General features: G+C 46.6%; 4 protein-coding genes and 1 long non-coding RNA gene across 5 annotated transcripts; 4 read left to right on the top strand and 1 right to left on the bottom strand.

Moving 5' to 3' along the window:
• Positions 1-31,612: 31,612 nt before the first annotated feature.
• LOC136356977 (uncharacterized) lies at positions 31,613-33,143 on the bottom strand. Its single transcript, XM_066311701.1, has 3 exons — positions 33,119-33,143; positions 32,086-33,030; positions 31,613-31,863 (listed from the first exon to the last, which is right to left on the bottom strand). Exons 1-3 carry the CDS (start codon positions 33,141-33,143, stop codon positions 31,613-31,615), a joined length of 1,221 nt encoding a protein of 406 aa, XP_066167798.1.
• A 1,175-nt stretch (positions 33,144-34,318) lies between these two features.
• On the top strand, positions 34,319-37,194 carry LOC9267619 (uncharacterized). Its single transcript, XR_001546381.3, has 2 exons — positions 34,319-34,764; positions 36,942-37,194. It is a non-coding gene; the product is annotated as an uncharacterized lncRNA (long non-coding RNA).
• An 8,935-nt stretch (positions 37,195-46,129) lies between these two features.
• LOC136351094 (UDP-glycosyltransferase CGT-like) lies at positions 46,130-46,648 on the top strand. The gene has a single exon (XM_066311702.1). It carries the CDS (start codon positions 46,130-46,132, stop codon positions 46,646-46,648), a length of 519 nt encoding a protein of 172 aa, XP_066167799.1.
• Positions 46,649-46,957: 309 nt separating this feature from the next.
• On the top strand, positions 46,958-50,918 carry LOC112939402 (uncharacterized). Its single transcript, XM_066311901.1, has 2 exons — positions 46,958-47,085; positions 47,496-50,918. The coding sequence occupies exon 2, from the start codon at positions 47,496-47,498 to the stop codon at positions 50,826-50,828; it is 3,333 nt and encodes a 1,110-aa protein (XP_066167998.1). The 5' UTR covers positions 46,958-47,085; the 3' UTR covers positions 50,829-50,918.
• Positions 50,919-55,030: 4,112 nt separating this feature from the next.
• Positions 55,031-57,539, top strand: LOC9270077 (UDP-glycosyltransferase CGT). The gene is made up of 4 exons (XM_026026574.2): positions 55,031-55,086; positions 55,171-55,243; positions 55,338-55,436; positions 55,516-57,539. Exon 4 carries the CDS (start codon positions 56,308-56,310, stop codon positions 57,277-57,279), a length of 972 nt encoding a protein of 323 aa, XP_025882359.1. The 5' UTR covers positions 55,031-55,086; positions 55,171-55,243; positions 55,338-55,436; positions 55,516-56,307; the 3' UTR covers positions 57,280-57,539.
• Positions 57,540-71,693: the final 14,154 nt, after the last annotated feature.

The raw sequence follows: 71,693 nt of genomic DNA on the forward strand, positions 1-71,693 counted from the left end.
TGAATAAGACGAGTGGTCAAACAATACAAACAAAAACTCAAAATCCCTTATATTATGGGACTGAGGGAGTATGATATTTTAGAGCAACTTTCATATAGAAAGTTTTTGCACGAAATGTACCGTTTACCAGTTTGAAAAGCGTGCAACGAAAATCTTAATCTTCATCCAACTCTTGTTGGAGAAAAGAACCGGACCTAAGTATTAGCTAATTTTTTTTCAAAAATAGGTCAATATGATTTTTAAGCAATTTTTGTGTAGAAACTTTTTATAAAAAACACACCGTTTAGCAGTTTGGGAAGCGTGCACGTGAAAAACGAGGCGGGGAGCTAGGAACCAGAAAGAACGAATACAGTCGTCTTTCAAACTCATATACACTAACTTCTCTCTTTAATGCATATAGGCAATAAAAATATGCTTATTTTGTAGTATTACTTTTGAAACCATCAATTTTAAAAATGTTATTGAAAAGTACAATAAATTGTCATAAACAAGATTAGCATAAATTAATTATTTTATTCCTTGAGTTAGACACCGTTGATATTTGAATATATGTCTGACCATTCATCTTATTTAAGATTTTTATGCAAATATATAAACATATAGTCATATTCAAAATAACATTAGTAACAATATAAATAAAAAAAATAAATTATAACAATATATTTTTTTAAACAAGATTAACGATCAAATGCAGATTTAAACGCAAACATAAAAAATAGAGTTAAATGTACAATATAAACATATCCAGAAATAGACAGCCTATAAATAAAGCGCGTCATACGGCGTGCTTATTAATTTTCTAGTCTAGGAGGAAAGTCAATTTATGTCTCCAACATTGGAAAAAGTTTACCTGAGGTCCCCCTTTTTGTTAAGTTACGAACCAGATTTTAGCTAACATGGCAACTGAGTTAGACCCACATGTCGGGGCATTTCAGTCCAATACATTTCTGTTGGCATCAGTGGTGGTCACTGGCGAGAACTTGCTGAGAAAAGGCGAAAGCATGGTGGAGTGGGGAGAGGAGGCGGCGAAGGAGCAAAGGTATTACCACCTCCTCTGCGGGCTTGGCCGGTGGGACACGAAATTTTTTTATTTTTTATACTTTTTATTTTTAAAATTTTATTAATAGACCATTCTAAAAGGTATTTCTAAATCTGAACTTTTGGCCACGCCAGCCCATCTGGCATGGCCAAATAACTCTATCACGTCACGCGCATCTGGCATGGCGTCACGCGCATCTGGCATGGCAGGACAACGCTATCAAAAGGTTTAATTTTTGGAAATATTGAAAAGGTATATTAATAAAATTTAAAAAAAGGTCTAAAAAATAAAAAAAAATTCGTGGGACACCGTTATCTGCATTCGCACGCCGTACGCAGCCACCCTGGTGCGTGTTGTGCGCCTCTATCGCTCCAAGTGGCGGCAGCTCTGCGATCGACTTCCTGGTGATCAAGCACTTCGTCGGCGAGGCCTTGCTGGTGCTCGGCACGGACTACCTCGCCTCTGAGTGTGCCATCGGCATCAACCTAGAGTGCACATCACCGCTGGAGGAAACCATCTATACTCTACGTGCTTCCCACAGCAGCCTAATTCGAGTTCACCCCGTTTGACATGGATGCTGGCCGTCACGCCGCCACAGCAGAGCCGGTGGATATCACATCATCGAGACCAGCAAAACGTACGAGCTGATCGCCGCCATGTTCCGTGGGCTGTACCGGTTCCGAATCAGTGACGTCGTGGGCCTCCACTACTCCTCCCATCTGCTGCATTTTGTGAGCCGCACGGCACCGTCGCAAGAAAACTCCGATATCTGCACCGTTAGGGATGTGCAGAGAGAGGGGTCGAAGCCACGCTGGCCAGTAGCATAGCCGCTGCCATGTAGACTCGCCGCCGCTTTGTTCACATCCTCTCCAATCCGCCGCTTCCGTCTCGGTCGAGCCGTCAAGCTCCCCAGTTTCCATAATCTCCACTCTGTCGCCGTCGCGTGAATGGACGCTGCTGTCAGCACTGCTCTTCCCCTCCACTCCACCGCGCTCTCTCTCTCTCTCTCTGCCCTGAGGTCGAACTAGAGTACCGCTTTCATCTGCGCTGCCACCCAGGTGCCCTGAGCCCGACCTAGAGCGCCACATTCGTCCGCACTATCAACACTGCCGCATCCATCGGCACTGCCACTCCCACTGCATCCATCTCTCTCTCACCACCTAGGTGCCCCAAGCCCAACGTGGAGCATGACATCCATCCGCACTGCCGCCACCGCTGCACCCATCTCTCTCTCCACCCAGGTGCCCCGAGCCCGACGCGGAGCACCGCATCCATCCGCACTGCCATCGTCGCTGCATCCATCTCTATCTATCTATCTATCTATCTATCTATCTATCTATGTCTCTCTCCACCGACGTGGACTGCTCCTTGGAGAGGAGCAACTTCTTGTGCACCGAGCTGCCATCGTCCTCGTCGCTGGCTATAGTAAGACCAGTCTAAATAAGGGTACGGCCTACAGTCGATGCGGCTCTAATATAATACCAACTTTATGAAGACCCAAAATAGGACCACTTAAGTGCTACTCCAGAATCAGGCTAGCACACGTAGACACAGATAATATCACAGCCAACATCACAAAAGAAACCTAACGGTTATTAATAAAATGACTACGATAAGATTATGTCTACAGTTTAAATTTATTCTGCTACGAAGGACCTAGGAATATAATAAAGTAGCAGTGAAAATAAGATAAATACGTAGAAGCTCCATTCAACTTGCCACATGTAGTCAATTGTGACACACAACCTATTCCTCGTCTTCAGCAGCAAACTCTTCAGGAAACAATAAAAACATTTGTTCTATAATTGGGGGCATTACAAGGTGAGTATATTCTAGAATACTCAACAAGTACACAGAAATATGCATATGCATGGCTAACAAAGAAGGCAATGGCTATTTCGCATAAACAACAATTTTTAGTTATAAACAAATTATGAATAGATTTAAAACAACATTTATAAATAACAGGTGCTACCAACCATTCATCGACACATGATCTATCTGCACAAGACCATATAGCTATATTCATTAACCAGCACACAGCTCATTCCTGGTTTTCACAAACTGCCCCTCATGAGAAATCACCAAGCATGTCCATGACCACTGACGCAGCTATTCGAATAGATTAGTTTAACACTCAACAGATATTGTACAGCTTGACCCATAAGATACATCATCCTTTTAACGGCAATGCGCAAGTGTCACACTTGAGGTTATGTGCAGCCAAGGAATATGTAAGGAGGCTCTTTAGACACTCCGCCCCAACACTGCTTTCCCCCAATGAGACAGCTTTCCCTCACACAGCAGACAAGAAACTACCTATGGGTAACCTTCACACCTATCATCTAGTTACTGCCAGTAGTAGTGCCAAGACTCGGAATCATACTAGTTCAGGTTATTCTCATAAGAACAAATGGTTGTATGGTAGGCTCACATAAATGGCTTATGAAGTGAAGTCCTCAATTGATAGGGCAACTTACCAAACTACAATAGCACACGACATTGGTAGTATCATATATTTATAATTAAGGACACACAGTTGTCACTTTGAGCAACTAAATAGCACACAGCTTGACAGTAGGCTCACACATATACCATACCCGGTAATGATCACATAGGTACATTACCACCGAACCCAGGTTCACACATAACCACCCATCACCCTGATCCAAAACGTTTTATCCGCCCGTTGTTTATTACACAACAACACGTGCTATCGAAAAGATAGTACACAGTCACACGGTTCATATACAAATAATTATAAATATATGATTAATCAAAATTATATTTTGCTTCAAAACAACCTTGAGCAGAGCTAAGCATAACTACTCTACCTTGAAATGAGCCCAATGTTCAACTCAGAAAAACTAGGATGACAAGGTATCATAGGTAATCAATAATTATAAAAGGCAAGGTATAATAGCAATTAGGTCACCCTACCCATCGATAGCATATAAATAAAAGAATGCATGTGTTCAAAAAAATATTTATAAATTGGGTCCAATATGTTCACTTGCCTTCCTCCAAGTATCATTCCTGCATTGTGCCTTCTGCAGCGAACCACTCCTCTACTCCAACGTCTACACAATCACAAACGAAAAACAAATAAACAAAAGAAAAGACTAACTAAATAACATCAAATAAAATAAACCAATGAACCAGGAATTTGAGCTCGATTTTACAAGAATTTAGTAGGGGTAAAAATGGAGCGGATTCGGATGGATAGTGGTATTTTAAGCGGATTCAGAGTGGATGCGGATGTAGAACGGATTGTTTTGGATGTCGGAATTGGTGTGGACTCAGTTCGGAAACTGATTAAATTTGTCAGATGCTATGTGTGTATGCAAGCAATACACCATTGAGTTAGCAATGCAAAGGACAACAACGCAATAATCAATGAACGGACCATCGTAATAATTATGTACTTAAGTACTAAATAACATGAATACATGATATCCACAATATAAAAAACAACTAAGCAAGTGTTAGTTAGACGGTGAAAGCCCTGGACTAACGAATCTAGGTTAATTGATGAATTGGGCCATTAGATGTGCCAACTCATGTTATATGCAACAGATTGAATGGTTACATAAGTTGATAATTTCGGATTATGCGGCAAATAGCCTATCGGATAGTCCGCATCTGTTGTATTTTAGAGATATCTTGTCCGCATCTGCATCCATATCCATCGGATTTCTAAAAACTCATACCATATCATCGTTTCAGATGGATTCGAAGCGGATAGGACCAGATAATATCTGATATGTTTTTACCCCTAGAATTTAGAAAGAAGAGCATGTCAAATCTGTCGACGGGGGATACCCGTAGACCGGATATAGAGGGTATTGGGGTACGCTGGTATAAGGATCTACGTAGTACGACATCGAGCAATCAAAAGACAAGAATTATACTGGTTCAGGCTCCTTGATAGGTAATAGCCCTAATCTAGTTGATATGGGATTATATGGTGGAAAACACAGATTTCAAAGGAAAAGACGGAACTCAGGGGATTTGGCGAGGTTGTAGTCGAGATGATTCGACTAGCTCTCGTCGACTTGGCTCCTTGCAGGCTCCGACTTCGTAGGCTGTGTGGGTTGTGTTGGCTCTGAGATTCGATGATCTATGCCCTCCCCGGGGGGTCCCTTTTATACCGTAGGTTGGGTGCTCTCCGAGTAGGACTCGAACATACCAGACCTGGCACGATACGTAGGTAACCCAATTCTTGTCCGAGGAGGTCTCTCTTCGTCCATTGACTTTACGAAGAGTTTCCTTAGACGCCAAAGGATTTATCCATGCACATGTGAATAGGCCTTGTCAATATGTGACGTATGTCGAGGGGTAGAGGGTATGCCTGACTCGTAACCCTGATAGTAGCCCCCGACTTTTGCTCAAAAATGAACTCGCGCGACTGTTTGCGATTTCAGGTGTCGAGAACGTTGTCATTCCAGGTGCGAGAACCACGCAGATGACGTGTAGTCGAGCACACCGTTTGAAGCCCAACGGTCACGAGTGAATTTTGAACTGAAGTCCAAAAACCGCCATGCACAACGGACCTAGAAATCTCCGACGGAGATTTCTCTTATTTCCTTGGAATTCGCACCGTCAGGAGTGCGCTTATTTAAAGGGATTTTGGGTGTGAGTTTTGAGGTCCGCCTACTTCACCAAGCAAACACTGCTCATTAGTGCTCCTCGCCTTCTTCGCCACCGCAAAGAACCCTAACCTCGCCAATCCTTGTCCGTCTCCGGCGATCCTCCAGCGGCGATGGATCTTGGCAAGTCAACTTCCACCACCGCGACCCTGAAGAAGCTCCAGGAGGAGGGCGCCCTCCCTGGCCGCGACAAGGCGGAGAGGGAAGCAGGAGGTACTAATCCACAGCCCCTCTTAGGTCGCATGGTTGCGATCGAAGATTACATTGTCTGCGGATTTCTTCCTCCCCCCTCTGAATTCCTTGTACTAGTCTTGAATTTCTATGGGCTTTCACTTTTGCACTTGAATCCCAACTCCATTGCTTTCCTTAGCGTTTTTGTGCATCTTTGTGAGGCCTACATTGGGGTAGAGCCCTTTCTCGATCTGTTTCGCTTCTATTATGAGTTGCGCTGGATGAAATCCAATAAGGTGTCTGGCTGTGTCGGGTTCCGACTTCGAGATGGTATGAAGTTGCGCTATGTCCCCTTCCAGTGTCCCTCTTCTCGCAGCAAATGGCGGAACAGATGGTTCTATCTTGAAATCAAAGATTTGAATCCTGTCCTCGTTGTTCCTGAGGAGCAACCGGACAAGATTCCGGTTTGGACCGCCAAGCCCCCTTTGACCCCCTCTCTGCAATCGTTTATCGACATCATCGATGATCTCCGAGAACGGGGCTTATCGGGATATGAAGTTGTTGCAGACTTCGTCGGTAGGCGGATCCAGCCGCTCCAGGCTCGGGCCCACCCGGCATATAACTATTCCGGGCCAGATGACGCGACCCGGGTTTCTCCTCGGGGTATCCTTCTCGTATTCACTTTGATACATTTGTATTCACGTTCCATTTGACTTATCAAGAATTGATTCTTTCTTGACAGGTCTGAGCAGTGAAGTCATGGAGCGGTGCGCTGGTCAAGTGATGATCAGCGACCCATCAGCGACGAGCAACATTCCAAAACCCCTCTGCGATAAGGATGCGGCGGAACGCGATGAAGCAATCAATGTGAGTTTATTTGAATGTCTTTTTCCTTCCCTGTTTGAAATCAGCTTATGATCGGACTTAGCGTAGCCCCTTCCCTTGACTGACGTCGTCGGACCACTCGCGGATCATCAAGTGGCGGCTTCCCTGAAGGAGAAGGTCGTCGAGGAGGCGTCCGACATTGCCACCGGTAGTGGTGGCAAGGCTCCGACCAAGCCGAGGAAATTCTCGTCTGTGCTCGGACATCGCCGCAAAGCGGAGACTTCCTCGGTAACTTTCACCTTGTCATTATGCTAAGTAGTGAGGAAGGTTTCTGACGCGTCTCCTCCACCTGCGCGTCGTCAACGCATTGTGACGATCCGCGAGAAGTAAGTCAGGGGACTTTTAGATTCTCATGTCTTCTATTTGAGTGGAATTTTGATCTGCTGAAGCTGATAGGGAGGCGCGTGTTGGCAACTTTTTGTGACAAGTCGACAAGCACGATCGCAGCACCTAAACGCCTTGCGGTGATCCTAGAGTCGCCAACCACCTCGATCTAGCTAAAGGGCCAAATCAAGATGGGTTTTGTTGAAAAACAGCTAAACCAGCTAGCAGAGCCGATTTAGAGATAAAATCAGCCTCTAGGCCAATTTAGATCAATATGAGGATAACTACCCGTCTCGTGGGCAAAACGGAAGGTTTTCAGGACAAACCTACAAAGAGGTGTCGCACTCTTGCAGCGGCGGCGGACGGTTTACGGCGCAAACCGACAAAGATGGACTAAACTAGGGTAAAATAGAAAACATAGTAAAAGAACGATTCAAGTAGATTGTATTCGGGGGTTTTACAATGAACCGGCCTTGTCCCTTATATAGGGGTTGGTCTTGCCCTCTACAGGCCCTTCTCCACGTCCAACTCGGGATAGAAACTAAAGGAAACACGAAACATGCCTTCCCGAGCAAGGAAACCCGAGACCCGACGAAAATAGAGTCGGACTCGGACCCTGACAGTTTGACCGCCCACATACCTGCGGTCAGACCGGCCCTACTAGCCGGTCAGACCGCCCACATACCTGTGGTCTGACCGGCCCTAGCGAAGGAAACCCGGCACTTTCCAAACTTTGGCAATTTTTCCCTATTTCGTTCATAGGTGCCAAATTTGGATGTAAACACATGCCCCCGTGCCTTTTTGGTGAACATACGTGAACCTAAAAGCATAGAACATGTTATCTCAGGGCGATAATCCAATTACCGGCCATAGGACTTCCTAAGCATCTTACCAAATGCTCGGGAAGTATTTCTTCAAGCATCTCCCATTAATTGCTCTCTAAAAACACCGTCTTGAAGTGTCTTCATCTCCTTCAAAGTCTTCAAACACTTGTCGATGACGTCTTCAAAATTGCTTCTCATCAAGGTCTTGTAATCTTCAATCGACAAGTCGTCTTGCTTAAAATACCGAAGAAAGCCAAGATTTATCTCAACTGGCAAAACGCCAATTTCAACAATGTTTTATTACTCGATTCGGCTTATCCATTAGCCCGAGCGTAGTAGAGGGAAGGACTCAACAACTTAATATCATAAAATTCGGCAAAACTTCTCATCTCCTTAGACATAAAAGAAGCTCCTTTAATGTTTGAGGAATACCGAATCTATGAACGATATGCTTCGAAATAAAGCCAATTACCTCCGTGTAATTAATATTTTCGAACGGCATGGCTTCGGCCTACTTAGTGAAGTAATCCGTTACATCTAGCATGAACCGATGCCCGTTTGATGACGAAGGATAAATTTGACCAATGAAATCCAAAGCCCAACTTCGGAACGGCCATATTTTAATGATAGGATTCAACACAGCGGTAGGAGCTAATTGAACATTGCCGATCCGCTAACAAGCTTCACTCCCTCTATAGAATTTGAAACAATCATAAATTATTTTCGGCCAATGAAACCCCACTCTCGTAAGCAACCAATTTATCTTACGGGCCGATTGATGAATTCCACAAATCCCTTCATGTACTACTCTCCTAGCAACTTTAGATTGATCATTATCTAAGTAATACTCCATCTATTTTTCGGCGATATAATATTTGAACGCTTGCCGCCGAATCTTCCGATCAACCTTAAGTTTAGGATCTTTCAAATATCTAATCAAAGGAATTCTCCAAGCTATTTCTAACTCATGGGCACAAATGTCCGAATTCACAATTAATTCGGCCTTTTAATCAATTGTAACGTGCCCCCCAGCTCTCTGCCCGAGATCGGTCAGACCGGCCACGCAATGCCGGTCAGACCACCCTGTCTGCCTGGTCAGACCGGCCATGCAGAGCCGGTCAGACCGCGGGTACCACCGGTCAGACCGGCCGTGCAATGCCAGTCAGACCACCCCTGGTCTATGACTTTGCCAATTTCGTCCAAACTTTTGAAATCAAGCATCGGCCTTTAGTATATCAAATTATTGGACCAAAATTCCTTCTCTCTAGACATATGAAAAATTATAACATTCAACTAATATGTCTAGATGAATACTAATTCAATTGGCTTTTGAAACAATAATCATCATGACATCCAAACACTTAGCCAATTGAAGCATAATCAATAATGAATCACCAAAGTCATATGTGTCACATGTATAGATTTCAATAAACTACAAATGTAAGTAATCGGCTTGAGCATACATGCAAAATATTAACAATGCCAATGTTCCTAAAGGAAACAACTCTAGATCAAATCATCACATCGACCATTGACATTAGCCGAATTACTAGTAAGCAAAACTTTCATGGTACAATAAATATGAAATCTATATCTTATATGGTGATCCATAAAAACACATATGATTTGGCTTTAAATAAATATCAAAGAGTCATGAGCCAAATCATACTTCAAACAAATTATATGCCAACCTACCAATTCTACTACCTAGAACTGGCATTTGCAACATGTATGTATAATATTAATTTGATAAGCAAAAACACACATGTGCTAGATAGCAAGCAATGTTCTAATAACATGGCATAGGCATATAATATAATAGTAAACACAATAAACTAATACCTTGCCTTAGCATCCAATAAACGGCGACTCAAAGATGTGATGTTGTATCCATCACCGTTCATCTTCTCTTGGTTTCCTCATGAGCATATTAATGTCTTGCCCTCTAAGCAAAAACGGCTTTCTAGATTGCGTGATTTCGAAGGCAAGACGGATACTGCCCTAACACCCATAGCATCATGTGAAGGAGACTTATCTCTAATGACCGATGATTCTTCTATCATCAAATTGGATTTATCTCTACAATGGGAAATCACCGGTCTCTTAACTTTTACCTCATTGGGTCTCCACACTTTCCTAGGTTGCTATTCGAGGCTCTAAATTATTACTTGTTTTGTTCTCTACATCTCCGGCCTCCTTTTCTTTTTGACCTATGGCTCGAAGACGTTGTAGCCTCCTCTTTTGAGAGCGAGATAAGCCAGAAGGTATCCACTTCAGCTGTGGTTGTTTTCCAGGAGCTAAGCAATGATTCTTCATATTTTTGGTCGAAGTGGAAGCTCCTATGTTGCTCTTAATTTTCCCACTCTTCTCCAATGCCCCCCGGTCATACCGGCCTCTGGGCCCGGTCAGACCGGCCACAAGCCGTCGGTCAGACCGGCTAGGAGGGTCAGTCAGACCGGCCGTAGTCTGGCGGTTAAACCGACCAGTTGTCTCGATTAGACCTTCAATGTTGGCAGTCACGGCGTCGGCTTCGATCTCCTTTGCCTGCGTGGTTTCCACCGCATCTCCAGTAGGTACATGAACATCTTGAGATTCCTCATTGATAGCAACGACCTCCGGAGCTTTGGCTTCTTTCCTCACCCACACCTTCTTCACCTTCTTCACCTTTGATCCACCAGACCGATTCTTTTGTGGGAAACGGTCTTGTCTTGAGTTAGATGAATGATTTGGCACTGACCTAGGTGATTCCTTCCACTCTTGGTAATACGGCATAGGTGGTTGATGCATCCAAGGCATGTAATACATAAAAGGATAACCATATAGTGACATTGGATATGGATACCATAGCATCACAACCGGAGGTTTATATGGAGTTGGTGTCACGTCCTGATAAATTCATCCCGAAATTAAAAATCATTCGCTAAAAGGAATAATAGAATTAATTAAAATTCGAAAAGAAATTGGCAAACCCTAAAATACGTACAAGAAAAATTCAAATGTGGCCCGGAGAATTTTTGTTAAATTCTCCTTGGTCTAAAAGGAGCCCTCAAATTTTACTTGAATTTTCAGAGCACCGGAAATAATTATTAAGCAACAAAAACAATTATCAAAGTTTAATAAAAAGAAAAACCTAAAAATAATTCTCCTCTTCCTCCTTTGGGCCAAGCCCAGCCCGAAGTCTCTCTCTCCTCCCTCTCTTTCTCTCCCTCTCCTTCTCTCCCTCCTCTTGGGCCCCCTTCCCCTCGGCCCAGTTCCCTCCTCCCTCTCTCTCCCGGGCTGCCTTTCCCCCCCTCTCCCCTCCCGGCCTGCCCGGCCCAGGCCGCCTCCCCCTCCTCTCCTCCTGGGCCGCCTCTCGGCCCAAGCTGAGCCGCCCCCCCCTCCCGCGCACGTGCGCTGACCGCGCGCCGCGCGCCCTGACGCCGCCCGACCGCGTGGGGCCCACGCGTCAGGCCGCCGTCGCCTTCTTCCTCCAGCCGCCCGGCCGTCCTCTCTCCCTCTCCCGTGAACCCTAGCACCCTTCCTCCCTCAAATCCGCGCGAATCAAGCATGGGATTCCCAAATTGATTGAGGGGAATTAATCCCCTTTCCCTCCTCTCTCTTTCCCCCTTAATTTCCCCTTGAATGGTGCCTTCAATCCCCGGGAATGGACGCGCCAAGTCCGGCCACCAACCATTGCCGCCGGCCATGGTTCCCGCCGCCGTTCCCGCTCCTCCCGTGGCCGGCTCCCTCCCCCATCCTATAAAATGGGATCCTCATCCCCCGTTCTCTCGTTTTAGCCCCATCCCGAGCCTCCCCGTGGTCCCTAGCTCCCTCCCCACCGTCGCCCTCTCTCTCCCACGCCGCCGGCCGCCTCCAGCCGCCGGTGCCGCCTCGACCGTGCGCCGGCCGGCCGCGCCGTCGCCTCCTCCAGCGTCGCCGCCACCTCCTCCACCCCGGCTTGCCCTCCGTTTCGCGAGGTGACCCCCGGAGCTGCCTTCCCGCCGTCGCCCTCCTCTTTTCTCCGCGCCGGCCGCCTCCAGCCGCCTCTCCCGCCTCGCCCGTGCGCCGTCCGGCCGCGCCGTCTTCTCCCTCGGCCTCGCAGCCACCCCCTCTCCCTCGGTCAGCCCTCCGTTTCGCGGGGAAAACACCGGAGACGCGTTCTCGCCGGCAAAACAGTGGCGTTGCCGCCACTGTTCCACCTCCGGCCGCCTCTGCCGCGTCCCCGGTGCGCCGGCCGACGTCGCCACCACCTCCCCCGGCACCGGAGTGCCGTCCTCTCTCCCGGCCAGGCCACGGCGTCGCCCGAATTTCGCCGGAACGCCGTCGTCTCCGCGCCGGCCTCTCCTTCCTCCTCGTCGGCTCGTCGCCCCGCTGCACCACCACCTTCACCAACATCGCAGCGGCGTGTTCCACGCCGTCCCCTCCTCCGCTCAGCCGCTGCTGCCTGCCATCATCGTTTCATCGTCGTCTCCGATCGTTCTCGTCGTCGACGTCCCATCGGTCGCCCGGCTCGTCGTCTCGCGGCGCCGCCTCCGTCATCGTCATCGCAGCGGCGTGTTCCACGTCGTCCTCGTCCCCGTGCAGCCGCTGCCGGCTGTCCTCGTCGCCTCCTCGCCGGCCCCGGTCATCGTCGTCGTCGTCCTCTCGTCGTTCCCGGTCGTCGTGGCGTTTGTCCCTCCGTCGAGCCGTTCTCGTTCGTCCTCGCTTCGTCAAGGTCGCTGCAGCCCCCGTCCTCGTCTTCGTCCTCGGCTCCGCGTCGTCAAGCCTCGTGCCGGCCGCGTCTCGCCTTCGTCCAAGGATCGCCGCCGAAGCCGTCCCCTCGCCGTTCGTCTCCGTTGTGCCCGTCTGTCTCCGCCGCGCCCGTTCGTCGTTGTCGTTCCCACGCCTCGTCGCGTGGTGGTAAGGTTCCCTCTCCCTCGCTGCCCTGTCCTCGTCCTTTCGGTGTCGCCCGTGCCCGTTGTGCGGTTGTCGGCCCCGGTACCCGTGTATCGGCGTCGGCAGTCGTTCGCTTGTGCGCGTGGTGACCGTGTTAGTGTGTCCGCTCGGTAGCCGCATGGTTTCCACGTGTGCAGTCCGTGTGGTGTCTAGTGGAGTCCGTTTGTCGGCCACTCGCCTCGGTTGACACACGGGATCCGCTTCCGTCGACCCGTGGACCGACTCTGTGTACTCGGTCTACCGCGGTCCTTTAGGTTGACATGTGGGGTCCGCATGTCAACGGCGCAGCCTTCCTGTCTTTTCCAGGCTAGCGCTTACACCTGTTTTATAATTGCAAAGCTTAATTATAATAATCCGCAAATCTCCATATAACAGCATTAAACTTCGGATGATCATATCCTGGTCATACGAGCTCCGAATCGACCCGTTCAAGTCTCCTAATGTTTGTTACAACCTAAAGAACTGTGTGCTTTCTTTTTATGTGTTGTTATTGCTTCTTTATAGGCTTGTAGCTTTGCTTGTGTGCTTCGCGTAGCTTTCGTCGTTCCGGAGGTTCCCGAAGCGTGGTTCGCGGTCGTCGCCGAAGGTTCGGAAGGCCGTTCTCTCTGAGCAAGGCAAGTCACATCATCCTTGAGCATATTGAATCCCAGTTTATAAAATTATTTTGATTTAAATTAATGCATTACCGCTTTATTTAAATTCCCGCGTTATCACTGTTTTATTTAGCCATGCCTATTTACCTTTGTTAAGACATTATTATTGCTATTGTTATTATTACCTTGTTCACCCTAGAATAAACAAAACCCCATCTAGTGGACACTCTATTTATGGTTCCACTAGTATGAATTTAGGTAGATGCTTCGCTGATTAATTAGGCAACATTAGGTGGTTTTATAATTTTAGACTTTGGGAATTCTCATATCATTTGGACACTATGGAATTGTTGGTTTATGGTGGAATTGGACATACACCTCTCTTCCTCTTTCAAAACCCCTAAAACCTGTTTTCGGTGGGGTTTGGGTGCATGCCAGTTGTGGGAAGTAGCACCCCGGCCACTATAAGGATTAAGCTCGGGCCTCTGTTGCAAAGCACTACCGTACTTCCACATGTCTAGTGGGTAAGGCTTAGTTTGTGGCTCAGTCTAGTCATAAACAAAAGTACACGGATTGGAGATGGATGAAGTCGGGGGTCGATGGACATTCTCCAGGGCAAATGAAGGCTACACGAGCTGCGGCCCGGTAGTCGAGATGTCATGGCAGAGGGTTGGTGCCCTGCTGCTAGGGGCTCAGTCTTGCCTGCCTGTCCCGGGGGTTCCGGCCGTAGGCAGGATTGGGTCGGTACTCTTGTCTATGGCTAGGATGGGTTGGGAACTATGTCACGTCTTCCGTCCGTATACCGTGGTGGTATGTGGCACGTGGTTGCACGTGAGGAAGATGTGTCTTGTGGGTAAAGATGTACACCTCTGATCAGAGTATAATCTATTCGAATAGCCGCGCCCTCGGTTATGGGCAAGCCGAGCAATGTACCCAAGTCAGTGTTCTAATTCTTAAAATTTGCTCAACAACTAAAATGTGCAATGGTTGGCCTGGGTTGGCTTGGGACGAGCTGGGACCCAGGGTCGGGTTACCAGTTCGGTCTGAATCATCGTAGGCCTTGGGTTAGGGCAGGTTCGTGAGGGTTCACGGCCTTGTTTAATAATACTGTGTAGCTCTAGGATCGTCTTTATAAATGGTTTTGGGCAACTAAGTGACTTTTAAATGCCGTTTATTGCAAAACTTAACCCCTATATTATTATCTCCTTGTACCCCCCCTTGCATTAATTATGCATCTCCGGTGTGGCTTGCTGAGTACTGTGGTTGTACTCATTCTTGCTCAATCTTTCCCCTCTTCAGTAAGAGAAGCTTTGGAGAAGATGTCTTAGGTGGAGTCCTGGCTTATACCCCAGTTGAGCGCCTGTGAAGATTGAGCCGTAGGCCCGCTAGTCCGCTGCTGTTTATTTTTGATTGTCAGGCCTGAAGCGCCTTTGTAATAATGTAAATATTATCGATGTAATAAAGATGTGTCTTTTATATCATGTTTGTATGGTGTACCCCGGCTTTTCCTGGGACGGGGATTAATACACTAGCGTTCGGGAAAAGGCAATTTTCCCGGTCGCGACAAGCTGGTATCAGAGCCATCTCGACTGTAGGATAAGCCAAGTGGATAAAACCTAAGGACATATTTTATAAATAAAACTATTTGTTCCTTTTTTCTCCTTCCCCCAATGCTATTTGCAAAAGGTTTACTCCCTTCTTCCTTCTTCGGACTTCAACTAGTACTAGATGGTCAGGTCAGTGAAGAAGAAGACATCATCAGTTGTTTGCCGAAGCTCCGGAAGACTGCAGGATCCGCTAGCGAAGTGGAGGAAGCAGTGAAGCCAGCTGTGAAGCAGGAGTGAAGATCTTGGAGAACCCGTCGCAGAACCTAAGCCACCCTGTAGGGTAGTGTTGTTAGTCGTGTGTTCCTTGCTTGTGTGTGTAGCGCGTGGTTTGCATCGGTGGGTTGTGATGTAGCCATGCTAGGTTGTTTGCTTAATCAACTTGCAGAATAAGCAAAACAAACAACACATCAACAAAAAGAGTTAGTTCCTTTAAGGTCCTGTCTCTAGTTCTGGTCTATTCTTTCCTGGTTGGTTTCCTCTCTCACCTCAATCCCTGTAACAGATGTTTAACAGAGAAAAAGGAAAGAATGTCAGCGGGTATGCCTCCAGTAACTCAAGTTTTCAACTCAATCCGCCACTGGCCTCAAGAGAGTTAACAAGGGCACACCCTCGGTCCATTCCAAGCATGCTGCTTAGTTCACAGCTACCATTAGTTGGAAGTCAAGACCAAAATCAGTATGTGTTTGATCGAGCGTTTGCCACCCAGGTCAATGAGCTTCCAATGCCAGAAGAAGATGTCCCCTTTTGTCACGATTGTAGAGAACAAGGACACTATGCCCTGAATTGTCCATGGGTATATGCCAAAGAAGCCCCTTCCTTTGGTTTAATAGGGCAGACATCGCTAAACCAGCCTCCTCGCACCAAGTCAAGCTTGCAGCCTAGTGTGCAAAGTAGAGAGCCCAATGGAGAGAATCCATTGAATCCCGGGAATTGCTTTCCTCCTAGCCCTTCGTACCACGTGGGGTCACGTACTAAGCAAGCCAAAGGCAAGAAGAGTAAGACTCAGAAGAGAAAAGCACCGATGCGAACTGAAGAAGAAGTACGTAAGATGACTATTACCAGCACCGAATGGCCTCCAGCAGGGATAACTATTCCTAGACGTCAAAGAGGAAATACCTTCCGAGGTGCACGACAGTTGACCCAGCACCTCCTAAGCCACGGTGGCAGAGTATCTGATAGTGAAGGGTCAGATCAAGTCTCCTCGGATGATGAAGATGAGTCTCCCCGACATCTCGGCGAGGAAGAGATGGAATCAAAGGCATGCACCCGTTGTGGAGAAATTGGACACGTTGCTAGCATGTGTCTCACACTCTGCGCTTATTGTGAAGAAGACCATCCACCAGGGGAGTGTCCCACCTGCAAGGTCACATGTTTTCTATGCGAAGGTACAAACCATGTGCCCAAGGATTGCCAACTCAGTGTGTTGTCGACCAAGACCGCAGAAATCCAACGAACAACCCTACGATTGTCTCATCAGCTAGTCAGCTCCAACGGCAATATCGACGATATCATCCACAGCACCAATGCTCCTCCTGCTGCACCTGACTCTGCAATAAATCATAGCAATAATACCTTCAGCACCAACCATTCTCTGCACCGACAGCCTCAGCAAAGAATTGTCGTTGATGGAAGAAGTTGTGTCTCTCCCCGACCTACTCCAGGCCAAGCAAAGGGCAATCAACCTCAGGAGGGCGATACCAAGCAGAAAACCGTCATCCGCTTCAAACAGCAATCAGAAGGAAGCTTCTCCTGTGAATGATAGCAATACGCAGTCCTACCACATCATCACAGAACCAATCAAGGATGCAGTCACTAGGACAATGCCAGCTATATCTCCCCCGAATCAAAGTGAGCAGCCCCGTTTGTGGTTTTCAGTTCGCTACTTATCATTGTGTAATAGAAAGTTTGTAGCAATCATGTAATAAATAAATATATTCATGATTATAAACAATGAGTTCGTTATGTTTATGGAAGATTCATGTTGAGGATGCAATGTACCATTGCTAAGCACCTTTCCTTTTAGACAATGCTTAGTATTCATGTAATGAGGGAGAAATGTGTAATACAGACAAGTTCTATGAGGACTCTCTCAGAAGATACCAGCAAAGGTGTTTATGATCAGGCAAAGAAGTAGGTCGAAAGGTGATTGATAAGAGAAATCTGGAAAGAACACATCAAGGTTAAAGGTGTAAAGGAATACGTTGAATGCTAACTGAGGAGTGGAAAGTGAATCCGAGTTGTCTGTTCGTGGGAGCTATTCCCAGTTATGAACCAAGTGATATGTTCGAAGATAGTTTACCGAGGTCAGATTAAAATCGCATCTAACAACAAAGCTTCAGATTTGGCAGGAAAACGGTCAGACAATAACAAGTTCAGTAGTAAAGTTATTTAGGAAGATGTCAAAGCATGTCAAGTGTGATAAGTTGGTTCTTTTGAGAAACGTAATTCAAAGGCAAAAGTTATCGACCCTTGCATCGAATAGCAGTAGTATCTAGCACCCGGAGGCTAGGAAAGCTAATATGATGCAGTTAGTGACAAGTTGTCAAACATGGTATGCTGGATAAGCGTGACATCATACTCCAAAGCATTCAGTGGCAAGTTAGAAGTAAATGATAAGCATGACATTCTTATGATGACAAACATGGTATCCTAGTAATGACAAGCTAGTGTTGACGCATGACATGAAGTGGTAACTTGTATGAGGTTGACTCCAAAGATACGAGTTATAAGAAGTTATGGAACTGAAGCCCCATCTTCCAATGCCGCATCCCAGTCGAAGTCAGCTAGAGGTACAACCAGGGAAAAGTCAGGTGAAGAGAAGATTCCATCTGCAACAGGAGATCGAGCCAAGCAGTCCAGAGTGGAGAAGTTTTGTTAGGCAAGTTTGTTATAGAAGACGGAGCGGAAGAAGTCAGACAAGAAGAAAAGACCGCCCAACCTATCTTCTTGCTAGCCTCCTCGAATCTCGGGGACGAGATTCTTGTAAGGGGGGTGGATTTGTCACGTCCTGATAAATTCATCCCGAAATTAAAAATCATTCGCTAAAAGGAATAATAGAATTAATTAAAATTCGAAAAGAAATTGGCAAACCCTAAAATACGTACAAGAAAAATTCAAATGTGGCCCGGAGAATTTTTGTTAAATTCTCCTTGGTCTAAAAGGAGCCCTCAAATTTTACTTGAATTTTCAGAGCACCGGAAATAATTATTAAGCAACAAAAACAATTATCAAAGTTTAATAAAAAGAAAAACCTAAAAATAATTCTCCTCTTCCTCCTTTGGGCCAAGCCCAGCCCGAAGTCTCTCTCTCCTCCCTCTCTTTCTCTCCCTCTCCTTCTCTCCCTCCTCTTGGGCCCCCTTCCCCTCGGCCCAGTTCCCTCCTCCCTCTCTCTCCCGGGCTGCCTGTCCCCCCCCTCTCCCCTCCCGGCCTGCCCGGCCCAGGCCGTCTCCCCCTCCTCTCCTCCTGGGCCGCCTCTCGGCCCAAGCTGAGCCGCCCCCCCTCCCGCGCACGTGCGCTGACCGCGCGCCGCGCGCGCTGACGCCGCCCGACCGCGTGGGGCCCACGCGTCAGGCCGCCGTCGCCTTCTTCCTCCAGCCGCCCGGCCGTCCTCTCTCCCTCTCCCGTGAACCCTAGCACCCTTCCTCCCTCAAATCCGCGCGAATCAAGCATGGGATTCCCAAATTGATTGAGGGGAATTAATCCCCTTTCCCTCCTCTCTCTTTCCCCCTTAATTTCCCCTTGAATGGTGCCTTCAATCCCCGGGAATGGACGCGCCAAGTCCGGCCACCAACCATTGCCGCCGGCCGTGGTTCCCGCCGCCGTTCCCGCTCCTCCCGTGGCCGGCTCCCTCCCCCATCCTATAAAATGGGATCCTCATCCCCCGTTCTCTCGTTTTAGCCCCATCCCGAGCCTCCCCGTGGTCCCTAGCTCCCTCCCTACCGTCGCCCTCTCTCTCCCACGCCGCCGGCCGCCTCCAGCCGCCGGTGCCGCCTCGACCGTGCGCCGGCCGGCCGCGCCGTCGCCTCCTCCAGCGTCGCCGCCACCTCCTCCACCCCGGCTTGCCCTCCGTTTCGCGAGGTGACCCCCGGAGCTGCCTTCCCGCCGTCGCCCTCCTCTTTTCTCCGCGCCGGCCGCCTCCAGCCGCCTCTCCCGCCTCGCCCGTGCGCCGTCCGGCCGCGCCGTCTTCTCCCTCGGCCTCGCAGCCACCCCCTCTCCCTCGGTCAGCCCTCCGTTTCGCGGGGAAAACACCGGAGACGCGTTCTCGCCGGCAAAACAGTGGCGTTGCCGCCACTGTTCCACCTCCGGCCGCCTCTGCCGCGTCCCCGGTGCGCCGGCCGACGTCGCCACCACCTCCCCCGGCACCGGAGTGCCGTCCTCTCTCCCGGCCAGGCCACGGCGTCGCCCGAATTTCGCCGGAACGCCATCGTCTCCGCGCCGGCCTCTCCTTCCTCCTCGTCGGCTCGTCGCCCCGCTGCACCACCACCTTCACCAACATCGCAGCGGCGTGTTCCACGCCGTCCCCTCCTCCGCTCAGCCGCTGCTGCCTGCCATCATCGTTTCATCGTCGTCTCCGATCGTTCTCGTCGTCGACGTCCCATCGGTCGCCCGGCTCGTCGTCTCGCGGCGCCGCCTCCGTCATCGTCATCGCAGCGGCGTGTTCCACGTCGTCCTCGTCCCCGTGCAGCCGCTGCCGGCTGTCCTCGTCGCCTCCTCGCCGGCCCCGGTCATCGTCGTCGTCGTCCTCTCGTCGTTCCCGGTCGTCGTGGCGTTTGTCCCTCCGTCGAGCCGTTCTCGTTCGTCCTCGCTTCGTCAAGGTCGCTGCAGCCCCCGTCCTCGTCTTCGTCCTCGGCTCCGCGTCGTCAAGCCTCGTGCCGGCCGCGTCTCGCCTTCGTCCAAGGATCGCCGCCGAAGCCGTCCCCTCGCCGTTCGTCTCCGTTGTGCCCGTCTGTCTCCGCCGCGCCCGTTCGTCGTTGTCGTTCCCACGCCTCGTCGCGTGGTGGTAAGGTTCCCTCTCCCTCGCTGCCCTGTCCTCGTCCTTTCGGTGTCGCCCGTGCCCGTTGTGCGGTTGTCGGCCCCGGTACCCGTGTATCGGCGTCGGCAGTCGTTCGCTTGTGCGCGTGGTGACCGTGTTAGTGTGTCCGCTCGGTAGCCGCGTGGTTTCCACGTGTGCAGTCCGTGTGGTGTCTAGTGGAGTCCGTTTGTCGGCCACTCGCCTCGGTTGACACACGGGATCCGCTTCCGTCGACCCGTGGACCGACTCTGTGTACTCGGTCTACCGCGGTCCTTTAGGTTGACATGTGGGGTCCGCATGTCAACGGCGCAGCCTTCCTGTCTTTTCCAGGCTAGCGCTTACACCTGTTTTATAATTGCAAAGCTTAATTATAATAATCCGCAAATCTCCATATAACAGCATTAAACTTCGGATGATCATATCCTGGTCATACGAGCTCCGAATCGACCCGTTCAAGTCTCCTAATGTTTGTTACAACCTAAAGAACTGTGTGCTTTCTTTTTATGTGTTGTTATTGCTTCTTTATAGGCTTGTAGCTTTGCTTGTGTGCTTCGCGTAGCTTTCGTCGTTCCGGAGGTTCCCGAAGCGTGGTTCGCGGTCGTCGCCGAAGGTTCGGAAGGCCGTTCTCTCTGAGCAAGGCAAGTCACATCATCCTTGAGCATATTGAATCCCAGTTTATAAAATTATTTTGATTTAAATTAATGCATTACCGCTTTATTTAAATTCCCGCGTTATCACTGTTTTATTTAGCCATGCCTATTTACCTTTGTTAAGACATTATTATTGCTATTGTTATTATTACCTTGTTCACCCTAGAATAAACAAAACCCCATCTAGTGGACACTCTATTTATGGTTCCACTAGTATGAATTTAGGTAGATGCTTCGCTGATTAATTAGGCAACATTAGGTGGTTTTATAATTTTAGACTTTGGGAATTCTCATATCATTTGGACACTATGGAATTGTTGGTTTATGGTGGAATTGGACATACACCTCTCTTCCTCTTTCAAAACCCCTAAAACCTGTTTTCGGTGGGGTTTGGGTGCATGCCAGTTGTGGGAAGTAGCACCCCGGCCACTATAAGGATTAAGCTCGGGCCTCTGTTGCAAAGCACTACCGTACTTCCACATGTCTAGTGGGTAAGGCTTAGTTTGTGGCTCAGTCTAGTCATAAACAAAAGTACACGGATTGGAGATGGATGAAGTCGGGGGTCGATGGACATTCTCCAGGGCAAATGAAGGCTACACGAGCTGCGGCCCGGTAGTCGAGATGTCATGGCAGAGGGTTGGTGCCCTGCTGCTAGGGGCTCAGTCTTGCCTGCCTGTCCCGGGGGTTCCGGCCGTAGGCAGGATTGGGTCGGTACTCTTGTCTATGGCTAGGATGGGTTGGGAACTATGTCACGTCTTCCGTCCGTATACCGTGGTGGTATGTGGCACGTGGTTGCACGTGAGGAAGATGTGTCTTGTGGGTAAAGATGTACACCTCTGATCAGAGTATAATCTATTCGAATAGCCGCGCCCTCGGTTATGGGCAAGCCGAGCAATGTACCCAAGTCAGTGTTCTAATTCTTAAAATTTGCTCAACAACTAAAATGTGCAATGGTTGGCCTGGGTTGGCTTGGGACGAGCTGGGACCCAGGGTCGGGTTGCCAGTTCGGTCTGAATCATCGTAGGCCTTGGGTTAGGGCAGGTTCGTGAGGGTTCACGGCCTTGTTTAATAATACTGTGTAGCTCTAGGATCGTCTTTATAAATGGCTTTGGGCAACTAAGTGACTTTTAAATGCCGTTTATTGCAAAACTTAACCCCTAAATTATTATCTCCTTGTACCCCCCCTTGCATTAATTATGCATCTCCGGTGTGGCTTGCTGAGTACTGTGGTTGCACTCATTCTTGCTCAATCTTTCCCCTCTTCAGTAAGAGAAGCTTTGGAGAATATGTCTTAGGTGGAGTCCTGGCTTATACCCCAGTTGAGCGCCTGTGAAGATTGAGCCGTAGGCCCGCTAGTCCGCTGCTGTTTATTTTTGATTGTCAGGCCTGAAGCGCCTTTGTAATAATGTAAATATTATCGATGTAATAAAGATGTGTCTTTTATATCATGTTTGTATGGTGTACCCCGGCTTTTCCTGGGACGGGGATTAATACACTAGCGTTCGGGAAAAGGCAATTTTCCCGGTCGCGACAGTTGGTATGGTTGATGGCTCCGATTGCTTTGATGTTTGACCAAATCTCTTCCTACGAGATGATCTTGGTCTTTTCGAATCACTAGTTTGGTTATCAAATCGTTGACCGGCTAATCCTCTCTTGTATTTAGCCATAAGCATCTCAAAAGTGAGCTTCGGCTTTTTGGTCTTTTGGAAACTAGATGACTCATCATTTGCAACTTTATGATCTTTGGCCTTCGCATTATTGATTCTAGTCTTGGGCCGAGGATCCCCAATAATAACATTTTTCCTTTTCTTTTTGTTAACATCAATAGGACTAATAGGGAGAGGATTACTATCAATTCCGGTCTTAGGCATAGATGTAACTGAAATCGTTTCACAAGTGACCGATGAAGTATCAATCGGTCTTTGCTCCATCAAGCTTGCATCTTTGAAATAATCTTGAAACTTATGCTCCATTTGTGACCATGTAGAAATTGAATTAGGAGCAAGCAAACTATACCATGTAGATGCAAAGTTTGACAAAGAAAGGGGAAACAACTTTAACTTAAGCAAATCATCGCTACTGGCCTTACCACATTGATCAATAAATCGGCCGATATGCTCCATTGTTGTTCTAGCATCCTCATCTGTGAATTTCGTGAAGTTGGGCACCTCAAATCCTTGCGGGTATGGGACCGAATCTATGTGTTCAGGATACGGCCTTTGATATGTATGCATAACTATTTTAGATTCTATCTCATTACTATCCCGCAAGACATTATCATCATCTTTTCCAACATCCACATGACCGATTTGTGAATTGGTCTTAGGTGACAATGCTATTTCACTTTCGCTTGTAATACAATCCAAACTGTCATTTAGTTCGGCTATATCTTCGATGATGCTATTGTCTAAGCTAGCAACACAATCCGAATCATCACTTGAATTGGCTATTCCATCATTGTCTAAACTAGTAACACAATCCGAACCAACACTTGGTTCGGCTATAATGGTTGTTGCATTATTATCCAAGCTAGCAAGACAATCTGAACCAACATTTGGTTCGGCTATAATTGCTATGGCATCATTGCATAAATCATTAACACAATCCGAACCATCGCTTGGTTCGGCTATACATGATATTGCATTTTTATCTAAACTAGCTTGTAAGCTATTGTTATCCACTCGGCTTTCCTGAGCCAGAGCTTCATGCAACACATGATCAACATCAAGAAATATCTGGCCATTCAATTTCTCTTTAATAGAATCAAGCAATCCATCATATGCAATGTCGGCCAAATCTTTGTCAGTTATTTTCAAATTGAAATATCGGTTTTTAACATCTCTAAACCTTTCAATATAATCAACAACAGATTCATTGTATTTGTGCCTAACCGATGTTAAATCAGACAACCTAAGCTCAGTTTTAGCAGTGCAAAAATGATCATGAAATTTTTGTTCTAATTGAGCCCAAGTATAAATAGAATTTGCCGGTAAAGAAGTAAACCATGTAAAAGCAGTACCGGACAAAGATAAAGAAAACAAGCGCAATTTAAAAGTATCACTATTAGCCTCACCACATTGCGCTAAAAATTGACCTACATGCTCCCATGTGGTCCTACTATCCTCAACACTAAATTTGGTAAATTCGGGAACTCTATAATTACGAGGATATGGTACATTATCATAATAATCAGGATACGGCTTTTTGTAAGATCTAGCACGATTCCTAATTTCAATCCCGAATCTATCCCTAATAATATCACTAATTATATCCTCCATATTATCAGACCTATGTTGATTTGGTGGTGGATTTAGTGTCCTAATAGGTTGTGTTTGCGGCGCAATATGGTTATATTGGCCTTGTCTAGTATCGGGAGGATACCCCCTAGCAACATCATTATAAGCATTAGGAACATGTGGGGGAACTTGGGGACTATTTGCAGCAGTAGATACAGGAGGATCAAATGTTTTAAAATGATATAAATAACTAGCATTAGTCATTGGATCTATAGCCTGTATTGGGACAATTGCGCCGGTCTGACCGGCCCAGGGCCCGGTCTGACCGGCGTCATGATGTGCAGTCGGACCGGCCTGAGAGCCGGTCTGACCGCCGGGGTAATACCCGGTCGGACCGGCCGTCTGGCTGGTCGGACCGACGGCTGTGTAGCGGTCTGACCGGCCGTCAGGCCCGGTCGGACAGGCCGTGAACGCCGTTCCGTCGGTTTTACTACCCGTTTGATCTATAGGAGGTTGATTAGCAGTGGTATAGGCTTTATCCTTTAATGTGTAATCATTCATAAGAGGGCCGAATTTAATCCTTAAAAACCCATCAAATTTATCCTTAAACATTACATCTAACTTATTTTTAAAAGCAATCGTAGATGAATCTATTGTAGATGCTACTTGTTGTTGGATAGATTGTATTACCTCGTCATTGCTTACCAAATCGGGAGCGAGCTTAGGAAGGCCCGGGCTTGATGATCACGCCTTGACGAGTCCTAGTGCACGCCCTCATCAACGCCTCCTGTGTGATCTCCTTGATGTACTCCTCCATGGACTTGCGGTCTTCTCCTTCGAAATCATCCAATGTGACCGACATGATCTCGTTCCCGCTCATCATGGTTGATGAAGAAATTCCTTGATTAAATCCGGCCATATAGCTCATAGCCGAAATATTTGACCGAATAGATTAATATATGGTCTTGATATGTTACTGTGTTTAGCCAATTTTATTAAAACTAGCCTTTGTTGATTTTTCTGGACGTAACAGTAACTTCGGTACTGTACCAAAATATACCAAAGATCAACCGATCTTAGATTAGATCGGCTGCTATGTTTTTTTTTTTTGGGTACGTGAGCAGTAATAGATCGGCTGTGATAGCCTGATCCTTTTTTTTCTTCTCTTCTTTTACACAGCAAACCGAATAGATTTGATACTCAAAATTTCTGGCCGTGCACAGCAAAACTCTGCCGGCCCTGCTACTGCTTCTCCTCGGTCAGGGTACACGCGCATGCACCTGTATACGACGTTGCTACGACTTGATGACCCTAAGCACTAAGCGGCAGATGAGACACGTCGATGCAGATCGCAGCTGTAGCCGACAAGCAGATGGCGTCGATGGCGGCGGGCTGCTGCAGATCAGTACTATTGCAATCAATTTCGGCCACACGGCCGAAAGTTGCCTCAACTCGATGAAACGATGACAGTGTAGATTGATTTCGGCTGTTTAGCCGAAATTCTTAATTTTGACGAAACAGTTATTACTAGATTAAACAAAATTCGGCCGTGATATGGCCGATTAGATCGTTCCCCAGCGGAGTCGCCAAAAATCGTGTTGGCAACTTTTTGTGACAAGTCGACAAGCACGATCGCAGCACCTAAACCCCTTGCGGTGATCCTAGAGTCGCCAACCACCTCGATCTAGCTAAAGGGCCAAATCAAGATGGGTTTTGTTGAAAAACAGCTAAACCAGCTAGCGGAGCCGATTTAGAGATCAAAATCAGCCTCTAGGCCGATTTAGATCAATATGAGGATAACTACCCGTCTCGTGGGCAAAACGGAAGGTTTTCAGGACAAACCTACAAAGAGGTGTTGCACTCTCGCAGCGGCGGCGGACGGTTTACGGCGCAAACCGACAAAGATGGACTAAACTAGGGTAAAATAGAAAACATAGTAAAAGAACGATTCAAGTAGATTGTATTCGGGGGTTTTACAATGAACCGGCCTTGTCCCTTATATAGGGGTTGGTCTTGCCCTCTACAGGCCCTTCTCCACGTCCAACTCGGGATAGAAACTAAAGGAAACACGAAACATGCCTTCCCGAGCAAGGAAACCCGAGACCCGACGAAAATAGAGTCGGACTCGGACCCTGACAGTCTGACCGCCCACATACCTGTGGTCAGACCGGCCCTACTAGCCGATCAGACCGCCCACATACCTGTGGTCTGACCGGCCCTAGTGAAGGAAACCCGGCACTTTCCAAACTTTGGCAATTTTTCCCTATTTCGTTCATAGGTGCCAAATTTGGATGTAAACAGCGCAGTCGAAATCTAGTCGGGCCATGTCTGGAGGGACCTCTAGCGCGTCCCCTGTGACGGCATCTACCGACATCATTCCCGCGATCGGGAGTCGGGAGGCGACGCCCAGCGGCCCTGCCAGCGATCCCGCTGGAGGCCGTGGTCTGCCAGAGGCTATCCTCACCTGGGAGGAGCTCCAAGCTGAGATGGGGCGTCTTCTCGAGGCCGGTGCTCGCGGCATTGGCCGCGAGGTCTCGTAAGCTAGGGCGGAGACGGCGGCGGCCAACGCGCGCGCTGAGCGCTTGGTGCGGGAACTGGCCGAAGCCCGTGAGGACTTCACGAAGATGAGGGAGCTGGTGGCCGGCAACGAGCGCTAGCGCAAAGGGCTCGAGGACCGCATGTCGGAACTCGGGGATAACCTCTCCGAGATCCGAGGTTCGTTGCGGGTCACCTACACCGGTCTCCACCAACTTGCCGAGGAGTGTGGCATCAAGTCCACGATTCCGGCGAACCCCGACGAGTTTTCGTTGACCTCTTCTCTTGCGGAGCTAGCGACGGCGATGGGGAAAATTCCCTCCAAGCACGCGGCCAGGATCGCGGAGGAGTCGTCTAACGGTATCTATACCGGGGCGTGTCACATCCTCGCTTGCATGAAGTTGTCGCGTCCTGAGCTCAACCTGCGTGAGGTCTTGGATCAGGGAGCGGCAAGCGACGCGCGGAAGGAGGTGATGGAGGAAGTCAGTGATCTGGGGGAATCTGTCCTCCCCCACTTTGAAGAGTAGGACCTCTTGTATTTTTCTGACTCGTAAATTTTAAACTCTGGTTACCCTTATGCGCATGATTGCCATCTTTGTTCACCGTTGATCTCGGAAGTCTATCTTGTCGATTGTAGAGATGCCGATGATGAGGATGTCCAGCAGCGCGGGCAGCCTGAGTCGCTGGCAATAATTCCGGTACTCGAGTTTGAACCGCACGCATCGCATAACGTCGAGGACCAAACTCTTGACGCGGAGGTCGAAGTGACAGCAACTGGCCCGAGTGAGTGATCCTGTCAACCTTGATGCTGTTTTGGGGGTTTCCGAGTTATCTTAGTAGTCGTTATGTTTAGCAGATCTCGAGGATTCCCTTGCGACCCAAGATCGTCGTATCCAATATTGGAAGACAAAATTTGAAGTGGTGGAACTCGAGAGGGCAATGCTGGCCGTGAAGAAAGATCAAGCTGTGGAAACGCTCCGAGGCCGCGAGGTGTGGTTCTCATCTTACTTGAAGAGTTGTTGCACCTCGATGGAGAGGGTGTGTCGGGATCTTCGGGTAGCCCGCGGTGATCCTGAAAAATCGGCGGCCGGGTACATCTCGTGGCTCAACGAGGCCTGCGCCCAACTCGATGGCATTGGTAAGCGTATCGACGAGGCCTTGAAGCAAGAGTGTTGTCGAGCGAGCCGATATGCCGGAGGACATGTGCTGGCTTGCATACGAGATCACTGCCCACGCATGGATCTTGAATTTCTCCGCGAAGGTTTTGGTCGTTCTCGGAGGGATCCGGCGGAGATAGACCATCTCGCGAGATCGATGTCGCCGTTGGCCGAGAAGATTTTCCAATCAATGGACTGGCGTTGGCCTTCTTGGTAGGATTCGTACCCTGCAACAAGATATCTTGGGAAAAGATGTAATGTGACAAAATATTTATGTACAAATTGTAAGGAATATTTTGTGAATAAAGAAATCTATCTTTAACAAATGTTTCTTACTCAGGGTGTCGTGTGTAAGGCCGTGTTCTCAGTTAACGACCTTAGTTAGCCGTTTGAGTTGTACACTCTCCCTAGCCCCCAGCCTTGTCGTCGGAGGGATGTCCTCGGGTGGCAAGGCTCTTGGACCCCTGGCCTGTCTTGGTTGAATAAGCTCTGATCCTAGCCCCCAGCCGTGAAGTTGGAAAGATTGGTTTCCGATTACACGGTTTGGTTAATACGCACGGCGAGAACTCTTACACGACCAGATCTTACATGGTCTTTCGTCTCTGAAGGATCTGACAAGGCCTTATCGGCTCTGGGCATCTCCAGCCGAAGATCCCTTGGGTTCCTCGGAGGCCTTGTCGAGACGGTGTAAACGGACATAAGGACAGGTTTCAACGCTAGGCGTCGTCAGAGTGAGGAGTTGTTGGGTGAAAACACTTTGGTCATTATATGAGACCAAGAAGTAGTCTTTATTGATACTGTAAGGGTGCTTACAGGTACAATGGTATTGACTCATACATAGAATTTACGTAGTTGGTCAATGTTCCATGAATTTGCTAATTCGCGACCGTCGCCGTCTGCGATTTTGTATGCGCCTGGCCGCAAGGCTTGTGTGATCATGTAGGGTCCTTCCCATTTTGGTGAGAGTTTGTTTCGCCCTGCTTAGGTTTGAACTCGTCGGAGGACGTAGTCACCGATCGAAAGTATGCGTGCTCGGATGCGCTTCTCGTGATAACGGCGGAGGGCCTGTTGGTAGCTTGCTGCTCGCACGGCAACTCGCTCACGATGCTCCTCGAGAAGGTTTACATAGATGTCTCGCTGTTCATCCTGCTTCTTGTCGGAATGCTTCTGTACTCGTGTACTTTGATGTCGTAGCTCACCGGGGAGCATGGCTTCAGAGCCGTACACGAGGAAGAAGAGTGTTTCCTTATTGGACGTTGTCGGTGTAGTGCGCACGGCCCATAGTACTGATGGGAGTTCTTCAACCCATTTTTTGTCATGTGACATGAGTCTGTCGTAGACGCGGGTTTTTATCCCTTCTAGTACTATGTCGTTTGCCCTTTCGACTTGTCCATTGCTTTGAGGGTGAGAGACCGAGGCGAAGCATATTTTGACTCCTAAGCCGATGCAGTAATCTTGGAAATCGGCGCTGATGAATTGGGAGCCGTTGTCGGTTATGATGCGGTGCGGTAGTCCGTATCTGCAAAATATCCCTCTGATGAACTTGATGGCGTTGTCGGCCATGATTTCTCCAGTGGGTGCTGCTTCGATCCATTTGGTGAATTTGTCGATCGCTACAAATAGGAATTTGTAGCCGCCTTGTCCTCGTGGGAATGGGCCAAGTTTTTCTAGCCCCCAGCACGAGAACGGCCAAATCAGAGGGATTGTTTGAAGCGCTTGTGCAGGTAGCTTTGTGTGTTTGCTGTGGAATTGACAGGCTTCACATCGCTGGACCATGTCGCATGCATCTTTGAGGGCTGTTGGCTAGAAAAACCCTTGTCGAAAGGCTTTCCCGACCAATGTCCGACCGGCGGCGTGGGACCCACATATGCCTTCGTGTATGTCGAGGAGGAGTTGTCTGCCGTCGTCGGTAGAGACGCATTTGAGAAGTATCCTGTTTGGCGCTTTTTTGTATAAGTCGTTGCCGATCATACAGTAGATTTTTGCTTTACGGGTTATTTTCTCGGCCTCTGTGTCGTCTTCGGGTAACTCCTCGCTGCTGATGAATTTGATTAATGGGGTGCGCCAGTCATCCGTTGTTTCAATGTCAGCCACGGCGCGTTCTGCCGCGATGACCTCCGAGCTGATGTCGAGGGTGCTTGGGCCAACTTCGCCGCTTACTTCTTTTACCGAAGGTTTTGTCAGGATGTCGAGAAAGGTGCTGGGCTCGAGCGGTTCTCGTCTGGATGCGCGTCGGGCTAGGTCGTCTGGCTCGACGTTGTCCTTGCGATAGACGTGTCGGACCTCGATCCCGTCGAACCTCTTCTCGAGCTTCCTGACTTCTGCAAGGTACTTGGATAACTCGGGGTTAGAGCATTTATAGTCTTTGTGCACCTGGTTTGCGACTAGCTCAGAGTCCCCTTTGACGATTAGTCGCTTGGCGCCAAGTGCGGCTGCATCTCGTATCCCGGCAAGTAGTCCTTCGTATTCTGCAGTGTTATTCGTTGCTCTGAAGTTAAGGTGGATTGCGTGTTTGAATTGATCTCCGGATGGAGATGTTAAGATAAATCCAGCGCCTGCTCCTTGGCTATTGAGTGCACCATCGAACGCCATTGTCCATGTCTCATTGTCGCCTTGGTTATCTGACTTGTTATCTGGCATGGTCCAATCGGCCACGAAATCGGCGAGTACCTGAGATTTAATGGCTGTTCGCGGCACGAAGTGGACATCAAATTGGCTTAGCTCGACTACCCATTTCGCGATGCGGCCGACAACGTCTTTGTTTCTGACAACTTCGCCAAGAGGGAAGGAGGAAACAATTGTGACCCTGTGGGCTTGGAAGTAGTGGCGTAGCTTCCTTGATGTCATAATGACTATGTAGAGCAGTTTTTGAATCTGTGGGTATCTTGTCTTTGCGTCATGGAGAGCTTCGCTGACGTAATAGACTGGTCGCTGTACTTTCTCTCGCTCGACGACAATGACAGTGCTAACGGAGTGTGGCGTAGCGGCAATATAAAGGAATAATTCTTCATTAGGTTGGGGAGCAACGAGTACAGGGGGGTTTGATAGGTAGCGCTTGAGTGCAATAAATGCCTCTTCGGCTTCCTGTGTCCATACAAATTTGTCTTGTTTCTTCAATAAGGCGAAAAAAGGTTGTCCTCGTTCTACCATCCTAGCGACGAATCTGCTTAATGCTGCCATGCATCCGGTTAGCTTCTGTACCTCCTTGAGTCTTGTGGGCGACTTCATGTTCTCGATTGCTTTGATCTTCTCGGGATTTGCCTCTATTCCTCTGCCAGAAACAAGGAATCCGAGTAGCTTGCCCGACGGTACTCCGAACATGCACTTCTCTGGATTGAGCATGAGGCGATATCGTCGGAGGTTGTCGAACGTTTCCCGGAGGTCATCAATCAATGAGTCGCTTGTCTTGGTTTTGACAACGATGTCGTCGACGTACGCTTCGACATTGTTGCCAAGCTGATTGCTAAGTGCGCCCTGGACCGTGCGTTGGAAAGTATTCCCAACTGTTATCAATCCGAAGGGCATCTTGACGTAGCAAAATACCCCGAACAGTGTGATGAACGTTGTTTTTTCCTCGTCCTCCTTCGCCATGCTAATTTGGTCGTAGCCAGAGTAAGCGTCGAGGAAGCTTAATAGTTCGCATCCGGGTGTCGAATCCACCAGTTGGTCTATTCGAGGGAGAGGAAAGTGATCCTTGGGGCACGCCTTGTTGAGGTCTGTGAAGTCGACGCACATTCTCCATTTTCCATTGGCTTTCCGCACCATAACTGGGTTGACGAGCCACTCTGGATGGAGGACTTCTCTGATGAAGCCAGCTTTGAGAAGTTTGTCGAGCTCTTCTCGTATGGCTTGTTTTCGATCTGGTGCAAATCTCCGCAGTCTTTGTTTTACTGGCTTGGTATCGGGTCGCACCATTAGTTTGTGCTCAATCACCTCCCTGGGGACCCCCGGCATGTCGGACGGTTGCCAAGCGAACACGTCGGCATTGTCGCGGAGGAAGGCGATGAGCGCGAGTTCCTATTTCTCGTCTAGTGTAGCCCCGATTTTGACAGTCTTGTCGGGGTTAGCACTAGAGAGCGGAACGATCTTGATGGCGCCGTCCGGCTTCGGCGTCTTGTTTGGCTTGCTCACTTTCTTGGGTGGCTCAGACATGGCGGGTGGAGTGGGCGTTTGCTCGACCATGTCGAGGCTTCGCTTGTTGCACTGCACCGCCAGCTTTGCGTTCCCTTGAATAGTGATTGTTCCCTTCGGTCCCGGCATCTTGAGCACTTGATATGCGTAGTGGGATGCGGCCATGAACTTCGCAAGTGCAGTTCTCCCGATGATGGCGTTGTAAGCTGTATCGAATTCAGCGACATCGAAGGTGATCTGCTCTGTTCGGAAGTTGTTGGCTTGGCCAAAGGTCACAGGCAGCGTAATCTTGCCCAAAGGTCTGGATGATGATTGGGGAGTAATTCCATGGAAGGGTTGATCAGTTGGTGTCAGCTCACTTTGTGGAATTCCCATTGCATCCAAAGTGGTGGCAAAAAGAAGGTTGATCGAGCTGCCCCCGTCGATGAGAACTCGTGCTACCTTGATGTTCCGAATAGTGGGTTCGACCACGATCGGATACCGTCCCGGGATAACCGAGGTTTTGGGATGGTCTGCTTCCGAGAACTCCATCTTCTGCTCAGACCACTTCATCCTGGGTGCAGCCCCCTGCCATGTCGAACAAACTTCGCGTTCCACTTTCTTGTATTCTCGCTTGGAGGAGTACGTCATGGAGCCGCCGAAGATGTGTGAAACATGGAGGTCGGAGTCTGGGTACGCGAAGTCCGATTCGTGAGGAGGTGACTCCTCGTTTTTCTCGACAACGCGTACTCGCTTGCCTTTTTCAAACGCCATGTGCTTCTCGGGCGACTTTTTGAAAACAAGGCAATCCTCCAGAGAATGTCTATCTGTTTTGTGTATGGGGCACCAAGATTTCTTTGTTTCGCTTCCTTGTGGGTCCGGGTGCTTGGGAGGGTTCGCGTATTCTGCTGCGAGGACTTCCGCTTGAGCTTTCCTTTTCCCGTTTTTGCGATTTTTCTTCTTGTTTGACTCAGATGTGTCTGCAGCTGATTTCTTCTCTCCCCCAGTCTTCGGCTTGTCGTTCTTGCGCCTTAGTGCATCATCCACGTGGGCACACCTTTCCACGATCTCGAATAGTCTTCGAGTAGTTGTGATGCGTCTTGTTGCCAACTCCTGGGTAGTGTAGCGATCTCTGACACCAAACTTAAAGGCGCGAATTACATAAGCGTCGGTGATCTCGGGGATGGTGTTCCTGCACTCGTTAAAGCGCCGAACGTATTCCCTCAAAGATTCCCCTGAGTTATGTGTTAACGCGTGAAGATCGTCTTCGATCGCATGACGCTTGTATGTTCCTTGGAAATTGGCGACGAACTGCTGCCACAGGTCTGACCACGAAGAAATTGAGTAGGGGGGAGATACATCAGCCACGAACGTGCAGAACCCTTCAACGCGGTTGGTAAATAGTTTGCCAACGCATTGTCATCTGCTCCAGCGGCATAAATGTAACATCCTGAAAATGTGTCATTTTCTAATCCTGCATCATGCCGATTCTTATGTTTTTAATAACCTCCTAAACTTAGGACAGTATAATTAGAGGGACCTCCTAAAACTAACTCGCACAAAACCTCTATAGTATTTAATCTCTTTTGTGTTTTTCATTTTAAAATATATATTTGGTTAAATTGAGGTATTTCTTGATTTGGTTTAAAACCTTCTTTTGACAAAAATTCTTTTATTCAAATTTAGTTTGAAAACCCCTTTCTATTTTTTATGAATTATGGTCCAATAAATTCTCCACTATTATCCTATAACTTAAACCAAATGATTCCAATTGGATTCAATTGTCGACCCGTCCTTTGATCTTAAACCTATCCTTTGATTCCAAACCGGCCTATTCTTATTTATCGCCAAATATCTAAATTCTTCATTTTGATCTAGCCGCTAATTTAATTCCTGTGGCTTGATTTCTTTCTCGGCACAAGAATATTATTATTACAAATATTGTGAATAATTGCTCTCGTGCTAAGAAAATAAATTATATCCTTGTCACCTAAATTTCCTTTTAGCCTCAAACAATTCCTTGAAACCTATGCCATATATATTAGGGTTCAAATCCTATCCTTTTGCCTCCACCTATTTTCCTACCATATTCCCAAAAATATTTTGAGGAATACTATTAATTTCCTTTTCTATTTGAGTGCTTCCAAATAAATTCCCTCAAACTCCACCTCTAAATATTGCACTCAAATAAATTAGAAAATCTCTTTTGTGAATTCTCTCCGAATTCAAATTCTTCGCAAAACCTAGTTATCCAAATCAAATATATAAATTAGACTTCTTTCTTTTTGTCATCGGGCCGAAACTCCGTTCTTTCTTCCTTTTGGCCCAATCCTTTTTCTTTCTATTTTCCTCCTTCCTCTTGGGCTTCCGGCCCAGCTAAGCCGAGCCGGCCCAAGTCAGCCCACAACCCAGCCGCCTCCCTCCTCCTCCCAGTGCGCGTGTTCCACACGCGCACGCCGCCGCAAATGCCGCCGCAAACGTCGCCGCTAAGGAATCAAGCCGGCGCCGTCTTTTCTTCCTTCACGCTAGCATCACCGTGACCGAGTTGACGACCGCCTCCACAACCGCCTTTCATCGCCTATATAAGAGGAGGAACCCCCTCTGTTTATCCCCGACATCCGAGCTTGAAGCTCTCCTCTTTTCTCTCTCTAGCCATGGCCGGCCGTCCACCGATCTCCCTTACCGGAGCGTTGTCGGCCAAATCCTCGCGCCACTAAATCCGCCCCGTCGAGGTGATTCCATTTTGCCCCTTTCCCCCTTCCCTTTTCTTTTGAATCAAACCACCACCGCTACTCTATTTACTGCCGCGGCCGAGCTTTTGTCGCCGCCGTTCCAGCCACTCACCTCTTCCCCTCTTCCTTCCACATACCTCCCCGAGTTCTCAATGTTCGGGAACACACTTTACCACCGCCGTCGAGGCCGTTCCATCATCAGTGCATCGGCGCCCTATTCTCTCTCTCCCCTCTGTTACCGGGCTGGAAGGAGGAGAAGAAAGAAAGTGACGGGAGGAAGAAGAGGAGGAGAGAGAAAGAAAAGAAAAAGAATAGAAAGGCTGACAGGTGGGCCCCATGAATAGTAACCTTTCATATTTTCTAGATTTAATTCAAATCCTATTCTTTAAAAGCCCATATCTCCTAAACCGTAGATCCGATTCCAGTGAAACTTGGACCTAAATTCATATAAATTCAAATGCTTCATTTTGATGCCTAATTGCTATTTTATAATTTTATTTGAATTTATTCAAATATCATTTGAATTTATATTTGCCTTTTGCAAATATTTTCTTTTACCCCAAAATACCCATTAGCCACTGAAAAGCTGCCGGTTGGAACTTTACGCCTTCCACGGGGACGTTCGTGTGGTTTACTATCCTCGACGTTGGACTATTGGTTGTAAAGCCCGGCAAAACCAAACCTAAGGTCGAAGTGCTGCTCCTGGCACCCCACGCCTCGATGCGTACAGCGGTCGGAGCTTCACTATTCCCTCGACCTCCACAGTACGTCGCGCAGTTAGATCTCGAGCTCTGTGTAATCCTAGCCGCTCCGCCGCCATCCACGGTTGTCGGAGTAACACTTCCGCCTCGCTAAACTTGCACAAACCTCCCATCCCTCTAGCCGTTATATTGTCTATCGACACCAGCTAGAGAAGATACCAAACCTAGTCGTCATGCTTTAGCGACGACTAGAGAACACTCAAACTCTAGCCGATATTTATCTTACCTCAATATCGGCTTAAACAATTGAAACCATAGTTAGCTTATTAACCAGACTCCCCGCCAGCTATAATCTCAACCATTTACCCTCCAACTACCTAGAACATATACATAAAATATAGAGCCTGGCCGATATATTGTCCCACTCCACAATCGGCTTAAATATGACTAAACCCTAAGTATAATGCTACCCAAACCTACTATCAGCCAATACCAGTCACATATCTGCTCAACCTGTTCAATTATCCACTATACTCCCTATCCACCAACCAATCAGAGCCTGCACATAAAATATAGGTGACCGTAGCCACTTAATTCCCTCTCCACCCCAACCACCAACTCTTTAGAACCCGCGTATAAAATATTAGCCTAATAATCCTTATACCCTATAAAGGAGATAGGTTATACCCTAAACCCTAGCCCTCTGTACTGCTTATCTCTTTCTTGCTATTTTATGGCTTTTATTGAATTTGGTTCTTCCTTTTCTTTAGTAGAGTCTGTTATATTTTAGATGGCAACCTGTGGTATTTCAAAGATCGGATAATCAGGTTGCCCATCTCGGATTTATTTGCGTTGGAGCAAGGCAAGTTATTATTCCTCTCCTTTGAGCATAACTACCCTATATTCTATATCTCTGTTCTATGCATTAGTCATACATGATTTCAAATGCATAACCTGAACATAGCAAACCAGATATGCTAGATTTTGCTTAGCCATGCCTAGTTAGATTGCATAAAATATAATAAACTTAGATTGGGACAGTACGGTAGAAATGGTTGATTTCCGGGTGGCTAGTACTGTTCCAACCGACATAAAACTGCCAAGTACATGTGAAGAACATACGAGTACGACCACAATTCTCGTATGGGCATAGACCTAGCTGATTAAGTTATCTAGCAAAGGTGGTACCTCTGTATAGTGGTTCTTCTTAAGTCCTCGCGCAGGAGGCAAACTTACGCCGAGCAGGGCGATTATGATATTTACCGAGGCGCAGGTAAATATCTTGATTATCTCGCGAGCTGTGTGTGAATTATGAAAACCTGATTGAGATGACGGGGGTCTCTCAACCAGTTCTCTCTGAAAACCCCGGGAACGCCAGAACTCCTCTTGCTGCTGATAACGTTACGTTCAGAGCGCATGGGGACTAGAGTTCATGGAACAGGTACCACTGATGTTAGTAACCGAAAAGCTTTGCCATGACAAGGCTAATGTGTTTGGCACGTCATGGATTGCGGGTAAAGCGTACATCTACTGCAGTATGAATATTATTAAAACTATTCAAATAGCCGTGCTCGCGGTTATCGAGCATTGGGACTCACAATGGCATCTTGGTTAGAAACATAATTTCAAACTCTATTAAATACTGTTGCATATCAAACATTTCAGGATTTCTACTTCTTTATTCTCAGCTTTCTGCAATTAAACCTAGCTCTACTCAAATATTACCATTTCATACATTTATTATTGAATATAATAGCTTGCTGAGTACGTTGTACTCACCCTTGCTTCAACCCCCTTTTCCAGAGTCATTTTGGAGTTCTTGCCGAAGCCGGGAGTTCAATCATAAGTTAGTCTCATTCTAACTTAATTCTCAAATATAGATTAGATAGATAGTTTAAGTCTATAGCAAAACACTAGAGTTGAGTCATCGTATAGCTTCTACTGTAATAGTTAGCCACAAGTTTGTAAATACCCTATCATTTTATGTAAAGGAATCTCCTTTAAAACCTTGATCAAATGTATGCAATGAAGATCCAGATCGTTGAACCTGTATCAATCTACTGATCCAGGTCTTGATACAGTCTAAACATGTCGGTTTTCGAATCATTAGTTTTGGGACCCGACAATAAAGCACTGTCAAGTAGACTTGGAGGAATTCTTCTGGGTCGGTGCTCCCATCATACTTTTCAATAGCTCCGGGTCGGAATCTCTCAGGCCATCGGACATCACGTAGGGAACGACCGAAAGCCCTGCACCCAGCGCTTGGAGCGGCGGGTTGTCGGCGGTCGCGTGACCTTCGTGGATCTTGGTCTGACGATGAAGAGGACTCGGATGATGATGATGATGACGATGGGTCGCTTGGTTCCGGCGTACGATTACGAGGGTGACGACCTGGATCTCGGGAATCTTGTCTTCGTCTCTCGCTGTTGTCTCGACGCCGATCTTCTTCATCTTCGTCATTACGGCGACGGCCATGACCAATGCTGTCCGGCCCCCGCCGGTCGCGATCGTCGTAGTCTCGGTCCTCGTTTGGACGACTTCTTCGATCATGGTGTCGTGAGGAGACATGACGCCGGGAGTGGTTCACGTCATCCCGTGCTCGCCGTGCTTCTCGACGACCATTGATTTGATCTCGAAGATCGCCAGTACCACGAGGTGGAGGGGTAGCTTGTCGAGGTGATTCTCTCCGTTCTAGAATTTCACCGTTAGCATCGCCGACGGGAGATCGGTTTTGTTGGGCTGCGGTGGCGGCTTCTTCGAACGCGTTGCTGAGGTTAGTCACCGATGCCCGTAGTTGTTCCGTCCAACGCTCGAGGTCGTCGTTTAGAACAGGATCGTAAGGTGTTTCCCTCAGTATGGCCTAAACAGCCCTGATGTGTTGGGCTGGGGTAGTCGATTGATTCGCCGTCTCCGCGTTGGCTTGTGCTGACGTGCCAACGCCATCGATAGCCAACACCTCCCGCGCCGCGTCTGATATCGATGACCCCAACGAATCGATCTGGGGCCGGAGTCGCTCCTTGTTCCTTGCCGTTATCCCTGACGGGGACGTATGACTTAGGAGACGGAGTTTTCATAGCGCCGAGTAGAACTTTGCAACTCGAGAGGTCGTGATTCTTTGTCTTATGAATAGGACAATAGACGTCCCGAGTTGGAGAAGTACGTTGAATTCCACGTTCTTTGCAGGCGCGGATTTCAGCATGGACGTTGATGAATACCCAGCAATCTTGAAGAGTATGTTTCTTGGTTTTATGGATAGGACACCAAGACCTGGTAGTTTCGGAAGTCATCTTTGTTGGCCCGTGATTTTCGTCGGGGGGACAAGGCTTGGCCGCATCAGAATCCTTCACGAGTTTGGGTGTAGTCGGTAATCCGTTCTCTGTTTCAACGGGTGGATTTTTCGACATGTAGGCGTCTCGGTTCGTAGCCACTGCGTTCTCGTTGCCAGTTATTGGGGGACCGGTTGAGATCGGCATAGTGGTGTAAACCGGGTAGACGATTTCGCCGACTTGAGTCCATACCAGCATTGTTGAAGTAGGAAGAACTTCACCGAAGCTGGTGTTGGCATTGTTGTCGACGAAGCTTGATGGCATAGTAGTAGAACCTTGAATACCAGGCCCCCCTACCTGGCGCGCCACTGTCGACGGGGGATACCCGTAGACCGGATATAGAGGGTATTGGGGTACGCTGGTATAAGGATCTACGTAGTATGACATCGAGCAATTAAAAGACAAGAATTATACTGGTTCAGGCCCCTTGATAGGTAATAGCCCTAATCCAGTTGATATGGGATTATATGGTGGAAAACACAGATTACAAAGGAAAAGACGGAACTCAGGGGATTTGGCGAGATTGTAGTCGAGATGATTCGACTAGCTCTCGTCGACTTGGCTCCTTGCAGGCTCCGACTTCGTAGGCTGTGTGGGTTGTGTTGGCTCTGAGATTCGATGATCTATGCCCTCCCCGGGGGGTCCCTTTTATACCGTAGGTTGGGTGCTCTCCGAGTAGGACTCGAACATACCAGACCTGGCACGATACGTAGGTAACCCAATTCTTGTCCGAGGAGGTCTCTCTTCGTCCATTGACTTTACGAAGAGTTTCCTTAGACGCCAAAGGATTTATCCGTGCACATGTGAATAGGCCTTGTCAATACGTGACGTATGTCGAGGGGTAGAGGGTATGCCTGACCCGTAACCCTGACAAAATCGAAGTTCGAACGGATAAGTTAAGACCTCGAGAAGTTCAAATTCAGAGAAAATCTAATGACAGAAAGAAAAGGAATATTCCAGGAATATCCTATGGATATTAATTCTTTAAATTGAATTATTTTTAATAAGAAAATTATAGTGGGGCCCACTGATTAGTGGCTCAGGTTTTGGTGGACTCGGTGTATGATGGGTCGGCTGGCGTGGATGCCTCGTGGTGACACGTGTATAGAGATAGATGACATGGCAATGACGTGGGTGGATCTAGGGCTGATGTGCCGAGGGAAGGAGTTATGGTAATCTGACTCTAAAGATTTAAGCAAGGAGATCAAATGGCTGTATGTTCCTCATGTTTGATACCCTTGGAATACTCTAAGGGAAAGTGCTACCGCGGTATTCTGTGCGCCTCAGATTTATCTGTGATCGTATCACATACCAATAATTGCATTATAGCGGAATTATAGCTAGATATTACTGTTATATTCATATAAATTTAGCCTAAATTAATTCACTTTCACTAAATTATGGATAGTTAAAAAGAGATAATGAATATAGATTTCGACTTGTCACGATGTGTTAAAACATATTAGAAATTCAATATAATAATACTTTAAGAGATATTGTGGCCGGGAGATTTGCTAAGAAGCAAACGGAGACTGGAGACCATACTGAAGGACGCACATTTCGTTGAGGTGATTTTCTCATGGAACTGAACCCCCATATACCTGAAATGCTATATTCTATTTTGGGTTTTTTTTTCCTTATATATACCATTTACCCAAAATACAATATTCTATTTTGGGGTTTTTTCCTTACTAGCAATAGTGTCTGTGCGTTGCAACGGGAAAAACACCGTTTGATAGTGTGACACCTTGAAAACCTCGAATCTGTAAAAATCTTGATATATTAATCAATTCGACGGCCCGCAAGCTGAGCAGTTGAGCGCGGCCCACATATGCGGGGACGGTCCGATGCACTTCCGCAGCCCATTGGGCGCAGCGTAATCAACGGCGGCGACAGCCCGACGCTAGGCGAATCTGAGCCGTCCGATCTAATGGACGGCTCCAATCGTACCCGCGCTGGATGAAGCGCCGATCGGGGAGAGGGGCAAAACCCTGGCTCCCAAATCCCTCTCTCCTGATACCATTTATCTCCGGAGACGAGCGAGCAAAACGATGGCGGTCCGGCAAGCTGGTGCGCGCGTGCAGCGACGACCGCCGAGCGGCTCCTGCTTCGCCGGCTGGGGGCCGCACCCGAGGGCAGCGCAAAGCCATGCCACGACGTCGGCGGTCCGGTTAGGTGGTCGTGCAAACGGCGACGAGCGCTGAGCGGCTTGGACCTCGTCGGTGGTAGGGGCGACACCAAGCCGACACTTCCCGTCTTCGGCAAAGGACGGTGGAGGGGTGCTCCAGGACAGCGTGCGCAGGAAACCCGACACGACTGCGAGGAGGTGAAGGTGCGGTGGTGCCGCTTCCCAGAAAGCTCCAGTGAGCTCAGGGGCTTCAAGTCTGGTAAGTAACCCGAACCCTTAGCTTAATTGATTTGGATTTGACTCTTATGGTTCTTACCCGAAATTAGGGTTGTTCGAATTTAGAGAATTTTGTCGGGAAATTTCAATCTATTTTATTCCCTCTTTTCGAGTTAGGGGTGTTTCAATATCGTTTATTCTCTTTTAATTTCGGGAACTTCAATCTAGTTTATCCCTTTGCTCAATTTTGTTTTTTTAGCTTGCGTTTCATCGCGCAAGCGGGGATGGAGGGCGCCGCTCGTCCCCACGGAAAGATTGAATCGGACTTTCTTTTATTTGTTTTAATGTTTTTTTGGTCCTTTTTTTCGTTATTACGGACAACAGAAACATTTTTAATTTTTTAAGCAGTAGAGATAGAGAAGATAGAGATATATAGTACCGTGTCAAATATAATAGGATTCGATTTTTTTACCGCGTCACGTATAATTCTTTTTTTTTTGGAATCGGACATATTTGTTTTTTTTATTTTTTTTTTCTCCTTTCTTTTTACAGCGTCCACACGGATTCTTTTTTTTTTGGCCGGTCTTTTTTTTCACCTGTTTTTTTTTTCGCCTGTTTTTTTAGAATCGGACAGATTCCTTTTTTTTTCTTTTTGCCCTTTTTTTTTACTGCGGAATCGGATTCAGTTTTCTTTTCCCTTTTTCCGCCCGTTTTTTTATTCTTTTTTCGTCCGGTTTTTTTTGCCCGTTTTGTTTTGGATATAGGATTGCATCGGTTATAGTCGGTTTCGATGGTAGGGATTAATGTAGGGACAAACCTACTTTTAAAGCAGATTGCTTTTCTCATATTCAACCTTTTCCACATGTGGTAGGTGTTGTGTAATTGTCTTGAGAGATGGACCCCTAATTGGTTGCTGCAATTATTGTCTGTGCATGTACTATTTATCATATTTATACAAAAGATATTGTACGGCTTGATTCATACTGCTTTCGTTTTTTTAATAGATGACGCCGTTGATTTTTTTCTCACATGTTTGACCATTCGTCTTATTAAAAAAAATTATGCAAATATATAAGATATAAATCACACTTAAAGTACTATAAGTGATAAAACAACTCATAACAAAATAAATTATAATTACGTAAATTTTTTGAATAAGACGAATGGTCAAACATGTGAGAAAAAATTAACGGCGTCATCTATTAAAAAACGGAGGTAGTATGATTCAATTTTAACTTATCGCACATCAATCTTATTACTGTAATTTTACATTATCATACTCACGTATTTTCCTCATCGTCTCATATTTATAATGCAGCCCCTCGCAACGAAGTAGACGGTGTTAATAAGCAGTAGCAGCCCAAGGATGATATATGTAAGATTCTTGTCTTGTGTTGTCACCTCAATAACCTGAAACATTGTAAGGGCTCGGTTTGGGAAAACTGGTAGAAATGACGCTTGACGGGTTGAGGTAGCCTTAGGCCCCGTTTAGACCCTCGGGACTAAACAGTTTTAAGTCCGTGTCACATCGGATGTTTGAAAATTAATTATAAATATTAAACGTAGACTATTAATAAAACCCATCCATAATCTTGGACTAATTCGCGAGACGAATCTATTGAGCCTAATTAATCCATAATTAGCCTATGTGATGCTATAGTAAACATTCTCTAATTATAGATTAATTAGGCTTAAAAAATTTGTCACGCGAATTAGCTTTCATTTATGTAATTAGTTTTGTAAGTACTCTATATTTAATACTCTAAATTAGTGTCTAAATAGAGGGACTAAAGTTAAGTCCATGGATCCAAACACCACCTTAGTTCCCAATTTTTTTTCCAAAAAACATCACATCAAATCTTTAGACACATGCATGGAACATTAAATATAGATAAAATAAAAAACTAATTGCACAGTTGGGAGGAAATCGCGAGGCAAATCTTTTGAGCCTAATTAGTCTATGATTAGCCATAAGTGCTACAGTAACCCACATGTGCTAATGACGGATTAATTAGGCTCAAAAGATTCGTCTCGCGATTTCCAGGCGAGTTATGAAATTAATTTTTTCATTCGTGTTCGAAAACCCCTTCCGACATTTGGTCAAACGTCCGATGTGACATCCAAAAATTTTCATTTCACAAACTAAACATGCCCTTAGCTGATCACCTGCTGGCTTATGGACCAAACTGACCCGAACACATTTTTTAATAAAATCATAATTTAATTGTGTAGGATAGGGAATCTATAAGATATACTCGATCAGTCTGAAGTCCCTCACTTTAATTACTACTCCGTATTTTCCTTAGCAAGCATACCATTAATTCAATATAAGATCTATCTTTCTTAGAGTTATGCCTATGTATAAAGAGGGAAGCTATATAGCGCACGCGCGCCAGGAAAATAAGTTGTGCACAGGCCTTATCCACTACCAACCGATTCCCCCCTCCCTGCATTCGCATGGATGAGACGTCTAGCGCTGCCGCTATTCCTCCTCTTCGTCGTGAGCGTGCACCTCCATCTCCAACCTCTCCATCGAGACATCATCAAGCCCAGAATCGGTTCCTCTTTCTTTCACACTGGTGGAGACACCATCTTTGATCGGTCGCCCAAAATCCACAATAGTCCCGGTTCGAATAAAAACCAGGACTAAAGATGATTTTTAGTCCCGGTTAAAAACTTTTTGACCTACCAACCGGGACTAAAGATCATTTTTAGTCCCGGTTTAAAAAGTTGTCGGGTCGAGTTAGGCCCCAACTCATTTTTAGTCCCGGTTGGTATAAACAACCGGGACTAAAAATGGATCTTTAGTCCCGGTTGTTTATACCAACCGGGATCAAAAATCAACCGAACCGTGCGCCAGTCCACCGTCCTCTCCTCTCTCATTAATTATCCCTTATCCCTTCGATCCCACCGTCCTCTCCATCCCTTCGCTATTAGCCCTATCCCTCTCAGCCTTCCTCCTCCTCCATCCATTCTCCTCTCCCCTTCCTCCCCCTTCTCCTCTCTTCCTCCTCCTCCTCCTTCCACGTGAGGCCGGGCTGCGGCGATAGGGAGGCGGGCGCCCGAGCAGGCGGCGGGCGGCCGGGCAGGCGGCGGGCAAGGCCGGCGAGGCCCGCGAGGCGGCGGGTGGCCAGGCGGGCGAGGCCCGCGCGGCGGCGAGCAGCCGGGCAGGCGGGCGGCGAGGCGGCGCTCCCCGGGCGGGCGGCAGAGCCCGAGGTGGCGGGCAGCGGTGTTCCCAGGGCAGCGGCGCTCCCCAGGCGGCGGGTGGCGGTGCTCCCGGGGCGGCGGCGCTCCCCAGGCGGCGGCGGAGCCCGAGGCGGCCGGGCGGGAGGCCGGTGAGGCGGCGGACGGCCGGCGCCCGATCTCTGTGATGTAGTTTTTTTCCCTGATCCGTGTGATATGTGCGGTCGATCTGTGCGATGTCGATTTTTTTTCGATCTGTGTGATGTGTGATGTGTGAATGAATTTGTGGAGATGTTTTTTGAATGATTTGCGATGTATTTGGAGATAAAAATGCAGCTTGATGTATTTGGGGATTTTGTGAATGATCTGTGATGTATTTGGGTTTAAAAATGTAGCTTGATGTATTTGGGGATTTTGGGAAGGATATGTGGTGTTAAAATGATTTGTGAATAATATGAATGGTGGTGCTCGAAATCATGAAAGCATGAAAAAAAAAAGAAAGAACATTAGTCCCGGTTGTTAACTCTAACCGGGACTAAATCTTTAGTCCCGGTTTTTAACACTAACCGGGACAAAAGATGGATCTTTTGTCCCGGTTATTTCAACCGGGACTAAAAATAGGCATCTTTAGTCCCGGATTCGTAGTCCCGTTTGTATAACCGGGACTATAGGGGGTTGCGAACCGGTATTAAAAAGGGTTTGTCCACCAGTGTCATCTCCCTGCCAGCTGCTTCCCCTACCTCTCTTCCCCCACCCCTTCTCCCGCCCCTCCCCCTCCTGATGGGTTCCCCTTTATCTCTCCTTCAGCATTTGTTCCCCTACCATTTGTTCCCCTACCCCGATTCCTCATGTTGTTGAGACATCAGCGACTTCCACCACTTCTCTATAGATTTATCCAGGTTTTGCGTTGAATTTTTTTTGGAATTTGAAGAAGGTTGATTGAAAGTTTAGGCTTTCACTGCTTCGATGAAAGTTCTATGATTTTTGAGATGAAAGTTTTGTGATTTTGAGATGAAAGTTCAAGTTTTCAATCAAAAATATTTTCAGATGAAAGTTTCAGATTTTTAATTAAAAGTTTTGTGATTTTGGGATAAAAGTTTCAATTAAAAGTTTCTTTTTTGAGATGAAAGTTTTGGGTTTCTAATTTAAATTTTTATAATTTTCAGACAAAAGTTTCATTTGAGTCGTTTTTTTCAATTTTGATATGGAAGTTTTAGATTTTGAGTTAAAAGCTTTTTAAATTTGTGATAAAAGTTTTAGCATTCTTGTGGTCAGGTGGCATCAAGGAAGAAGAACAAGCTCTCGCCTCTGAATCAATGGGGAGTGGGGCTGAAACATGCGCACGACAGCGGGCCTCATGGGCATGCTTGTGCACCTGCAGCGGAGCTGCGCCAAAGCGCTAAGCGCTAGCGGTGTCTTGACATATACTCTGTATGTTGTCATCATCCAAACACCCCCGGTGGTACTTGGATCATGGACTAAACTGTCCCTGTCCTATCGGATGTTTGAAAATTAATTTAGAGTAATAAACATAGACTACATACAAAACTAATTACATAAATGAGAGCTAATTCGCGAGACAATTTTTTTAAGCCTAATTAATTTATAATTAGAGAATGTTTACTGTAGCATCACGCGGGCTAATCATGGATTAATTATGCTCAATAGATTCATCTTGCGAATTAGTCCAGAGTTATGAAATAGGTTTTGTCAGTAGACTATATTTAATACTTCTAATTAGTATCAAACATCCGATATGACGTGTACTGAAAAATTTTTAGCCCCATCCAAACACCCCCGATATGCGTCACTGTATTGTGCCAGATAGATGAATATATCTGTTTAAAAATTTCAGTCCCTTAACAACTGACAAAAGGACATTTCAATTAATTATACAAAAGGACATTTCAACTGTTAAGTGTGCATGGATATGCGAAGGGACGAACAGTAGCTAGTACTACACTAGAGATTTTTTTTTTAAGTACAGTAAAGGTCTAGATCTTTGAAAGACATACACCACACCATAAATAGAGCACGGTACCAAGCTAATGAGTACTGAGCAGTCGAGCTAGTGCCCAGCCTTGCGTTGAACATCACATTACGTACGTTTCAGCAAGCAGGTGCTCGATCGATCGGCCATGGCACCGCCCACGGTGCTCAACTCCGGCGAGCCCGACGCCCGACGCCGCGAGCGGCCGCACGTCGTCTTCATCCCGAGCGCCGGCATGGGCCACCTCCTCCCGTTCTTCCGCTTCATCGGCGCGCTGTCCTCCCACGACGTCGACATCTCCGTCGTCACCGTCCTCCCCACCGTGTCGGCCGCCGAGGCCGACCACTTCGCCCGCCTCTTCCACGACTTCCCCAGCATCCGCCGCGTCGACTTCAACCTGCTGCCGCTCGACGCCTCCGAGTTCCCCGGCGCCGACCCGTTCCTGCTCCGGTGGGAGGCCCTGCGCCGCTCCATGCACCTCCTCGCCCCGGCCATCGCCGGCGTCGCCCCGCGCGCCACGGCCGTCGTCACCGACGTCACGCTGGTGTCCCACGTGAACCCCATCGCCAAGGACCTTCGCCTCCAGTGCCACGTGCTGTTCATCTCATCCGTGACCATGCACTGGTGGAGAAACCATCTTTCGTCGGTCGGCCGATTTCCACAGTAGTCCCGGATGCAATAAAAACCGGGGCTAAAGATGTTCTTTAGTCCCGGTTCAAAAGGGTAACGGGCATATTTGATCTTTAGTCCCGGGTTGTGTTACCAACCGGGACTAAAGATGATCTTTAGTCCCGGTTCGAATGCTGTCAGGGTCTGTCAGGCCCTCCCGGTATCTTTAGTCCCGGTTGATAACACCAACCGGGACTAAAGATGTTAACTTTAGTCCCGGTTGGTAATACCAACCGGGACTAAAGATCCCGGTGATCTTTAGCCCCGGTTGGTGCTACCAACCGGGACTAAAGTCCCACCCCTATATATATGTCTTCTTCCTCCTCCAGCTGCCCGAGCAAGCTTCAAAATTTCTTCAAAAAAGAGGGGAGGTCATGCCAAAATTTCTATTGAATTTATTTTGGTGATTACATACAAATCGGAGGTGCCTAAAAGGTTTGCAACTTCATCCTCCAATGTTTTTTTTGTCATACTACATTTGCACCTATGTTTTGCACACTTTTTTTGTCTCCAAAATGTAGTTGTAAGTTGATGAGAGAGAAAATGTGTGTGGGGAAGAAAGAATATATAGAAATTTAGTTCATTTGCTAAACAAGGTTTTATAAAATAGTTGAGAAGGAAAACTCTAGTGAAAGTTAATCTTAAATAATAGAAAACAAACTAAAATGAAAATTAAAAGAAGTAAAACACATTAAAATTAGTTTATTACTTAACAAATAGTTTTTAAGAATTATTTGGTGTAATATTTTATGATTTTTGTATGAATAAAGATATCTTATAATTATTGTATGACTGTCATTATTGTAAGAATAATTATTTGTGTACGGTTTTTTTGACTCATGTAGATGGATCGGCAATGGATGTACGCTGACCGGCGGTCCAAAGAGTTTATTGACGGCGTGCACTATTTTTTGAGAGTGGCCGAAGCTAACAGGAAAAGGGGTTTTATTTGTTGTCCATGCAATAAGTGTAAGAATCAGAAGGAGTATTCTGCATCCAGGACTATTCATTTCCACTTGTTTGAGTCGGGGTTCATGCCAAGCTATAATTGTTGGACATCCCACGGAGAGCAAGGTGTTGAAATGGAAGAAGATGAAGTGGAAGACGACAATATTCCGGACTTTGCTCAATTTGTTGGATTTGAAGGAAATCAAACGGGCGAGGAGGAAATAGCTGCTGATGGTAACGACGTTGCGGATGATCTTGGTCAAATGTTGCAGGACGCCAGGGAGGACTGCGAAAGTGAAAAGGAGGCCCATAAATTGGACAAGATGTTGGAGGACCACAGAACTTCGTTGTACCCAGGTTGCGAGCAGGGGCACAAAAAGTTGGATACCACTCTGGAGTTGTTGCAATGGAAGGCAAAAAATGGGGTTAGTGACAAGGCATTTGGCGATTTATTGAAACTCGTCAAGAACATTCTTCCGGGGGGAAACAAATTGCCCGAGACAACGTACGAGGCTAAGAAGATAGTCTGCCCGTTAGGACTGGAAGTTCATAAGATTCACGCATGTCCGAACGATTGTATCCTATATCGCGGTGAGGAGTACGAGAACCTAGAAGCATGCCCTGTTTGCAAAGCACTACGATACAAGATTAGACGGGACGATCCAGGAGAAGTTGACGGGCAGCTAACAAAGAAGAGAATTCCTGCTAAGGTGATGTGGTATTTCCCTATAATACCACGGCTAAGGCGTTTGTTCAGGAACAAGGGGAATGCTAGAATGTTGCGATGGCACGCTGAAGAGCGTCAACAGGACGGGATGCTGAGACACCCCGCCGATGGTTCGCAGTGGCGAAACATCGATAGAAAATTTAAAGAATTTGGAAAGGACGCACGAAACATACGGTTTGGTTTGAGTACGGATGGCATGAATCCTTTTGGAGAGATGAGCAGCGGCCATAGCACTTGGCCCGTTACGATGTGTATCTACAACCTCCCCCCCTGGCTATGCATGAAGAGGAAGTACATAATGATGCCGATTATTATTCAAGGCCCCAAGCAACCTGGTAACGACATCGACGTGTACCTAAGACCACTGGTCGAGGATCTTAAACAGTTGTGGAAGAAGGAAGGTGTCCCCGTGTGGGACGAGGACAAACAGGAGGAGTTTAACCTACGAGCGCTGCTGTTCGTAACCATCAACGATTGGCCTGCACTTAGCAACCTATCCGGACAGTCCAACAAGGGGTACAAGGCTTGCACTCACTGTATGGATGAAACAGAAAGTACGTATCTTAAGCACTGTAGGAAGGTTGTATACATGGGTCATCGTCGATTCCTTGCAGCAAACCACCCGGTACGGAAGAAAGGCAAGCACTTCGAACATAAGGCCGACCACCGTACGAAGCCTAAACATCGCAGCGGGAAAACAGTGTTTGCTATGGTTAAAGATCTTAAAGTAGTGTTCGGAAAGGGCCCTGGAAGCCAGCATATAGAGAGCGAAGATGGTCACGCGGCGATGTGGAAAAAGAACTCTATATTTTGGGAGTTACCATATTGGGAATTCTTGGACGTACGCCACGCAATCGACGTGATGCACCTCACTAAGAACCTTTGCGTAAACCTTCTTGGCTTCCTAGGTGTATACGGAAAGTCGAAAGATACACTGGAAGCACGTAATGATCTGAAGCATATGGAACAACGCGGCGACCTTCACCCGGAACCAAAGGAGAAAGGAAGCCATTACTTGAGTCCAGCCAGCTACACTCTTAGCAAGGCAGAGAAGGAAAGTATGTTTGAATGCTTGGAGAGCATAAAGGTACCGTCTGGATACTCCACGAATATCAAGCGAATAATAAGCACGAAGGAGAAGAAGTTCACAAACCTAAAGTCTCATGACTGTCACGTGTTGATGACACAACTGCTACCAGTTGTAATAAGGGGTATCCTTCCAGACAATGTCCGGGCAACAATAACAAAGCTATGTGCATTCATGAACGCAATTTCGCAGAAGGTCATCGATCCGGATAGATTAGATGCCCTTCAGAATGAAGTGGTGCAATGTCTCGTCAGTTTTGAGTTGATATTTCCACCTTCATTTTTCAATATAATGACACATCTGCTTTGTCACCTTGTGAAAGAGATCCGTATTCTCGGGCCTATGTACCTACACAACATGTTTCCTTTCGAGAGGTACATGGGCGTTCTGAAGAAGTATGTTCGTAACCGTGCTCGTCCAGAGGCAAGCATCGCCAAGGGTTATGGAACAGAGGAGGTCATCGAATTTTGCGTAGAATTTATCGAAGACCTTCGCCCAATCGGGGTACCGGAATCACGCCATGAAGGGAGACTACGGGGAAAGGGAACTCTCGGAAGGAAAGCAATTATGACGGTAGACAACAATTTATTCCGTAAAGCCCATTTCACTGTTCTGCAACACTCTTCATTGGTAGCTCCTTACATCGAGGAGCACTTGGCTCTAGTTCGCGCCAGGAACATCGGTAAGTCCGATGTATGGATTACACGGCATCACATTGATACTTTCCCCGCGTGGCTACGACAACATCTCATGGGTAACGAGTCGATCAACCAACAACTTGCCTTCCTGGCGAGGGGACCGTCTGGGTCGATCGCGACATTCCAGGGATATGAGATCAATGGGTACACATTCTACACGAGAGCCCAAGACATGAAGAGCACGAACCAAAACAGCGCTGTTCGTGTCGATGCCATGGGACACGATGGAACAACTGCCACGTATTACGGTGCCATCGAGGACATATGGGAACTTGACTATGGTCCTCTCAAGGTTCCTCTGTTCCGGTGCCAATGGGTTAGGTTGACTGGTGGAGGCGTAATGATTGATGACAGTGGGATGACAACTGTTGACCTTAACAAGGTTGGATACTCGGACGAACCTTTTGTCCTTGCCAATGATGTAACGCAAGTCTTTTTCGTGAAGGACATGTCTAGCAAAGGAAAGAAGGGCAGAGGGCCTGATGAGCCTAAGCGTCAAGTGGTTCTCCCAGGCAAAAGAAAAATCGTCGGAGTTGAGGACAAGACTGACGAGGATTACGATCAGTTGGATGGGCAACCCCCTTTCACGGTGACGATTGACCCTAGCATCCTCCTATCAAATGAAGACACCCCTTACTCACGCAGCGATCACAAGGAGGGAACAATAGTGAGGAGAAAGTACGTGCGGTCAACCGTCACCGCCGATGTAATGCCGTAATTATTGTGTACACGATGTAAACTATTTTGGATGTATTGATTATCCATATAAATCAATTGATGTATGGCATATGTTAATTACGCACGATTATTAGAGGTTTCAACAAGTTCAAATCATGTATATGCTAGTTATATGTGATACTTACAATTTTTAAAAGTTTTAAATCACACAGGTGGCAATTTCATATGTACGTTAATTAGAGTTTTTAACATTTAATTTACTAGCATTCATATGCTAATTATAATTGACTATTGTATTTTTAAAAGTTTTAAATCACGCAAGTGGCAATTTTATATGTTAATTAGAGTTTTTAACATTTAATTTACTATCATTCATATGCTAATTATAATTGACTGGAGAATTTTTAAAAGTATTAAATTTAATATATTTTTAAAACTATCATTCATATATTAGAGTTTTTCACAATTTAATTTACTATCTTTCATATGCTACTTATATATGACTATTCGAATTTTTAAAAGGTTTAAATCATGCATGTGGCATTTACATATGTTAATTAGAGTTTTTAGCATTTAATTTAATATAATTCCTACGCTAAGTATATATGATGATTACAATTTTTATTAATTTTAAATCATGCAGTATGTACATACATATCTTAATTAGAGTTTTTACCAATATAATAATATCATTCATATATATGCTAAGTATATATATATATATTGGAATTTTTATTAATTATAAGTCATATATTTGCTTATTACGATTTATCCACTTAATTTATTACAGACAAAAATAATTTTTCGAAGTAATTGTCATTAATCTTTAGTACTTTAAATAATGTTAATGCATTAACTTCTATTTTATAAACACATATGTAAGAGAAAATCATATGCAGTGCTATAATCTTTAGTCCCGGTTCTTAACCCTAACCGGGTTTAAAAAGAATTTCGAAATAGCGGGAAAAGATATTTACTCCCGGTTGTTAAGAACAACCGGGACTAAAGATATCTTTAGTCCCGGTTGTTCTCAACAACCGGGAGTAAATATCTTTTCTTTACTCCCGGTTGTTCTCAACAACCGGGACTAAAGATATCTAATGTAGGGTTTGTGTAGGGTTCTAATGTACGACATTTACACTTAGCATACATGACTTAGATTGTTAAAACATAAATGTCTCGTGACTTAGCAGATGTTTCTTGTATCAACAGATGGCTGACCGCGATGAGGAACAGATATTGTACGATACAATCGCGGAGGGAAGCAGCCAGTACTGGAATGAAGAAGAGGGGAACGAGGATCCAAACCAGTACTTGAACGAGGAAGGGAACGTGGAGAGGGATGCGGAGGGGAACCAGCAGGGGCACGTGGAAAGGGATGTGGAGGGGAACCAGGAGGAGGAGGCTAGTGGTAGTCAACCCTCCGTTGGACAGAAGAGGGCACGCGGGCAACGAGGTGCAGCGAAGAAGCTTGAGGGTCGGCACATCATAACGGAAGTGGAAGAAGATGGACGTCCTAGTGCCCCGGCCGAAGCCGCCAAGAACTATGTACGTCACAGCGGTTGGGTTGTGCGGGATAACGTGCCTGTCAGTACGGTGTACTGGCGAAGAACAAGGGCACGAGGAGATCATGAGAGCTTTGTCCCAGATTCGGAGAAAGAGATGCTGTGGACCACAATGCTCGAGACATTCACCCTTCCTGCGGGTACAGAGGACAAAGTGAAAAGGTGGACTCTGAAGAAAATGGCAGAACAGTTTCAGAGCTTCAAGGGAGATCTGTACAAGAAGTATATACTGAAGGGGCAGACACCGAACTTCGACACATTCCCAAAGCTAAGGGATCACTGGGACGAGTTCGTTGCATATAAGACAGGTGAACAAGGGCAGGCGATGATGGAAAGAAACAAAGAAAATGCCGCCAAGAAGAAGTACCATCACCACTTGGGGTCAGGAGGCTATAGCGTCGCGATGCCGAAGTGGGAGGAGATGGAGGCTAGCTTGATTGAGAGGGGTATCGAACCGGCAACAGCCAATTGGCCGGAACGATCGAAGTTCTGGTACTATGCTCACGGTGGAACGCTCAACCCAGCTGATGGCTCACTGGTATTCGGCGTTCAGATACGAGAGGCTGCGCAACGACTAACAGATGCAGTGGAAGCCTCCTCTCAGGGCACGTTCCGACCCGACAGAGATAGGGACGAGCTGACACTCGCCCTGCAGACTCCAGAGCATCCAGGACGAACACGAGGGAAAGGGGTGATTCCTTGGAAGATTGGTTTCAAGGAGGACATCCACACGTACAGGAGTCGGATGAGGAGCAAGAGAGATACCGAGGCGAAGATTGCAGACCTAGAGTTCCGGGTATCGAGCTACGAACTCAACATGCAAGAGGAGGTGGCAAGGAAGGTTGATGAACGCATGGCCGCACATCGGTCCCATGATCCCCAGCCGACCATTCCTCCTGCAATGGTGAGCCCGTCAGGAAACCGTAGCAGCTGCGCCTCAACGGGGCAGGTAGGATCGCAGAGCATGGACGCCATGCAAACACAGGACGAATCGACCTGTCCCGTTGATGACATCACTCAGCGGACACCATGTGAGCTGCATATTCCTTTCAAGAACTTATCAATAAAGGTAAGATTTAGCCATTCCGCTAGTTCCTGCTTATATATGTTGATTACTAATAAATAATCTCTCACAACATGAAGGTGGCGTCGGGCATGGCCATCCCAACGGACCCTTCAGGTACTTACCACTGCAGGCCGATTCCAGCAGGATACTCGAAGGTCGAAGTTGAGTTGGTCGAAGGCGCGTACGAGGACCTCGAGCTGGATTACCCTGGAGGAGACGGTGAGACGCATCTACGAGACACAAGCCATGCCATTATTCTATGGCGCAGGCGGTACATCATCCTCCCTGGGCGACAAGCGGCGTCTCGTGCACCATCTCCTCCGGCTCCGCCATCTCCTCCTCATGATCCTGCACCGTCTCCTCCTCATGCTCCGCCAGCACCGTCTCCACCTCAGGCTCCAGCATCGACTCCTCCTCAGGATCCTGCACTGACTCCTCCTCGTGCTCCTACACCTACTCCCCCGCAAGCTCCTCTTCCGGCACCTTCAAAGTCAAGGGCCCCCCCAGCTGCACCGCCTGCCCACACAAGGGCAACGAAGAAGGCGAAAGTTGACGCCGACAAGAACAAGGACCCGGGGTACGATTGCACGCAAGAGGAGCTTGACGCTTACGTTGCATCAGAAGTCAAGAGACAATTCAAGCCTCGAAGTCCAGAAAAGAAGATTCCTATAGACCCCAGTGTCAGGAACTTCTTCAGGGGTATGTCTGCATCTGCCAAGGAGGCCATCAAGCTATCGAACTATGAGCGAACGCTGAAGAAAGCATCTTCTGGAAAGTCCAAACCAGTCCCTCAGCTTGGAGAGCAACCAAAACAGGAGATCGAGCCGTTGGTTACCGGTAAAGAAATGACGATAGAACAATTTATTACTGACACCGGTCTAACTACGGATCAATTGCTAGGAGTCGCACCAATCGAAAAGGCGGAAGTGAAATACATGTACGAACTCGGTAAACCGCTTGTCAAGCCTGAGCTGCTGCAGTCCCTACCCACACAAATGTACAAATTCCATCAGCTGTACATGGAGATGAGCGCCGCCGGTAGAGAGATGATCGGAGCGAGGATCAGGGACACGGACTTCTTGCAAGGAGATGACATTCTCTGGATCAATTTCAAGGGAATCTACGAACTATACCAGCTGGACGCCCTCGACGTCTCTATTATGAGTTGCTGGATTTTGTAAGTATATCGTTCGGTTAGATTTCTTACTATACGTCTCCTTTAATAAATTAGGTCCTTGTATATAAGTAGACTATAGAAAATAATATACTCCCTTTTATCGTTGTAGAATGGAGATTCAAAGGGCCCGACGGCGGAGGGTTTTCGATACTGGATTCATCGACCCTCGGAGAGTAAACGTCGCATTGCTCGACCAATATCCACAAGAAACAGAGGACAATCTCGTCCATCTCCTGAAGGCGCAGCATTACAAGACGTTCATACTGTTGCCATACAACACAGAGTTAGTTTAATTTTACTGTCTTCCTACATACCAAATTTCATTCCCGTACGAACTTGCTAAGTGTTTCATATGTAATGCATCCCACGCACATTGCAGATTCCACTGGGTGCTTTTACTCTTCGACCTGGAGGCCTGCACCGTCAACGTATATGACTCAATGGATAAAAAAGAGTCTACGTTTGACAAGGTTTTCGAACTTATAGACAGGTACCGTCATAAGTTCCTTTGTTAATTAAGAAAATCTTGTTATGTTAATTGCTACTACGAATCATAGCTTTAAACTCCATGTAGGGCTTGGTATCGGTTCCGTCATTTGGTCCGCGGCAAATGGAGAGAAAGACTTAGGCGGAAGTTCAAATTTCCTGTGAGTACACATGCTCTATATTTATATTTCTCCGATTCAAATACATACAAGTGTATATTAATTAGATCTCTCGTTGTTTGTCATTTATTTGTAGTGCGCAAAGCAAAAGCAGGGAAATAACTTGTGCGGCTATTACGTGTGCGAGTATTGCCACTGCCTTGCAAACCAAATCATCACCACAAGAGAGCTCGATGTACGTACAAATAAATTCAAAATTTCATTACGTAGCGATTTCTTGTTTAATTACTAATCAATTTCATACATTCATATAGTTTATTCGCATGAGGGATAACCTGACCACACACAAGGAATTTATCACGGCGGTTCAAGAACAACTCATGGGATTCATCAACGAAGAAATCCTTAATCCCAAGGGTGAATTCTACTACGACGGAAACACAATTCACCGGTCCTTAGCTTCTGAGCTAGCAGCGAGTACTACTACGTCGAAATGATAGCTAGCTAGCTAGGACATATAATGGATTGTAATTAATACATGACTACATATGTTTCTATATGCATGTGTACACATTTTCTATAATGTAAATATATTTTGGTCATATATATATATATCTATATACATATGCATTAATTTGCATAACATATATATGTGTATAAATACATATATATTATGCATGTATATACATATAATATAATATAATATATATATATATACATATATATATATGTATGCATATATATGTATTGAAACATATATATGCATGGTTTATATATATATATATATATATATATATATATATAAACTATATATATATATAAACCATGCAGCAACAGGGCCATGCAAAAAAAAATGGTCAGCTCGATCTTTAGTCCCGGTTGGTAACACCAACCGGGACTAAAGATGGCTCAGCCGGCCACGTGGCTGAGCCATCTTTAGTCCCGGTTGGTGTTACCAACCGGGACTAAAGATCGATCTTTACTCCCGGTTATTTCACCCGGGACTAAAGATAGCGATCTTTAGTCCCGGATTGGTACTCCCGGTTTGGAAACCGGGACTAAAGGGGGGTTACGAACCGGGACTACAAAGGGTTTCTCCACCAGTGATGATGTCCCTCTGCTCCTACTTCCCCATCTACCTCGACAACAAGGATGCCCAGGCCGACGTCGGCGACGTCGACGTCCCCGGTGTTCGTCACCTGCAGAGGTCCTGGCTGCCGCAGCCGCTGCTCGACCTGGACATGCTCTTCACGAAGCAGTTCATCGAGAACGGCCGCGAGGTGGTCAAGACCGACGGCGTTCTGATCAACACGTTCGACGCGCTGGAGCCGGTGGCGCTCGCCGCCCTGCGGGACGGCACCGTCGTCCGCGGGTTCCCGCCGGTGTTCGCCGTCGGCCCGTACAGCTCGCTCGCGAGCGAGAAGAAGGCCGCCGACGCAGATCAGAGCTCGGCGCTCGCCTGGCTCGACCAGCAGCCGGCGCGGTCAGTGGTGTACGTCGCCTTCGGCAACCGTTGCACCGTGAGCAACGACCAGCTCCGAGAGATCGCGGCGGGGCTGGAGGCGAGCGGCTGCCGATTCCTGTGGATCCTCAAGACCACGGTGGTGGACCGCGACGAGGCCGCCGCGGGCGGCGTCCGCGACGTGCTCGGCGACGGGTTCATGGAGCGCGTGAAGGGGCGCGGCATGGTGACCAAGGAATGGGTGGACCAGGAGGCGGTGCTCGGGCACCCGGCGGTGGGCCTGTTCCTGAGCCACAGCGGGTGGAACTCGGTGACCGAGGCGGCGGCGGCCGGCGTGCCGCTGCTGGCGTGGCCGCGGGGCGGCGACCACCGCGTGGCGGCGACGGTGGTGGCGAGCAGCGGCGTCGGGGTGTGGATGGAGCAGTGGAGCTGGGACGGGGAGGAGTGGTTGGTGAGCGGGGAGGAGATAGGGGGGAAGGTGAAGGAGATGATGGCCGACGACGCCGTGCGGGAGAGGGCGGCCAAGGTCGGCGAGGAGGCGGCCAAGGCCGTCGCGGAGGGCGGCACGAGCCACACGAGCATGCTGGAGTTTGTTGCAAAGCTCAAGGCTGCTTAATTAATTACAATGCATCTAAAGATAGTACAAGTACTATAGTACTACAAGCTCGTAGTACAAAATAAAAGCGTGCATGCATGCAGGCTGAGTCGTTGGGTCTTGATGAGTGGGTGCACGTTCGTGTGTCGTGTCTGTATACTCCGTGTCACGTGAAGTTGGTTGATTCTCACTCCCTTTGTTCGAAAACAAATCAATCTACTACGACATATAATAAACCAACATTGGCTGCCATGGATATATGGATGAAGTTAGAGCTTATTATACCTCCGTCACAGAATATATAGACTTTTATTTTTACATAATACAATTATTATATTAAGACAGTAGATAAAATGAAATAAGAAAAAGGTTGTGATTGAATGAAAAGTGAAGATAGGTAAAAGAATTTACTAATGGAGGGTTGTGATTAGTTGGGAAGAGAATATTGGTAGAGAAGTTGTATTTTAGGATTGAGAGAATAGATTTTGTGTCATGTGTACTTTTTTTTTAAGTTTTTCTATATATTTTCAACAATTTGTTTTCTAAAAATTTAACAGATGTAACATGATGTAACTACATTGTAACTTGCATATAACTATAATTTAACTTCCGCGTAGTTTTGAACCGTTAGATTTTGTTGCACAATGTGAGAGGATGGAAAAAATCACAGCGCACACATGTGAACACATGTGAGAGGATTTACTCTCACTTTCATGGAAATAGCATGCAACAAAGGGACTTTTTTTTTAAATTGTGTAAAAGTCACGTTTGTAAATACATCATGATTGTACTACAATCACAAATGTATAGGCGGTCTCAATTTTTTGGGAAAAAACGAACCATTTAGCAGTTTAGAAAATGTACTAACAGAAAACAAGAAAGTTGTACTCCCTCCATCCACAAAAGTTACACCTATTACTTTTGTCACCAAGACTAATGTCACGCCCGGAATTTCTATCCAAAATTCCAAACGCTTAAATGTGTGTGAACCCTCGTCCAGGAATCAGCCGAGGCACACAATAACAAATTGATAATAGAGTACAATTATTACTCTAATTAATAAGCGAATAAAATGTCATTACAGAGGTAGATAGTTCCTCTCAATCAATAAGGATCTAAGCAGCGGAAAATAAATAAACGGCGCAGACGGCTCTACTCCACAGGCAGCTTGACCAAAGCTACACCTATTCCTCCACTCCATCAGCCTCATTGTAGAACTCTTCCTCTGATGAATGATTGCAAGGTGAGTATATGACATACTCAGCAAGCCACGCAGCAAATATGCAAGTGCACAGGATAACAAAGGATGGCATAATAGGGTTGCATTTGCAAAAGCAGCATTTAGCAAACATTTGAGAATTTGATAAAACAGTTAAGTAATTAAACAATATTAATCCAACGCTATACAACATACCCTGTTGTATAGGCCCAACCATTCTGAACAACCACCCCGGCTGCACAGTTCTATCTCCAAACCAGGAATATACCATTCCAAACCAGGAGCTAAACAAATTATTACCAGTTTAAGCATCTTTTACAATGATGAGAGGTGTGAGACTAATCACGAAAGACATTGTTAGACCCGCCCATAACCGCGGGCACGGCTATTCGAATAGTTTTACTCTGATCAGAGGTGTACCACTGTACCCACAAGACACAACCCCACATCATGTCACCATGTGCCTCAATACCACCACGGTATCTCGGAAAGGAGTTGTGACAATACCCCTCGCATAACACAATCCACTGCAGCGCACCTTCCTGGATCATAATCACCCCCTTATAAACAAGGCATGGACTCCCCAGCGACCCCCGTGGGCTTATCTCCGCCACTTCTCAGTCTGGTGCCCCACAATGAACCATGCTATACAAAAGATAAAGCCGTTGCCCATACTGGCTTGTGGTTGGCACGATAAATGTTTCACAACCGAAACTCGTGAACCGGTCCTTAATTGTCATGAGCACGACCATCAAAACCATGTGCTCACAACCCACCATTATCAGGTTTTAGTTGGCACATTAATTAATTAACTAATCACGATCGACCATCGTGAACTATCATTAAGCCATCATGAAATAATAGTGAATCATTAGTTATCCCATAAATGTGCTAATGTTTCTAAGCAGGGCTAAGCAATTATATCTAATATCTAGTTGAACCAATATAAATAAAGCTCAACTAGTCAAATTGTAATAACCCAAGGTATCAAGGAATAAGGTAATCAAGTACAAAAGGGCCATAACAAAGAATAGGTCAATTCCACCCAATGACATTCGAAAATAGATGCAATAGTTGAATAGAAACAATAGCTTTAAATAGGATCAACATGCTCAAAGGGTTGTTTGGGATCTGTGTGACTTGCCTTGCTGGCCTTGGAACTCTTCAAACTCTTCTTCTGCGAAAACGGACTCTCCGGAAACGACGGAATCTAAGCAGAAAAGAGCAAAATCACCAAAACAGCACATAAACAAGCATGAACAGTACATGTGGATATTTTTAATGTGTAGATCTCAATTTTAGAAAAATTTAGAGACTTGAACCAACTAAATCGGAGCTAAGATGAATTAGTTATGAATTTTTAAAGATTAAATCGGATTAAAACACTTATATCGGTTTAAATTGAATTATGACGCAATAATGAATTATTTTTGAAAAGGAAAAGAGGGTTTATTGCGTTAGCGGGCTAGGGTTTGGTGGACCGGGCGCACGGGCGGCGGTTCACACGAACGGACGGCCGAGATCGAACCAATCCAAAACGGACGGCCGAGATCGATCGGGTCCACGGCGGCTCACGGCGGACGACCCCGATGACGTCAGCGGTGACGTCACCGACAGCGGCGGCGGCTCGGTGGAGGAGACGGCTCGAACGGCGCACGCTCGCCGGCGAACGGCGGCGCGAGGACGCAAACGGAGGGCACCAAGATGAAGCGGGCGGCACGGCGAACTCACCGGCGACCAAAACGACGGCGGAAGGTCAACGGACGGCGACGGCGACGAGGAGGAAGCGGCGAAGCTCTTCGGCTTGACGACGGCGACGAAGCTCCGACGATCTCCGGCGACGGCGAAGGGGCGGACGAGGACGGCGACGACTTGGCGAGCACGACGGTGGTCTTCCCGAGCGACGGCGACGGCTAAAACGACGGCGGCGCACGGCTGGAGCGACGGCGGCGACGGCAAAGCTAGGGCACACGGCGCTAGGGCTTTTCCGACGACGAGAGGCGAAGGCGAAGGTGGCGACGGGTAGAGGAGACACCGGGGGTCCTTTTAAAGGGGCTCAGAGGCGGCGGCGAAGGCCCATGGCGGCGGCAACGGCGAAGGAAAGCTCGGCTTGGAGAGAGGGAAACCGATCCGAAACGAACTCGATTCCACGAACTTCCAAAACGATTTAGCCAAAGATTCCAAAGGAGAAAAGGTAGAGGAGATCCCGGAGATTGTTTCGCCTCAAACAATTCGGCCGGAGAAGGAAAGGAACGGCCGGATTTGGAAAGGAACGGCGGCGGCGGCGCGCTAGGGTTTCGGGCGGCGGCGGCCGAAGGTAGACGATGGGTCCGACAGGTGGGACCCACCTGTCAGCGACCGAACGCGCGCGCGCGGCGGCTGCGGACTGGGCCGAACTGGGCCGAGGAGAGAGAGAGCGGTTTTGGGCCGACTTTCGGCCCAAAGCCAAAAGAGACTTTTTAAAACCTTTTTCAATTTAAATTATTCCTTAAATGCAATTCCATTTATTAAAAATACTTCCTTAGCTCAAATAAATCCCAGAAAAATCTAGGAATTATAGAATTAAGCCAAGTATTTAATGAAATTTTATCTGGCCCCATTTTATATTGGAATTTATTAATTAAAATTAGATTTTCTTTTCAAGACTTTTAAAATTATTTCTAAAAATTCCAATTAAACAACAATTTATATATTTTGAATTTTCAGGGTGTGACAAACCTACCCCCCTTAAACAGAATCTCGTCCTCGAGATTCGGAAGAACTGGCAAATAGGTGCGGATGAGCTGACTTCAATTCATCTTCTCGTTCCCAAGTTGATTCTTCTTCCGAGTGATTACTCCATTGGAGTTTGCAAAAACGGATAACTCGATTCCTGGTTCTTCTCTCATTTGTTTCCAAGATACGGATTGGTTTCTCAACATAAGTCAAATCCTCTTGGACTTCTATCTGTTCAAGATTAGCTTCTTCGGTAGGTACTCTTAAACACTTCTTCAATTGCGACACATGGAACACATTATGGACTCCTGCCAAAGATTGAGGTAATTCTAACTGATAAGCAACCTCTCCTCTTCTACTGACAATCTTATAAGGTCCCACATAACGCGGTGCCAATTTTCCTTTGGTGTGAAAACGATGAACTCCTCGAAGAGGCGTGACACGAAGATACACATAATCTCCTTCTTCAAAACTCAAATCTCTACGGCGATTGTCGGCATAACTCTTATGTCGAGACTGAGCCACTCGCAATCTTTCTTGAATGACCTTTACCTTTTCTTCTGCTTCCCTTAGGATATCCGTCCCGAAAACCTGACGTTCTCCCGTTTGATCCCACAAAAGCGGAGTGCGGCACTTCCGACCATACAGTGCTTCGTAAGGAGCCATCTGTAAACTAGCTTGATAACTGTTGTTGTATGAAAATTCTGCATAAGGTAGATTCTTATCCCAACTTCCACCGAAATCTAAAGCACAAGCTCTCAACATGTCTTCCAAAATCTGATTCACCCTTTCGGTTTGTCCGTCTGTCTGTGGATGATAAGCAGTACTAAAGTTCAGCTTAGAACCCATCTCTTCCTGAAGTTTCTTCCAAAAATTTGAAGTAAACTGACTGCCTCGATCAGACACTATCTTCTTAGGGACGCCATGCAAACACACAATCCTTGCCATGTACAATTCCGCCAAGCGACTTCCGGAATAGGTTGTCTTTACCGGAATAAAATGAGCCACTTTGGTAAGTCTGTCGACTATCACCCAAATAGAGTCATGGCCTGATGACGTTCTGGGTAAACCAGTAATAAAATCCATACCTATTTCTTCCCATTTCCATTCAGGAATCTTCAATGGCTGCAACAAACCGGCGGGTTTCTGATGTTCTGCCTTGACTCGCTGACAAACATCACATACTGCTACATATTCCGCGATTTCACGCTTCATACTTGCCCACCAAAATCTTTCCTTGAGATCCTGGTACATCTTAGTACTACCAGGGTGAATGGAGTATAAAGTATCATGAGCTTCTTTCAGAACTGCATCTTTTAGATCTTTGTTGTCGGGGACACAAATTCTCTCACCCAACCATACAGTTCCTTGCTCATCCTCCAAGAAACCAATAGCTTTTCCTCTTCTCATATTCTTCTTGATCTCTTGAATATCAGGATCATTAATTTGGGCTTCTCTAACTTGATCAATTAGAGTGGGCTTCGCTTCTAAGGCTGCAACGAAACCTCTACCGACAATTCCCAAATTTAATCTTTCAAATTCCTTGCATAATTCCAATGGCAACTGTCGTCCTTCTGTAGCATTGCAATAGCCTTTTCTGCTAAGAGCGTCTGCTACAACATTAGCCTTTCCCGGATGATAATGAATTCCCATGTCATAATCCTTAATTAATTCCAACCATCTCCGTTGTCTCATGTTCAGATCCGGCTGAGTAAAGATATACTTTAAACTCTTGTGATCGGTGTACACTTCTGTACGAGTACCGAAAAGATAATGACGCCAAATCTTCAATGCATGAACGACTGCAGCTAACTCAATATCATGAGTAGGGTAGTTCTTCTCATGCGGACGTAACTGTCGAGAGGCATAGGCAACCACCTTCCCATCTTGCATCAGAACACAACCTAACCCAAGTTTGGATGCATCGCAATACACTTGAAAACCCTTCTTTGGATCAGGCAAAATCAAAATAGGAGCTGATATTAAGCGACTTTTCAACTCTTGAAAACTCTGCTCACATTCTTCCGACCACTTGTACTTCACATCTTTCTGAAGCAGTCGTGTCATGGGCTTAGCAATCTTAGAAAAATTCTCTATAAACCTCCGATAATATCCTGCGAGGCCTAGGAAACTGCGAATCTCTGAAACTGTCTTTGGTTGCTTCCAATTGGTTACGGATTCCACGTTACTAGGATCGACGGCAACTCCTCCGGCTGAGATGACGTGACCAAGGAATTTCACTTCAGACAACCAAAATTCACACTTGCTAAACTTAGCATACAGTTGATGTTCTCGTAGCTTCTCCAATGCAAGGCGAAGATGTTCCTCATGCTCTTCTTTGGTCCGAGAGTAGATAAGAATATCATCAATAAAGACCACCACGAACTTGTCTAGGTATTCCATAAACACCTTATTCATCAAGTTCATGAAGAAAGCAGGGGCATTGGTAAGTCCAAAAGACATAACAGTACATTCGAACAACCCATACCTAGTGGTAAAAGCTGTCTTAGGTATATCTTCCTCTTTGATTCTCAACTGATGATACCCTGATCGAAGATCTATCATGGAGAAAACAGTGGCACCTTTAAGCTGATCAAACAAATCATCAATCCTGGGTAGTGGATACTTATTCTTGATAGTCACATCGTTTAGTGCACGATAGTCCACACACATTCTCTGAGTATGGTCTTTCTTTTCCACAAAAATAACCGGAGCTCCCCATGGTGATGAACTCGGTCTGATGTATCCTTTCTGTAGCAAATCATCTACTTGCCTCTTAACTTCTGCCAACTCATTGGCTGCCATTCGATAAGGTCTCTTATGGATCGGAGTTGTTCCAGGTACCAAATCTATTGTGAACTCTATATCCCTTTTAGGCGGCATACCAGGTAAATCATCTGGGAACACATCGGGATACTCCCGGACTATAGGAATCTCTTCCAAAGTTATTTGGTTCAGTCTTGACCTTAAAGACTCAGATGACAATGCATGAACAGTTACAACTCGACCATCATAGCTGGTGAGAGTTACTTTTTTGTTGGCACAGTCTATCACACCTTTATGTCTGGCTAACCAGTCCATCCCTAGGATGACATCAAGGTCTTTGGATTCTAACAAGATAAGATTGGCCAGAAATGGTACTCCTTGAATTTCTATTCTGACAGAGGGGCTACGTTGCAAAGAGAGTGCTTGATTACTTGGGGTACTAACCATCAAAGGACGTCTAAGATCTTCTACTTCCATCCCATGATTTCCCGCAAAACTCATAGATAAGAATGAATGTGTAGCACCAGAATCGAAAAGTACTGTTGCAGGAACTGAGTTAACAAGGAACGTACCCAAAATCACATCTGGAGCATCTTGAGCTTCTGCAGCAGCGACATGATTTACACGAGCCTTGGATGCTGGTACAGCAGAGTTATTCTGGGCAGGGACAACCTTCACGCGTCGGGGCTTCGGACACTTGTCAGCATAATGTCCTGGATCTCCACAGTTGAAACACACCACGGGCTTGCTGCCTTGCTCCCTCTTGGCAGGTTGTTGCTGTGCTGGAGCTGCAACAGGACGTGGAGCTTGATTACGGATGTTGTTGCCAGCATTGTTGTTGAAGAAATGACGCTGCGGACGAACAACAGACGAAGAACCTCCCTGTGGCATGGGCTGGGGTCCTAAAGTAAGACGCGGCTTCTGATTATTCCCCTGTTGTGTCTTGAATTGAGCAATCCGACGTTTCTTCTGCTCCATGCGATTGTACTTGTCCTCCTGACGAATAGCCTTATCCACTAATTTCTGGAAATCAGGATAATCTCCAACCATGAGTGGGTAAGAAAGCTCATCATTAAGTCCTCCCAAAAACTTCTCCTGGCGCTCTTCATCATTGCGCACATCTTCCGGAGCATAACGAGCAAGACGATTGAACTCGTGCAGATACTCCGTAACAGAGCGAGATCCCTGGGTAAGCGACCTGAACTCCTTCTTCTTGAGAGACACTACTCCTGATGGTATATGCGTCTTCCGGAAAGCAGCGGTGAATTCAAGCCAAGTGATAGGTTCAGCAGTAGTCCTGTTAAGGCGGAAGTGATCCCACCATTCAGAGGCAGGGCCATGCAACTGATGTGATGCAAATGAGACCTTCTCCTGATCAGTACACTGAAGTAAATCCAACTTCTTCTCTATGGCATGCAGCCAATCACTAGCTTCAACAGGATTAGTGGTACTAGAGAAAACAGGCGGCCTCACACGAAGAAATTCTGCTAACTTGTTCTGTGGAGGTGCATGATTATTTCCTTGGTTTTGCTGATTCTGAAATTGCTGCATCATCATGTTCATAAGCTGTGTCTGTTGAGCAAGAACTTGAGCAAGAGTGGGATTCTCTCCATTGTTGTTGTTATTGGGGTTGTTGGGACCATTCCCATTGCTGCGAGTGTTCACCATCTGGCATGGGCAGGGCACAAGAAGAGAAACCGGGGAAACTACTTAGGACAGAGAATTACTTTAACTTTTATTGATCTTAACTGAGTTTCATTATTACAAACTAAAGACTCACACACCACTAAACTCACCAACTTCCTAACACTCAAAAGCAAACAAACGCATGCACTTACATCCCACCACTGATGTAAATCACATGCGAGCCACACACAAGCAAACTTTAAGCAAGCAAACTAACACAACGATCTAAGACAACGACTTAACAAGTCACTCTAGTTCTTCCAAGCATCGGAGGTCGATTGAAGGCTCGTCTTTATCATCCTGAGTTGCTACCCACTCAATCTTGGAATTGTTGCGCTTGGATTCTTCTTCTTCATCACTACTTATGATGATGACCGGAGGATCCGCTTGAGCTGGGGCAACTTCTTTCTCCACCACACGAACCTTTGGCGCCAGTTGATAGCGAGGGACAAATAGAGCTCTCTTCCTTGCGGTAAGACGAATCCTGGCCTTCTGCGGCGGTGCTTCTCCCTTCAATGCGGCTAATTCCTTCTCCAAACGATCCACCTTGTCTTCTAACTTGCAAATCTTACCACGATTCCGGTCTTCACGATCTTGAGCGGCTAACACAGTCTCCGCACGACTTTCATCCATAGCCCACAACATCTCAACCAAATGCTTCGTGGTAGCATCATTCTCAATTCCTTCAGTCTCAAGGTAACTGCCACGGTCACTTCCCTGGGGTTGGCGAGGATGGTAGCGATACTCAGTGTCGGCCAATTGATCACTGTAGCGATCACGGAGCTCTCCTATGGCGATCCTTGCCACCTCCTGACATGCATGGATGTAGTTTCTTCCTCCAGCTTCAAACATCACTGAGGGGATATCTTCACTATTACTGTTCAAGGTGACTTTGACTCGGCACTTCTCTTCATGACGATCATGAGGAATCTGGGCATAAAAAGGGGCAGTCCCAAATCCAATGACAAAGGACATCGTACGCAACTCCTGGACAAAACCCTCAACACCAAACAGGTACTCAGGCTTGTAACGCGGCATCTAAAGACAAGTGAAAGGAGGTAGTTAAGACCTTTATCCAATTAATAGCACAAGTTTTTGGATTAATTTGAATAAAGTTAGAAAATCAGAGTAAAAAGGTAAGTAAATAAAGTAAACCAAGCTTTGCGAGATAAGTTAAAACAGTTGGAAACGAGGTCACAAATTTTGTAATTTTGAATAACTGGTTTCAAAAGAAATGAAAGAAAATTATAAAATCAACATGCTAAATTTATTTTATTGCAGCAAGATTAAATAAAACAGTATTGTAAAACTTTTGCTGGTAAATGAGCCATTAGTACAGTAATAGATGTACAGTACTAATAACACTGGAATAAATTTTTAATGAGAACCATTAAAAGAGATTATGAAGTGCATGTGCCATTAGTTTGGTTTAATTAAAAGAGAAAGGGAGGAGACCAGTTCTACTTTTCCAATATTTTTAGAGGGCTTCTATGGATAACCATTTGGCATAACCTAGGGTCAACCTGGCTCTGATACCAACTTGTCACGCCCGGAATTTCTATCCAAAATTCCAAACGCTTAAATGTGTGTGAACCCTCGTCCAGGAATCAGCCGAGGCACACAATAACAAATTGATAATAGAGTACAATTATTACTCTAATTAATAAGCGAATAAAATGTCATTACAGAGGTAGATAGTTCCTCTCAATCAATAAGGATCTAAGCAGCGGAAAATAAATAAACGGCGCAGACGGCTCCACTCCACAGGCAGCTTGACCAAAGCTACACCTATTCCTCCACTCCATCAGCCTCATTGTAGAACTCTTCCTCTGATGAATGATTGCAAGGTGAGTATATGACATACTCAGCAAGCCACGCAGCAAATATGCAAGTGCACAGGATAACAAAGGATGGCATAATAGGGTTGCATTTGCAAAAGCAGCATTTAGCAAACATTTGAGAATTTGATAAAACAGTTAAGTAATTAAACAATATTAATCCAACGCTATACAACATACCCTGTTGTATAGGCCCAACCATTCTGAACAACCACCCCGGCTGCACAGTTCTATCTCCAAACCAGGAATATACCATTCCAAACCAGGAGCTAAACAAATTATTACCAGTTTAAGCATCTTTTACAATGATGAGAGGTGTGAGACTAATCACGAAAGACATTGTTAGACCCGCCCATAACCGCGGGCACGGCTATTCGAATAGTTTTACTCTGATCAGAGGTGTACCACTGTACCCACAAGACACAACCCCACATCATGTCACCATGTGCCTCAATACCACCACGGTATCTCGGAAAGGAGTTGTGACAATACCCCTCGCATAACACAATCCACTGCAGCGCACCTTCCTGGATCATAATCACCCCCTTATAAACAAGGCATGGACTCCCCAGCGACCCCCGTGGGCTTATCTCCGCCACTTCTCAGTCTGGTGCCCCACAATGAACCATGCTATACAAAAGATAAAGCCGTTGCCCATGCTGGCTTGTGGTTGGCACGATAAATGTTTCACAACCGAAACTCGTGAACCGGTCCTTAATTGTCATGAGCACGACCATCAAAACCATGTGCTCACAACCCACCATTATCAGGTTTTAGTTGGCACATTAATTAATTAACTAATCACGATCGACCATCGTGAACTATCATTAAGCCATCATGAAATAATAGTGAATCATTAGTTATCCCATAAATGTGCTAATGTTTCTAAGCAGGGCTAAGCAATTATATCTAATATCTAGTTGAACCAATATAAATAAAGCTCAACTAGTCAAATTGTAATAACCCAAGGTATCAAGGAATAAGGTAATCAAGTACAAAAGGGCCATAACAAAGAATAGGTCAATTCCACCCAATGACATTCGAAAATAGATGCAATAGTTGAATAGAAACAATAGCTTTAAATAGGATCAACATGCTCAAAGGGTTGTTTGGGATCTGTGTGACTTGCCTTGCTGGCCTTGGAACTCTTCAAACTCTTCTTCTGCGAAAACGGACTCTCCGGAAACGACGGAATCTAAGCAGAAAAGAGCAAAATCACCAAAACAGCACATAAACAAGCATGAACAGTACATGTGGATATTTTTAATGTGTAGATCTCAATTTTAGAAAAATTTAGAGACTTGAACCAACTAAATCGGAGCTAAGATGAATTAGTTATGAATTTTTAAAGATTAAATCGGATTAAAACACTTATATCGGTTTAAATTGAATTATGACGCAATAATGAATTATTTTTGAAAAGGAAAAGAGGGTTTATTGCGTCAGCGGGCTAGGGTTTGGTGGACCGGGCGCACGGGCGGCGGTTCACACGAACGGACGGCCGAGATCGAACCAATCCAAAATGGACGGCCGAGATCGATCGGGTCCACGGCGGCTCACGGCGGACGACCCCGATGACGTCAGCGGTGACATCACCGACAGCGGCGGCGGCTCGGTGGAGGAGACGGCTCGAACGGCGCACGCTCGCCGGCGAACGGCGGCGCGAGGACGCAAACGGAGGGCACCAAGATGAAGCGGGCGGCACGGCGAACTCACCGGCGACCAAAACGACGGCGGAAGGTCAACGGACGGCGACGGCGACGAGGAGGAAGCGGCGAAGCTCTTCGGCTTGACGACGGCGACGAAGCTCCGACGATCTCTGGCGACGGCGAAGGGGCGGACGAGGACGGCGACGACTTGGCGAGCACGACGGTGGTCTTCCCGAGCGACGGCGACGGCTGAAACGACGGCGGCGCACGGCTGGAGCGGCGGCGGCGACGGCAAAGCTAGGGCACACGGCGCTAGGGCTTTTCCGACGACGAGAGGCGAAGGCGAAGGTGGCGACGGGTAGAGGAGACACCGGGGGTCCTTTTAAAGGGGCTCAGAGGCGGCGGCGAAGGCCCATGGCGGCGGCAACGGCGAAGGAAAGCTCGGCTTGGAGAGAGGGAAACCGATCCGAAACGAACTCGATTCCACGAACTTCCAAAACGATTTAGCCAAAGATTCCAAAGGAGAAAAGGTAGAGGAGATCCCGGAGATTGTTTTCCCTCAAACAATTCGGCCGGAGAAGGAAAGGAACGGCCGGATTTGGAAAGGAACGGCGGCGGCGGCGCGCTAGGGTTTCGGGCGGCGGCGGACGAAGGTAGACGATGGGTCCGACAGGTGGGACCCACCTGTCAGCGACCGAACGCGCGCGCGCGGCGGCTGCGGACTGGGCCGAACTGGGCCGAGGAGAGAGAGAGCGGTTTTGGGCCGACTTTCGGCCCAAAGCCAAAAGAGACTTTTTAAAACCTTTTTCAATTTAAATTATTCCTTAAATGCAATTTCATTTATTAAAAATACTTCCTTAGCTCAAATAAATCCCAGAAAAATCTAGGAATTATAGAATTAAGCCAAGTATTTAATGAAATTTTATCTGGCCCCATTTTATATTGGAATTTATTAATTAAAATTAGATTTTCTTTTCAAGACTTTTAAAATTATTTCTAAAAATTCCAATTAAACAACAATTTATATATTTTGAATTTTCAGGGTGTGACAACTAAGGAGAAATTAAATCATCTTGGATGTTATAAAATCAAGTAGTGAATGCAAGCATGCAACCAACGAGTATTTAGATGACTCATTGGGTTCTAATCAAACATTTAATTTATCTCATCATTTAAGTCATGAATGCATAAAGACCACAAATAGGAACAACTTATTTGGAAGAACTCAAATGTGAAATATGTCTAACTTTTATGGATAGAGGGAGTAATTTGGAGTTAGAGGATAGAAAGTATGGGTGTATCTACCCCGGACCAACCAAAAAATTTCCTAACCTAAGACCCATGTAGAAAAATATAGTAAGAAAGAACTCATGTAATGTGAAGCGCGAAGTTGAAGTGTGGTCGTCTCGATGTCATGTCGTGTTCTTTTTTTAGCTTCCTCACTATATCGTGTTGTCATAGCAGTAGTCATCATGCCAGATGGCAACTATGAGTCCGAGACAGGGCCAGGGAAACAAACTAGCACGGCAAGGATGCATTGCGATGTCATTGCACCAGTCATCACGCCAGACGAAAACTAGAAGTCCGAGATGGAGGCAGCAAACTGGCACGGCAAGGATGGGAGGTTATCAAGTAGTCAAGCCGACATGTCAGCAAACCGGAAAGGGCAAACGTCGTGACACGGCGTCCACGCCTCTGTGGCAGCCAGCAGATAGCAATGTCACAAGGGCGACCAGGGCCATGCCGTCAAATTTGTAGGCCCTGTACAAGACTCTAAGTGAGACATAAATCAAGTACCAAATATAGCTAAAATAATATATATACTGCAGAGCAAATGCGATATATCATGAATAGTATATTTTTTAACTCCTGTTTTGTATAATTAGAAACTGTCAAACTGAAAACGGAGAATGTTCGTTGTTGTTGCTAGCTTGCTGCCTAGCGCCTTGCTTGTTGGTTGCTTGCTAAGTTGCTATTCGCTGGTTGAATGAAAATGTGAAATTGGATGAGCCGGCTAGCAGCCTGGTGCTCGGAGGAGACGAGACGTCGAAACTCGAGATGAATTGAATAAGTTACAGATATGAAAACGAAAGAGAATACAAAACGCCGTGGGGCCTCGGGGCTTGGGGTTGAGAATACGAAGCGCCACGCACGCGAAGTCGCCGCGCGGAGATACGCGCGGACTCGAACAGGGTTCTGGCGCTCTGGCCTCACACGAATACATGGGCCTTCTTCGGTTGGGCTAATTTTTTGAGGCCCTGTAAATTTGGAGGCCATGTACGGTCGCACGGGCCACACGCCCCTGTGCACGGCCCTGAGAGCGACGAACATCGGTAAATTTGACAACCCAAACCTCAAATTATAGATGCGCCACCGATATAAAGGGGCCTAGTCCCAAACTATATATAAGGCCTATATTTTGTTCATACAGTTATTAATGATATGTTTTGACCATTGACTTATTCCATGTTTTGTTTCCAACGAATATGAAATTAGCATCGCATAAAACTATTTTAAAATATGAATCTAGTGATATAACATGTATAATATTTAGCATAAATA

This window comes from Oryza sativa, chromosome 6 (genome assembly GCF_034140825.1).
Source record: "Oryza sativa Japonica Group chromosome 6, ASM3414082v1".
NCBI classification, from domain to species: Eukaryota; Viridiplantae; Streptophyta; class Magnoliopsida; order Poales; family Poaceae; genus Oryza; species Oryza sativa.

What these genes read in the sequence shown, in the direction of transcription:
- LOC112939402 (XM_066311901.1), top strand. Translation starts at nt 47,496, where the DNA reads ATGGATCGGCAATGGATGTACGCTGACCGGCGGTCCAAAGAGTTTATT.
- LOC136351094 (XM_066311702.1), top strand. Translation starts at nt 46,130, where the DNA reads ATGGCACCGCCCACGGTGCTCAACTCCGGCGAGCCCGACGCCCGACGC.
- LOC9270077 (XM_026026574.2), top strand. Translation starts at nt 56,308, where the DNA reads ATGATGTCCCTCTGCTCCTACTTCCCCATCTACCTCGACAACAAGGAT.
- LOC136356977 (XM_066311701.1), bottom strand. Translation starts at nt 33,143, where the DNA reads ATGCCGCTGGAGCAGATGACAATGC. An exon ending in GCTGGAGCAGATGACAATGC is followed by an intron (nt 33,031 to 33,118) that starts GTTGGCAAACTA and finishes CTTCGTGGTCAG; the next exon opens with ACCTGTGGCAGCAGTTCGTC. An exon ending in TGCAATGGGAATTCCACAAA is followed by an intron (nt 31,864 to 32,085) that starts GTGAGCTGACAC and finishes ACGCATATCAAG; the next exon opens with TGCTCAAGATGCCGGGACCG.